The following is a 60,324-nucleotide window of genomic DNA, read 5'->3' as shown; positions in this document are numbered from 1 at the left end:
AAAAGTAGGCCACACCCACCCACCATGGCCGTGCCAGTAGAATCTAGCCAATCCAGTTGCAATAAAGTAAGGTCACCGTACCACTACCACCCTCGTGAGCTCGCCCGGCCCGCGAGGGAGAAAGCTCAAAGCAGCTCGCACGCCATGCCATGACACAACACTCTACTCGTACTCTACTACAGCGCGCCAGCAGGCAGCGCACAGCATCCTCTCTCCCCCTCTCGGCAGTCGCCTCCCTCGCTCGCTCCCATAGTCAATACTGTACTGTGCAGTACGCCACCCACCACCTCTCCATTAAAGAAAAGGGGAGGCAGGGCAGGTTGCGGGAGGAGACGGGCTGAGCATGACGTCGGGGGCGGCGCGGCGGCGGGCGGCGAGCGCTGGGGCGGACGCCGACGTGGAAGGAGCGGGATAACAACAAGCGCCGGGAGCGCCGGCGGAGGGCCATCGCCGCCAAGATCTTCACGGGCCTCCGCGCGCTCGGCAACTACAAGCTGCCCAAGCACTGCGACAACAACGAGGTGCTCAAGGCGCTCTGCCGCGAGGCGGGCTGGGTCGTCGAGGACGACGGCACCACCTACCGAAAGGTGAGGGAGGTAGCTTTATTTCGGCAACGCTTTTTACTTCGTTCCTGGTCCCCGATCTCTCTCCCGTTCGTCCCTGGATCTCGCTGGGTGCTTCTTTGTTCGACGGACCTAGCTTTGGATGAGCCCAACTAAGCTCACCGTGCGTTTCTTGGGTCGGTCTTGGCAGGGATGCAAGCCGCCGCCGGGGATGATGAGCCCGTGCTCGTCCTCGCAGCTGCTGAGCGCGCCGTCGTCGAGCTTCCCGAGCCCGGTGCCGTCCTACCACGCCAGCCCGGCGTCATCCAGCTTCCCGAGCCCGACGCGCCTCGACCACAGCAGCGGCAGCAACCACCACCACAACCCGGGCCCCGGCGCCGCCACCGCCGCCGCCGCCGCGGCCGCCTCCTCCCTGCTCCCGTTCCTCCGGGGCCTGCCGAACCTGCCGCCGCTCCGCGTCTCCAGCAGCGCGCCCGTCACGCCGCCGCTCTCCTCGCCCACGGCGGCGTCGCGGCCGCCCACCAAGGTCCGCAAGCCCGACTGGGACAACACCGTCGCCGGCGTCGCCGACCCGTTCCGCCACCCCTTCTTCGCGGTCTCCGCCCCCGCCAGCCCCACCCGCGTCCGACGGCGCGAGCACCCGGACACCATCCCCGAGTGCGACGAGTCCGACGTCTGCTCCACCGTCGACTCCGGCCGGTGGATCAGCTTCCAGGTGGGCGCGGCGACCACGGCGCCCGCGTCGCCCACCTACAACCTCATCAACCCGGCCGGGGGCGCGTCCGCCTCCAACTCCATGGAGCGGGACGGGATGGCGGCCGCGGACATCGGCGGCAGGGGCGGCGGCCCCGCGGAGTTCGAGTTCGACAAGGGCCGTGTCACGCCGTGGGAAGGCGAGCGGATCCACGAGGTCGCCGCCGAGGAGCTCGAGCTCACGCTCGGCGTTGGCGCCAAGTGAAGCGAAGCGTCGTCGCCCTCGCAAGCAAGCTCGGATCTTTGAGCTCCCGTACTGCAATGCCGTGAGCTTCGAATTATCGAGTAGTGCTCCTAGCTGATCGCGAAAGAAAAAGGTTGCTGTGAGATCGGCTGCAAAAATGTGTAGTACGTAGCCGCACGAGTAATTGTCGACGCATTCGTGCTGAGATTGGATCGGTGTAGGTGTAGGTGTAGGTGATGCTGTTGTTTCATTCATGGACTGGGAAATTGAGGTGAATCAGAACAATCGTTTGTTCGTTCGTCCAATCGTCCGTCTGGATTGAATTATTGATCACAGACTGACTGTATGGTGACTCTTTGGATGTACTGTACTCTCGCAGTAGCTCGTTCTTTGCACTTTTTACTGTTTGGTCTGTGTAACGCCTCAAAATGCGTGACCTCGTGGGTAAAAGGAGATGGGATGGGCTGAACTTTGTGACTCGATCTTGTCTCTCTTGGGCGTGGCTGTACTTGCTGTACAGTACTATAACTCATGGTTTTTATTTGATTTTTTTACTCGTGGTATTTTTTTTTACAGTTTACTATTGCGGTGGGAGCATCTTCCTTTTTTTATGATGTGGGAGCATCTTCTCTGGGAATGTGACCTACTCCTAGGCCACCGCCTACAGACTGTCCACAGACCACTAGTATTTCACCAGTTTTGCCGAAGCCTCTACAGTATGCCTGCAAAATGCAAACACTCACGCCTGAGATTTCTGACGGGAGACCAATGTTTTTATCTTTTGTGCACATCATCTACTATCAGATCAGATGCCATTATGCCAAATGGCTGGGATTGCTCGCACAAACCACAAAGACAATCTTATTCTATTTCCTGTAGATGTTGTTGCCTCCGCACCAAACCAATCATCCGTTCGCGCCGCGCGCGCAGCCGCGCAAGCACCTACACGAAAACCGCAAGCATCAACACAGGTTCCATCCAGCTGCAAAATCATTGGGAGCACGAGGAGCTGGGTGCTGCTCGGCCGTATCTTTTCACAGCCTCCGATCTCTCGCTCGTCGCTGGCACGGGCATGCTATTATTCTGGAGCACGGTGCAGCGCATCTTTTAGCAAGTTCAGCTGGCCGGAAAAAGCTTTGTTTTAAGAAAAAAATATTATTATTTTGCTGAAAATATACTGCTGATAAGTTCAAACGGTGCGGGCTCTAGGAGATCGTCCGAAACGGTCCCGTCCCCAGCGGTCGTATCGGGCTTCCAGCGGCCGCGTCCAGGAGGCAGACACGCGATGGCCTTTGTACGTGCGCTGCTCCCATTATTGGCCGACGCATACACACCGCGGCGCGCGTGCGCGGGGCCGACCTGGGCAGTCCCGCAGTGGCTGCGCACGTCGGCAACCTTCCCAGGTCGGCCAGGCGGGCTCAGGAGGGGTTACGCACGCCTCCCGGATACGCCTTGGATCAGGGCTCGTTTGTTGCGTGACTCGGCGACCGACGCTCGGCTCCTAGCCTCCTGTTCGCCTGGACTACTGCCTGCAGCCGCGATCCGCCTCGGGTCGGTACGCGTCCAGAACTGCGGCTGCACCGCTGCGGGGAGAGCGACGGACGGGGGGTCGGGAGCACCGGCCGGCCGGTGCACGCACGCTCAGGCTGATGCCCCCGCCCGGTTGGGGCGCCGCTGCCATCTGCCAAGGATTTACTCATAGATCCGACGCAAATTGAGCCCGATGGTGCACGGGGGCGGGGCCCCGTGCGCATGTGCCATTGTCTAATCAGTCGCGCGCGTCCGCCGCACCGAACGCCCGACGGCGACGCGTGAATTTAATTTGTTTTAGGGACGCCCTGCCAGCGCCGACCGACGGGTGGCGGCCGGGGTGTTCTTAAAAAAAAAGAATTATAACTAAATAATCCGCTCGTGCGCCGCGACCCACTGGGCGGAGCACGGTGGTTCGGGCTCTGCAATTGGCGACAAAACAACCGGGGATCGGGGGATGTATGTAGTGAACACGTACACGTACCATGTCTATGCGACCGGTTCCTCGCACAGCAGCCGGGGACTACGGGGCACACGGACGGACGTCGGCACGTCGCTGTCTCCCCGTGCGTTGATTGTGTTGAGCACGTAGTAAGCCGTTAGCAGCCTCCGTTCGTATTGACCTCGGGCTCTCGAGAGGAAAAAAATATCCCCAGATGGTACACGTGTTGGCAGAAACAAGGCTGGAGGTCCTCCGTCCTCGCGCGTTCACGGGATCCGCATCGGCGTGCTCTGCCGTCCCAGTCGTAACCGAGCGACGGGGAATTGACAGTGATGTAGCTGGTGAGTGGTGACGACCACTGCGCTGGCATGTGGCCGGCGGGCCTGGCGGGGATACAGAACCGTGGCGTGCAACACCCGGCACCGGCACCGCACGCGCTTCGTCGCCAACGCGCATGCGATGCGAGTGCGAGCATCCCTCTCCCCGCGGGCCGCGGATTCTCCCGTCCAGAGCCATACTGCTTCTGGGCTGGTTTCGCACCGCGTCAGCTAACAAATCAACGATCCATGTTCTATTCGTTTAGCTAATAAGTCATAATTATAAATACTGTTGACTAATTTATTATGAGAGAAAAATATTATTCATTGACTAAAAAGTTAGACTTATAAATCAAACAAGGACAGTCGTTGACACTCAAGCTCAGGGCCACAGCCCACAAGTGCCTTGCAGGCTTCAACGTGTCTACTAGGCCGAAAATATGGGCATCTAGCCACGATGGGCGCAACCTATCTTTGGATAGGGACCAAACCAATTAATTAGTTTGAACCTCAAATTTGAAATACATTTTTCCCCAGGCCCGCGTCCTGCGCCCCTGGATGGCTCTTGGCGCTGCCGGTCAACCGGTCCCGTGCCCTGCGCCTTGACAGATCGACAGCGGCCTCCGTCCAGACGACGGTTCCGCGACTCCGTATATTAGCTGAATTAGTTTTCAAGTACCTATATGTTGGGTAGTAAGCTAATAAGTTAGGTCCTCAAGTCTTCTTTTGCCTAAGGCCTCATTTGAAGTTGATCTTATTTTTTCCCATAAAACTACCCATATGATAATACCTTTAGATTGTATAATGCATGACTATTCTCTGTATGATATATATGGGCAAGTATATTGATATCGTCTCAAAGACCGATCCCATGTGTCACATAATCTTGAACCGACTTAAGATTATGTTTGCCAAGGCTCCTTTCATGACTTTGGCTCTAAGGCCTCCGGCTTCACTAACTTGTGCCAAATGTTAACTAAAAAATGGCTCCATAAGAGCATTTCCAAGAGACTCTTTATATTCTTTCTAATTTATAGCAATAGAGATTTTGGTGAAAAAAATACACTCCAACAGTCTCTTCAATTGAATATCCAAATATAGACATCCTGTATTCCAGATTTGTCGCTAGCCAAAGATGAAGAGCGAGGATGGCTCTTTAGGCTGTGCACGAGATATAGAAAAGTTGTTGGAGAGTATAAAGATATAGAAAACGATTTTTACTTAAATGACTCTTTAAATGATGATTTAGAGAATAAATCTTAGAAAGACTCTTGAAGATGCTCTAAGAAAAGCTCTAAAGGGGAGTGATCATTTTTTTTACTACAAAAGTGAACCCACTTAAATGTGGTTTCTTTGGATGCTTAAATGGAGCCGTTTACAACAGGGCTTTAACAGGGTTGGTCTTTTAAGTTATCTTGTAGTAAGGCCCTGTTTAGATTCCACCAAAATCCAAAATTTTTCAAGATTCTCCGTCACATCAAATCTTGCGGCATATGCATGGAGCATTAAATTAGGTAAAAAGAATAATTAATTGCACAGTTTGTCCGTAATTGACGAGACGAATCTTTTAAGCCTAAATAGTCCATAATTAGATAATTTTTGCCAAATACAAACGAAAGTGCTACAGTAGCCAAAAGCCAAAAATTTTCACATCTAAACGGGGCCTAACACATGATTTCTTCATTTAGGTATAGAATAAGTAATTTTATGAGTTGTATAACAACTTATAAAATGGCATAAAAGCCGTTTCATAGTTTTAAAAATTAACTTATGAGGCAGTTGTGAAACAAGGATCTCATTCTCTCACCTCTAACTATCTCTCACCTCTAACTATCTCATTTATACGTTATAAAAGAAATTCTGGCTTACATCTACATGGCCTTGCAATCAAAACGATGTACGCAGGTCACAGCCGGGAGATCCCAAACCAGACGGGATGCCACAACCGTCGCGCCTACGGATCCTTTTCCGAGTTGGAAACAAAACGAGACAACCAGCGGGCCTTTTTAACCCGAGCGTTTCATCTTCATCGTCACCGGTATCCCAAACGCGTACTGGCATGCGCGCTCGATGGCTCACTGTAACACCCTCGGTATTACACAGTAAATTATCTACGAAAATATGTAATGAGCATCATATTTATATGTTAATGTATGTGATAAAGTGTGTAGATCAATTCCTTTAACTCGAAACGATCAACTAAAATGCGAAACGAAAGTTAATTCAATAGTTCATGCATATCAAGTAGGGTTTAAAACTAATTTTTATTAAGCAAAAATGCTATAGAATGTATGTGAAACTTAAATAAAGTTTGAAGTACAAACTTTGTAGATAACAATGAAATACTTGATGTAGAAAAATAATATTACTAGCCAATATTTCTAATAGTCTAGAAACGGAACTTGGAAAGCAAATTCAACTAAAAAACTTAGAAATTTTCAAGTCTGTCAACAGCTAGACATTGCTTTGTTTAGCAATTTATTGTGAGGAATGGGTTAAGGAGTGGTGTAGTATTATAGCTCGATTTGGTAGTCTCATGTGCCATCTTGAGTGTAGTGAAGCCGGTTTAGGTTTAGGAGCAACGGTTTGGTCATGATCAACGCTTTTAAAATTCGTGCGCGTAATTAGTCTCGGGCCGCCGGTGAAAGCTCTAGTTTGGTTTTGGTGAATTGATAAAACCTGAGTGCTAACCTAGTTTATCAAAGTGATCATGAGATAGGTAGTACATTTCAAGTGATGAAGCAAATGAAGATCATGACATGATGATGGTGATGCCATGGTGATGATCAAGTGCTTGGACTTGAAAAGAAGAAAGAGAAAAACAAAAGGCTCAAGGCAAAGGTATAAATGGTAGGAGCCATTTTGTTTTGGTGATCAAGACACTTAGTGAGTGTGATCACATTTATGATCGATAGCCGTATTATTAAGAGGGGTGAAACTTGTATCGAAATGCGGTTATCAAAGTGCCACTAGATGTTTTAACTCATTGCATATGCATTTATGATCTAGTGGAGTGCTAAGACCCTTAAAAATATTTGTGAAAATATACTAACATATGTGCACAAGGTGGTACACTTGGTGGTTGGCACATTTGAGCAAGGGTTAGGAATTTCACCGGCGGAGTGTCCGCCCGTAGAGTGCGAATAGTTCAACGGTGCCACCGGCGCCCTATACAGAAAAAATGGAGGTCACTGTAAGTGACCAGACGCTGGCCTCGGCTGGACCGGCGCGTTCGGTCAGTAGAAGCTGCAAAGACACTGGCGTCGGTCTCTGACCGGACGCTGGGTCACTTAGTGACCGGACGCTGGAGGGTTGCGTCCGATCCTGCTGATGTGGCAGCGCATAGGGGAGACACCGAGTGATCGGACGCTGGGTGAGTCCGGTCGAGCATGACCGGATGCGTCCGGTCGTGATATCTCGCTTCTGGATGCTTACTGGAAACGACCAGATGCTGAGGTCCAGCGTCCGGTCACTTTACAGCAGCGCGTTCGGTCATCACTTGACCGTTGGGATCGGGCGCTCAGTATTTGAAAAAAGGAGACACATGGCGTGCATTGCACGACTGGACGCTGGGGTCCAGCATCAGGTCAATCTAACCGGCACGTCTAGTCGCCCCGTGTTCAGTGCAGTGAGAAGCCCAATAGCTCTATTTCATGGGGGCTTCTATTTAAGTCTCATGGCCGATTCAAGCTCACTCTCTTGACCATTTGCATTAACATAGCAATCTTGTGAGCTTAGCCAAAGCCCTCCCACTCATCTCTATCATAGATTCAACATCTTTGTGAGATTGGGAGAGAATCCATGTGCATTGCTTGAGTATTTGCATCTAGAGGCACTTGGTGTTCATGTTTTGCTGTGGGATTCGCTTGTTACTCTTGGTGGTTGCCGCCACCTAGATGGCTTAGAGCAACGAGTATCGTCGAGCGGAGGTTGGTGATTGTCTTCGGCTCCGATCGTGATGATTGTGAGGGGTTCTCGACCTTTCCCCCGGAGAGCCAAAAGGTACTCTAGTGAATTGCTCGTGGCTTGTAATCCTCATCTTGTGTTGGTTGTGCGGCACCCTATTGAGGGTTTGACGTGTGATGTCAATTAGCGCGTGAACCTTCAAGTGAGTGAATCGCCACAACGAGGACTAGCTTGCCGGTAAGTAAGTGAACCTCGGTAAAAAATCATTATGTCATCATTTGGTTTCGAGGTGATTGGTCTTCATTGATATTGATTCTTGTGATTGATTAGTTCACTCCTCGACACAGTAGTATAACTATCTTGCTCTCTCTTTACATTATCGCAAACTAGTTATCAAGCTCTTTAGTGTAGCTAGTTGTAAGAGCTTGTTAGTTTGGTTAGTGTGGCTCTTCAGTTAGTCTTTGAGAGCACACTAACTTAGTATAGTGACATAGCCATTGTGTGGATAGAAACTATAAAAACTAGAATTGTGGTAGGTGGCTTGTATTTTTAGTAATCTAGCGCAACACTTGCTTTGCCTCATAATTGTCTAACCGGTTTGTTAAGTGTTGTTGTAGAAATTTTTAATAGGCTATTCACCCCCTCTAGCCATTAGTACCTTTCAGCCGGGTTCGGCGCGTGGTCACCACGCATGGTCGTTCTGCGTCGCTGCGTGGCTGTGCCGTCAGCGCGCGTGCATGACCGCACATCGGCCGGTCGAGGCTGCCCTTGGTCTGTCCGCATCGCTTGCAACCAGTCGTAGGCCGTCGTGCCCCGTCGGCCCTCTCTACCCCCGACCGCCACTGCCACCGCGGCTGCTGCTGCTTCGCTCCAAGTCACGCGTCGCGACGTAATCGTGGTCGCAGTCGCTGTCGCCGTCGTCGTGTCTCTCCTGCACTCACTGTAAGGAAAATGGACCCTAAGCCATTTACTTTGGATTTTGGTGTTTGATGACCAACACAACCAAATTAGACTAATGAATTTGTAAGTGTTTGTTTTGTAGTCCAACAGGGTGCAAGACGTGACTTGGGACGAAGGCGACGTGATGATCCGATGATCAACACCTTAAGCAAGACCTTAGGAGCACAAGAAAAGACCCAAGATATCAAGCAAGTCCAAGCATAAAGATAGAAACCAAGCCCGTACGCAAGATCACGAAGAAACGAGCCCGCAGACGTGACCGGACACTGGAAGCGCGAACCGGACACTGGACCGGTGTCTCGGCAGACAGGCGACCGAACGCAAGGACCGGACGTTGGCGGCAACCGACTGGACGTAGGAACGCAGCATCCGATTGAGTACAGAAAGGTTCTAGAGCGGCATATCTGTGACCGGACACGTCCGGTGGCAGGCGACCGGACGCCTAGCCAAGCGTTCGATTAGTGTTGTTGCCGGCTCAACGGTCGGGACAACCGGATGTGTCCGATCAGGACCGATTTAGCGTCCGATCAGTAGCAGTTTCACGGGAATTCGACCCCAACGGCTACTCTCTCAGTAGGGCTTATAAATACAACCCTCAACCGGCCATTTGAGCAATATGGAGCTGAGGAGAACATACCAAGGGTGTTGATGCACCATTTAGTGATCTCCACATGCATAGTGCTTAGTGTTTTATTAGGTGATTAGCATAAGTGCTTTGTGAAGTGCTTAGGTTGATTAGACCACCGCGTATGCGCTTGCTCTAGGTTTATGCTAGTGTTTAGTGAGGTTTGCATACCTCTTGCCACCCCGTGCTTACGAGCACAAGTGTTGTAACATCGAGGGGCTTGAAGTCCTTGTGAGATCACACCAGCCGCATTTGTGGTGTGGCCACCACCGTGTACCGGAGGGAATAAGGCCCACGACATTTCGGCCGAAAGCGTGATAGTGAAGACGACGGGGAGCATCCGGGAGAGGCTTGCCGGAAGGCATGTCGAAGACCCACTTACGCGTGGGGAAGGCCCGAGGCTATCCACGGAGTTACCCGACCGAGAGCTTGGCCCTTGCGAGGGATTCCTTGCGAGAGGACTCAAACGAAGGACTAGGGGAAAGCTTGTGCGCTTCTCGATACCTCGATAAAAATACCGAGTCATCGACAGGAGTTTGCATATCTCTACCTCGCTCTTTAGCTTTTGCATTTACATTGATTACTTTACTATGTTTATGGTAGAGATAGCAACATACTAGCTAAACCATAGTTGCACATTTAGATAGTTTATCTTTTGCATAGGTTTTGCTAAGGCTAGAAAGAGAGGCCATAGTTTAGAGTTAGAATTTTTAAGTTGCCTAATTCACCCTCCCTCTTAGGCGTCATGGTCCCTTCAATTGGTATCAGAGCTGGTTGGCTCATATTTAGGACCTTTGACTTAACCGCCGTTGAGCCAACGCTATTGTAGAGTGGTTGGGATGGATACCGCTAGGCCTCCACAATTTGACGGCACTAACTTCTCATACTATAAAGCTAGAATGGCTTGCCACTTTGAGGCGGTTGATTTGGGGTGTATGGAGAGTCACTCGTGATGGGATGAAACCCATCAAGAATCCCGAAAAAACCACTAAAGAGTGACGAAAAAGAAATGCATTTCAATGCTAGAGCTAAGAATTGCTTGTTTGAATCATTTAGCATGGATGTGTTTAACCAAGTGTTCACCTTAATATGACACATGAAATTTGGTTAAAACTCCAAGAGCTTCATGACGATACAAGTAATATCCTGTGAGCAAAAACATTATCTAGCCAAGCAAAATTATGATTCCTTTGCTATGAATGATGATGAGCTTGTTCGTGATATGTATTCTCGATTGAATCTAATCATCAATGAGCTCCATTCAATAGGATTATTAAAGCTAGATGATAGGACATCGTGAGGAAGATCATCTCCGTTCTACCACTAAAGAATATGCAAGCATCATCACCATCCTTCACAACATGGAGAACTTGAGGCACCATGACCCCCGGGCATTGTCATTGAAAAGCTAGTGGCATTTGAAATGTACACATAAGATGGGTCAGGAGAAGCATCTTCATCAAGCAAAGGCAAGCTCTCGCTTGTAGCGAGAAGAAGAAGATGAAGGGCAAGAAAGTTGAGTCAAGCTCAAGCTCAAGCTCCTCAAGTGAAGAAGAAGAAGATGAGGATGATGATGATGAACAAGAATCAAGTGATGATGATCAATCTTCCTCCTCCTCACCTCTGACCTTGATGAAGAATCAATCAAACTTATCAAAAATGTGGAGAAGATGATCGTAAGGCTCAATGTCAAGGGTGTACCCATCCAAATTCAAGACCTCGTTTTCACCAATCAAAGAAACGAGCAAAGAAAGAGAGGATGCTATGGATGCGGCGAGTTGGGGCACTTTGTGGAAGTTTGTCCAAACAAGCCCACATCCAAGGCAAAGAAGAAGGCGTGTAAGAACAATGCCCTCACATCATTAAGGTCATGGATGATTCTTCAAGTGAAGAAGATCATCACAAGAGGCAAAAGGCGCAAGCACTCATCATCAAGCTCTTCTCGTGTGTGCCTTATGGCACGAGGTAATGAAAGCTCATCCTCTAATGAGAGCGATAGTGATGATGATTTGCCTTCTTATAATACAATTGGTGCAACAAAATCTTAAATATGCTAAAGTTTGCACTAGTCAACAAAAGAAGCTCAAAAATTTAAAAGAAGAGCTAGGTAGTTCACAAGAAGCATACAAAATTTGCTTGAACAATATGAAAACTTTACAAATCTCAATGTTGAACTATCCACTAAAATTGAGCAACTTGAGGCTAGTGCAACAACAAATACATGCACAATCAATGATGAGCAACTTTTAAAAGAAAAATGAAAAATTAAAAGAAAAGTTAGCTAGCTCACAAGAAGCTTATAATAGTTAGCTTGCTAAAATGGAAACCATGTGCAAACATTGTGATGAGCTAACTAATAAAGTTGCTAATCTTGAAGCCGTTAGCATAAACCCCACCAAGGCATCTAAAAAGAAAAGTTCTATCTTTAACATGTCAAAAAGGGATGCCTCTACTTCTTGTAATGATTTATGTTTAGACTCACCTTTGCGCAACCAAGTTTATGCTGAGAAAGTTTTTGTAGATACATGCACACAAGAGGTTGCAAAGGAGAATGAGCAACTCAAGCAAGAAGTAGCTCGCCTCACCAAGGACTTGACTCAAGTAAAAGGCAAGGCGAAGCAAACCCAACTTCATCAAGATAACACCGTCAAGGGAGTGAAGAAGCTTGATGAAGGACAAACCATGGTTTGTTACGTGTGCCACAAGGAAGGTCACAAGTCCTATGAGTGCAAGGTGAAGAATAGGAGAGGAGCAAAGAAGAAGGAGAAAAAGCAAACAAGCAAGCTCTTCAACAGCTACACCAACAAGGTGGACAAGAAGGCCTCCACACATTATCTCTTGAAGAAGAAGAAAAGTGACAAGGTGGTGGCCATCAAGGTGAACAAGCAAGCCAACAATGGGTCAAACGCTTTTGGGTGCCAAAGGAAATCATCTCCAACATGAAGAGCACCAAGAAGGTTTGGATCTCGATAGGGAAGTGAGAAGTCCATCAGAGTTCGGGGAATTTGGAGACTTGGCAAAGTGTGGGTGCATTTCATGGGGTGCATCATGATGGACAAAATCATTGCCAAGTGGGTTAGTGAATACTATGGACCAAAATCCCCCTTCCCATGTTAGGGTAACTAGATGTTATTACTTTTTAATTGGTACATCTTGCAATTAGATTTTCCTACAATTGGTATCTTTAAGCATCTAGTTACTCTTCATAACTAGGTTTGCATTTGTATGCTTATATCTTTTGTCATGCATACACTAGGTATTTCATATGGTAGGCTTGCTCGATTACATTCTTAACCCTTGGAGCAAACCTACATGGTGTTAAAATTGCTTAGAAGCACGACACATAGCTTGTCTTACTTTTGTTTATCTAATATGTGCCAAAGTCCAAAACTGTAGATAATCTCTCCCGAATATCTATTTTGAAAATGATTCTCACATTCATGAGATGTCATCTTTCAAGTGGTATTTTTAATTCTAAAATCAATGTGCATGATTTCTACAAAGTATTCTATTTTGTGTGCACATATTTTGGAGGGAGTAATTCTACAACTTGAATGCTTTGAGACTAACACTTTTTCAAATGGTATCAAAATTTTCAAACATATGTGTAGTAGTCTCATTGTAAGGAAATTGGAGTCCCCGGAGTTAAGCATCATTCTTTAATTAGCATCATCATGTTGATTTCATTTCACATTTATATGTTTTCTCCATGCATTATATAGATTAACTCTCTTGTGCAATAAATTACTATTTATGCATATGCTTTGCGTTCTACTATATGTATGCATACATTTATGGGGGAGCTTAGTCTATATAATGTGAGAGTCAAATTTTGTGATCCATTTCATTCTATACACAAAGGATCACGAAATTTGACCCTCCCTTGTGCTACTAATGTCTTCCTTTTCGGTGTTTGATGCCAAAGGGGGAGAATTTGAAGGACCAAAGACAAGCATCAAGTCGATGTCTATAAGTGGTAATGGTCCAAGAAAGAGAGGAAAGTGGATTATGGATTAGACTAAGTAATGGTAAAATTTGTAGGAATCCATAATGACACATAGGGACTTTTGTAAGGGCAAGATGGTCTTCGATTGGTATCTGAGTAGGATTTTCTAGCATCATATAACATTGCCCTTTGCATTGCATCCTAGCAAGTAGGTAGTTTTTAAATTTCAAAATCTCTATCATTTGCTTGCTTTGGTCGTGTTGTCATCAATCACCAAAAATGGGGGAGATTGTAAGGAAAATGGACCCTAAGCCCATTTACTTTGGATTTTGGTGTTTGATGACCAACACAACCAAATTGGACTAATGAATTTGCAAGTGTTTGTTTTGTAGTCCAACAGGGTGCAAGACGTGACTTGGACGAAGGCGACGTGATGATCCAATGATCAACACCTTAAGCAAGACCTTAGGAGCACAAGAAAAGACCCAAGATATCAAGCAAAGTCCAAGCATGAAGATAGGAACCAAGCCGTACATAAGATCACGAAGAAACGAGCTCGCAGACGCGACCGGACGCAAGGACCGGACGCTGGAAGCGCTGATCGGACGCTGGACTAGTGGCTCGGCAGACAGGCTGACTGGACGCAAGGACCGGATGTTGGCGGCAACCGACCGAACGCAGGAACGCAGCGTCCGATCGAGTATAGAAAGGTTCTAGAGCGACATATCTGTGACCGGACGTGTCCGGTGGCAGGCGACCGGACGCTAGCCAGCGTCCGATTCAGTGTTTTGCCGGCTCAATGGTCAAGGACGACCGGACGTGTCCAGGTCAAGACGATTCAGCGTCCGATCAGTAGCAGTTTCGCAGGAATTCGACCCCAACGGCTACTTTCTCAGTGGGGCTATATAAATACAACCCTCAACCGGCCATTTGAGCAGTGTGGAGCTAAGGAAACATACCAAGGGTGTTGATACACCTATTTTAGTGATCTTCACATGCATAGTGCTTAGTGTTTTATTAGGTGATTAGCATAAGTGCTTTGTGAAGTGCTTAGGTTGATTAGACCACCGCGTATGCGCTTGCTCTAGGTTTATGCCTAATATTTAGTGAGGTTTGCATACCTCTTGCCACCCCGTGCTTGCGAACACAAGTATTGTATATCGGAGGGGCTTGAAGTCTTGCGAGATCACACCAACCGCGTTTGTGGTGTGGCCGCCACCATGTACCAGAGGGAACAAGGCCCGCGGCGTTTCGCCCGAAAGCTTGATAGTGAAGACGACGGGGAGCATCTGGGAGAGGCTTGCCGGAAGGCATGTCGGAGACCCACTTGCGCGTGGGGAAGGCCCGTGGCTATCCACGGTGTTACCCGACCGAGAGCTTGGCCCTTGCGAGGGATTCCTTGCGAGGGGCTCCAACGAGGACTAGGGGGAACCTTGCGCGCTTCTCGATACCTCGGTAAAAATACCGAAGTCATCGATGGGAGTTTGCATATCTCTACCTCGCTCTTTAGCTTCGCATTTACATTGATTACTTTACTATGTTTGTGGTAGAGATAGCAACACACTAGCTAAACCATAGTTGCACATTTAGATAGTTTATCTTTTGTATAGGTTTTGCTAAGGCTAGAAAAAGAGGCCATAGTTTAGAGTTAGAATTTTTAAGTTGCCTAATTCACCCCCCCCCCTCTTAGGCGTTCACGGTCCCTTCAATTGGTATCAGAGCCAGTTGGCTCATATTTGGACCTTTGGCTTAACCGCAGTTGAGGCGACGCTATTAGTAGAGTGGTTGAGATGGATACCGCTAGGCCTCCACAATTTGACGGCACTAACTTCCCATACTATAAAGCTAGAATGGCTTGCCACCTTGAGGCGGTTGATTTGGGTGTATGGAGAGTCACTCGTGACAGGATGAAACCCATCAAGAATCCTGAAAAACCCACAAAGAGTGATGAAAAAAGAAATGCATTTCAATGCTAGAGCTAAGAATTGCTTGTTTGAATCCTTTAGCATGGATGTGTTTAACCAAGTGTTCACCTTAAATACTGGCACATGAAATTTGGTTAAAACTCCAAGAGCTCCATGACAGCTACAAGTAATGTCCGTGAGCAAAAACATTGTCTAGCCAAGCAAAATTATGATTCCTTTGCTATGAATGATGATGAGCTTGCTCATGATATGTATTCTCGATTGAATCTAATCATCAATGAGCTCCATTCAATAGGATTATTAAAGCTAGATGATGCGGACATCGTGAGGAAGATCATCTCCGTTCTACCACAAAAGAAATATGCAAGCATCATCACCATCCTTCACAACATGGAGAACTTGAGCACCATGACCCTGGGCATTGTCATTGAAAAGCTAGTGGCATTTGAAATGTCACGTAAGATGGGTCAAGGAGAAGCATCTTCATCAAGCAAAGGCAAAGCTCTCGCTTGTAGCGAGAAGAAGATGAAGGGCAAGAAAGTTGAGTCAAGCTCAAGCTCAAGCTCCTCAAGTGAAAAAGAAGAAGATGAGGATGATGGTGATGATGAACAAGAATCAAGTGATGATGATCAATCTTCCTCCTCCACCTCCGACCTTGATGAAGAATCAATCAAACTTATCAAAAAGATAGAGAAGATGATCATAAGGCTCAATGTCAAGGGTGTGCCCATCCAAATTCAAGACCTCATTTTCACCAATCAAAGAAACTGAGCAAAAATATTAAGTGTATCCTTATTTTAAGAGTTGTTGTTGCCAAAATATTAAGTGTTGCATCATCGTTGCATGCATGTAGAGAACGAGTTGGTGGAGTTCATACCCGCCGGTGAGCAGGAGTACGAGAAGGTGATCGAGGAGTACGAGGAGGAGGTCCTCGTACAGGAGGAAGCCTCACAGCCACTGACTGACTCAGCTGACACCGCGCCTTACCCAAGGCAAGCCCTGGTGCACAATCCTTATTTTGAATGATCACTGGATATATATATGTGTGATATGCATTTACGTTACAGGATTTATATTGAAACTACATGCATAGATAAACCTACCTAAGAGTCCTACTAGCATAGGTCGAGTAGCTGCTATGCTTAGGCTATCGGTAGCGTGAGTAACCTGCCGTTACTCACAATAGGTGATTATTATTACTCTCATGATAAAATGATGAAAGGAAATGAGACCAGACAGGGATATGGTACGGGTATTGGTGGGTGTAATAGGTTGTGTCCCACGGCCAACGGGGCATAGCTTGGTTACACTGTTTTCCATGTCTATGTCGGTTAAGAACCGTCCGTTACTGTTGATTCTAGTCAGGTCACAGACTTATTATCCTGAGCACATACTTACTTATGGGAGCGGGAAGACTCATTGCTCTTTTGTCGTGGGTTCTAGCTCTTTTTGGACCGACTGATTAGAGGCGGGATGGTGGAGGTCTAAGCACCACACTGAGTTCAGGACTCAGGAGTGGGGGCTTAGAGTCTAGGTTTAGACGGGGACCCGAACCCCTTGATAGGAGAGTGATGGGTTGGTCTTGCTTGTGCCTGGGGTACAAGCGGGACGTGTGTTTCGGGGTATCCTAGCTAGGATACATTGGTTTGTGAATCGCCATGTGATACGGTACGACTTGTCTATGATCTAGCACCGTAGTAAGAACTGAAAGATGAGAGAGGGTGAAATGGATCTGATTGCTCAACTCTTGCTTGAAAGTAGAACATGTGCTTACATAGAATGGTTAAATAATAAACTAATCATGACTGCTAATAAAAACATACATAAGGATTCACTACTAGTAATGCTTTTCGCAAAAAGGAAACCCAGCAAACCATAAAGCTTATCATATTCTTTGGAGTCGGGAAATTATTCCCACTAGTCGGATAAGTCTTAGAAGTACATTGTGTACTCAGGGTTTATTTACCCCTGTTGCAGGTGTAGCATGAGAAATGGCTGTTGTGTGGAGGATTCTTCTGGTGGGCACAGACAGATCCTTGTATCTTATCGTTATATGTTTATTTTAATTCCGCTGTTTAAATTCCGCACTCTAAACTTGGTATTGTAATAATGTATTTTTGAGAACTCTTGTTGTATGAAATGGACTAAGTATTGTAAACCCGTACTCATTATTAGATCCTGGATGAAAAACGTGGATTGTTCGAGTTCTCCCTTAGGGTGTGCTCGATGGAGCCGTTCGATGTAGCTAGCTTTCGGAGTGCTTAGTGTCTGGTAGAAGACGAGCGCCTCTAGAAACATGCTATTTCGGGTGGTTCTGCCACATTCACGCTCCAAACGTTACGAACTAACCCTAGAGCTAGCGAGAGGCGGAAGGCAGGCATGGGCAGCATGGCTGCCGCTGGTGGCTTCTTCACACAACTCCCACTACCGCCCTGCCATGTGCAGCAGCAGCCCTGTCGTCTCGCCTCTTTCCAACAACTGTCGCGTGCGCGTCAACCCCAGCCCCGCTTGTGTCGCGAAACCAGAGGACGCCGCGTACAGGCACGGGCACTGTCATCGTGCCCACGATGAGAAGCCGCGACGGACGACGTTGCCGCCGGTGATGAGGCGCTGACGACGCGACGCATCCCCCGACAGGAAGAGGAGGGGAAGCGACGATCGCGCCGACTACTACAAGAGGCCGAACGACGCTCACCGCCGTGGCCGCGACGACGACGCCCACCGCGCGGCTGATAAGAGCAAGGAGAGAGAGGAGCGCGACCGTGCGCGCGAGCACGACACTAGGAGGAGGAGGAGCTCGCGATCGTCCAAAGAGCGGAGAGCGCCGTGGGCATATCCATCTCTGTCCCCCGCCGTGCATCATCATCATCATCCGACAGCCAGTCCATCGCGAGGCCTCGAGCTCTCGCCATCGACGAAGACAGAAAGCGGTCGCCGGAGAAGGAGGTGGACCAGGCGGAAGACACCGAAGCCAGGCGCAGACGGGACGAGCTCCCGCGGAAGAGGGAGGAGGCTCGGCGGGAGCTGGACAAGGTGGTGAGGACTGTGTGGTTCAACGACCCCTACATGTCTCCCATGTGCGAGCTCAACACGACGCCAAGGTGGTCGTGGAGTGAAGTAGAGGAAGGAAAGGTTGTAGGATCTTGAGATTTTGATTCTTGTACTAGAGTTCCATTGCCCAATTCGAAATGTAGCCAAAATGTTCCAGGAGAAGAGATTTATTTACAGAGGTTCGTCTTCGGATTGGGTGACCATGACCGTTGAGAACAAAAGTGAGTTCCGTGCGTTTTGTAGAACGATGACGATTCAATGTACGTTTTCCTTTCGCGAAATGTGGTTAAGGGTTTTGCAATATTTGGTTTGTCTTCAGACTGGTCGATCATGATCAGTGTCTCAGTGGACGCGACAGTTTTGTTCAATATAAATTGCAGTCCACGTGTATTTTTTTCTCTAGAGAAATATCGAGGGCGTTCGGATGGTAGCCAGAACAGTGTTTTCTGGATGGTTTTGGATGATTGAATAGTATTTTACGAGAGAGAATAAGCTGAAACAAGCTGAAACTATATTAACCGAACGCCATGATCGATTTTTTGAACACGGGGATTTGTTGAACTCCTGGGCTCCTGGCTGTATGCAGTTATTTTTGAAACCATAAGGGGATCGGCCCATGAGGCTTTGAGCTAGGGTAATGCTGATTATAGGGTGTCCGTCCGCCCAGAGGGACCGGCACATGATTCTAGATGTTGCATATGTTTCACACATATGATGCAAGTGTATGTTTCAAATAATTCATCTGCTTCGCACTTATGTTGCATTCAAGTGTTTCATGTTGCAAGTGTTTCGTGTTTCAAAAGAACGTTCAGATAGTCATGGGGGTACGGCCTGAGAGCTTGGGGAAGGAGCGACGAGCCGAGGGGAACGACGCGCCTGATGTCTCCGGGCTCCTAAGTCCTGCCCGCGCGGAGAGGGGGGAGGGGGGGGGGGGGGGGGGGGGGGGGGGGGGAAGGAGTGGCGAGCGTAGCCTGGGTGCACATGTGCAGCAAGGCGAGACGAACGGGAGCAGGGTATGCGTGCGAGACGGGGCGAGGCAGACGTGCGCGTGCAACAGCGATATAGCGCAGCGGTAGGCTGGGGCAACAGCATGCGCAGGACGTCCGAGCGCGCTTATCTGTTCCAGATGTTCGGATGCTAGTAAGTCCCTTCGAGTTAACGCAGCCCAACTCCCTTGGATCTAATCATTCGACGATTCCTTTGCAAATTGCAACCATTACTCTACAAGTAATATGATTATCTACTTTGCCTCTAGAAGAAGTCGGATAAAGTTTTATTAGTTTTCCCCTTTTGTGGCGAGTGGCGACCGGCTAGTCCTGAAGATACATTATAAACTCCGAATAGCATGTCAGGTCTACTGACTGTTTTGCTCATCAGGATGATTTACATTATAAATCTATAAATCTAAAGTAGCTGAAATAAGGAGTAGACATCCAGTCCGCCTTATCAAAAGATGATACAAGAGAAAGCCACAAGGGAAAAAAAGGGGACAAATTCCCTGAACTGATGGTGTATATTTGCTAGTGCAACCTGGGATCAGAAGAAGGTGCTTGTTGTCAAAGCATGGCTAGAGAGACCAATCAACTTCACTGCATCCTCTGCACCGCCGCAGCACTTATTGGAATGACACCAGAGGATGAAACCAGAGCATCAATAGGAACATCAGTTGAATTGACTGGGATGACACCCTCGTCCATAATTTGCACCGAGTATAAAAGAGCGACTTCAAATAGGAAAGCAAAACATTACTATGGCTAATTTAGTAATAAATAAATAAAAGGCTTGGATGTGACATACTGTATTATCAATTATCATCACATGGATTCCGTGGATGACAAAATAGCAGAACTAAAATGTATTTCCATTTTGATTAATGTATTTCATGTCCTCAAGTTGGCTTGTTGATTTGGTATGACACAACTTGATTCAAAAGCACACAGGAAGGCTTACTGTCACTCTTTGATGCATGATATACTGTTTTGATCTGGAACAACAATAAGTGCTCGCTCTGTCAAACATAGCTCATATTCTGATCTAGCATACTTAACTCGACAGTTGTGAAAGGTGTAGGTAGACATAAACCCTAAAAGTTAAAAGGATGTGACTGTTGGTATGCTTCCTTGGGCCACATCCAAGTTTACATCAACCATCCCATGATTTAGAAATCAAAATGAAACTTTTGGTCACTTGATCTCTGTTGAGAGTTGATGCAAGCACAAGCTTAGCAATTTTCATCTTTGAAACCAATTTACTAAGTTTGGAACATTAGTCAACTATAAATCAGAGACTGATGTTCTACAAATAATAGTAGTTTGATATTAGAAGATCTTATAATACGAGCATAATTTTGCTCATAGACCTAACACCAACAGCCTCTCCATACTAATAAGATCAGAATTTGGGTCAGCTATGCGATTAAGCGAGCAAGAAACCAGCCCATTGTAAAACAATAGGTCAGCGATATGATTAAAGTATAAGTGTATAACTAATGGAATCTAAATTAGCTTGCACTAGATACTATTGGGATCTGACACTCAAACAATATAAGCTTTATGATTGAAGTTAACAATGGAATCTAAACGACAAGTAGCTTCTAGTAGACTTTATCAAGACCTAATTCTACTCCAAAAGATCCCTGCATCAACTCTGGCCTTCCACTTCAAAACAGTTCATCTTGCTTCTGTTTTGAAGTAGACTGGCCAATATGGTTCCAACAGCAAAGTAGAGGGGGCAAAGCATAATTCAACCAAATATCACAAACTAAATATAATAACTAGCTGAAATAGTATCAGAAGAAAAAGGATCCTTAATTATGAATACAAAAGTTTAAGGAAAATATTAACAAATATGTATAGCAAAGATAAGCATAACATACCCAAGAGAGGCTGATTCCACCCTTTCTCTTTTGCAAGTTCTTGGTATTTCATCAAGAATGTGTCATAGTACCTTTTAATTTTGGAAAAAAAGAAGCAACATATAGCAGCAGAAAAACCTTTAAGTAAATTAAAATCATAATAGTCTACTTTAGCTGTTTAGCATAAACTTAACAATCCATTAGAGTAGAACACTATATCTTTGAGGTTCATGTACCCCTGGCGTTTTATGCAATTGAGATCTATTAAAAAATTCATAGAGCTGCGGTTTATTTTGTTGATATCGCTAACAGTAAAAGCAACATAAATAAGCTGCAAAACCTAATTGCATGATGGTACTTCTGCATTGACGAAAACAAATATATACCATGGATCTTTACCAATCTACAGATTGACAACAGGACGGTGACAGGCTTATTACCGCACCAGCATGCACTGGCCTTTTCAAACTTTTATACTAAGATGTCATTATACAGAATTCATGCTCATACATTTAAGCTTGGATCTAAATCCACAGGGCCAGGTTATGAACTTTCAATTGCAAGATCCAGAATACAGATGTCATGACAAATATTTGATTTCTTAGCCACATAGAGAGTTTGTGTGAGTATGAATCAACCTTTCCAGCAGTTTTTGCATCTGAAAGATATGATTACTGTCTTAGGTGGTAACTATTGCTATAATCACAAATGGCTCCTCTGGTACCACAATCAAGGTATTCAAACTTCAATATTACTGAATTGAAACAAAATTTGGAATTCATGCAGTTTGTGATCACATTTCTTATAGGGTATTCATATTTTCTGAAGTATCCCTGAAAAAATAGCAACTTCAGGACAGGCAAATGTAATTTTAATATGTAATCCTACCCTCCACCACGCCCCAGCCTTCGACCAGTTCTATCAAAAGCTTGTCCTGCATGAACAACAAGTATTATCCAATTGAGTTTATGTGGTGGAGCATTTATGAAGTAAATGATAGAGAACATACCAGGCAATAATAAAAGATCAACAGGGGAAGATGATGACAATACTGCGAGGATAAAAGGAGGATAAGAAGTGTGAATACATGTCAAGTTAACCACCCCATGGATGCAGTAACTTATATATATTAGACAGGGCAGGTAGTGAATACATGTCAACTTAAACACCCCATCGATGCAGTAACTTATGTAAATTAGATGCAGAGAAAGCTTTGCAGTAACATGGAAATGAATGTTCATACCATCTTCACGATCGTTCCCAGTAGCATCCACAGGTGAGGGTTCCAGAATGTTCATCGAATTCTTAACTAAATCATCCATGGTGGTGATTTTGAGCATCCGCATATTACGGTTCTTATCCTCCACTCGAGGAACATAAAGATCCTTTGCCAGTTCCTCTTGTCCTTAAGGAAAACCTAATTGTTAGCGACAGAATCAATTAAGAGCATAACTACTACAGATGGACTCACCAGTATTCGATGGTAGACACTGTGCTAGTATTTTTGATGTATCGACTTCTCGTAACTGCTGACAGCTTATATAAGCACACAACCGTTTGCTTGCTTTGAACCAAGAGGAATCCAAGATTGTAGTTTGAATAGCCAGATCTAGAAAATCAAGAAATTTTTTACCTCCAAATACTCAAATCAAACAACACAATGAAAATCCACTTTGTCCTAGAAGGTAAGCAATAGTGTTGTATAGCCATCCCAATACTAGTTAAAGTCTCTAGATACCAGATAAAAACCAAGTGTAGTCCACTTCGTTGCAGTAACCTAAGAGCAAAGTTAGAGCACACAAATCTTTATTTTTCCTAGTGTCTGCACCGACGCTTTCACTATCAGTACTTAACTGTAAATACACCATTTATCTGCTGATCTTAGTCAGGAGACAGGAGTCAAATATCAATTCTCATCAGGTTCTCAGACATGCTACATAGTCTCATGAATCTGAAATAAAATATAAAATCTACCGTGAAGTTGCACAGTTTTTTTTCACAAACTTCTATTTCTAGTTCTACTCCTAACTGCTACGAGTCCAGAATGTGTCTGCTTAAAAAGCTAGCCAAGAGCAGCACTGGGCCACTGGCAAAGCGCACTCAGTTGGCAAATCGACGAACATGTGGTGACCAACGCTCCCCAACAACCGCGTTACAAAACCGGAACCGAAGCAGACAGCCAGACACGCTCGAAGCAGGTCGCGAGGCATCACCTTCGCTGGCGCGCTGGTCGGGAGAGAGGGCCTTCAGCGCCCTGCGGACCTCGGCGCGCAGCGCGCGCTTCTGGTCGGCGACCGCCTGTTCCGCCGCCGTCGACATGGCGGCAGCCGATGCTCGCGGCCGCGGGAGAGGGGGCGCGAGGTGGCGGCGGCAGCGGTAGGTGGGAGCGGGCGCGGCGCGGGGCAGGGGCAGGTGGTGGAGGCGCACCATCAGCGTGGCCACCGCATTTTTAATCATCTCCCCTCGTGCCAGCGGCCACTACCGCCGTGCCTATAGTCATCGCGCTCGCCCGGCCGGCCATCGCTGCCGCAGTGCACCTCCGGGCTGCGGCCTGTGGATTCCGCGGCCGCGGAATGAGCGGTCCAGAGGCCAGAGCGGTTGGGCCGAGAGGAAAAGGGAAAGGAAAGGGGCCAAAGTTGTTGTTCAGAAAGATTTTGTTTTTTTGAAAGGAAAAAATCCACGTTACCACACTCAATTTTTAGGAAAGTCCATTTTTCTCCATAAACTCCAAGACCGAGCAAAACACCGCCCTCAACTTTAAAACTGTTCATCTTACCTCCCCGTGTTATAAGCAGTTTTGAAGTCGGTTTTGTCTTTTTATTTATTTATTTCGGCTGAATCTTTGAAAAATCATAGTAAATCACAGAAAAATCATAAAAATAGAAAATTCAATTTTGTTGGACTCCACATGAGTAGATCTATACAGTGAATATATAATATGGTATGCTTTAGTATAAAGTTTTTGCTGTAGCTTTATATCTACGCTTTTCTGTAATTAAATGAAATAATTCATAGCTACAGTTTCTATGGTTCAATTGTGGTGAAATTTTTATGGTGGACTAATTATTATATGCTTAAACTATAGTAAAAATTTTATACTCATTGGATCATATATAACTTAGTTATAGATTTTATTTAGGTTTATGCTCGTTAAATATAAATAAATCTAAACTAAGCTATACATGATCCAATGAGTATAAATTTTTTACTACAGTTCAATTATATAATAATTAGTCCACCATAAAAAGTTTATCACAATTGGACCATAGAAACTACAGTTACGAATTATTCCAATTAATTACAGAAAATCATAGATATAAAGTTAGAGCAAAAACTTTGTACTAAAGCATATCAAATTACATGTTTACTGTGTAGATCTACTCATATGGAGTCTAATAAAAATGGATTTTCTATTTGTAGGATCTCTGGTTGGCCTAGAGGAGGAGTTGTGGCAGAACCTCCTAAGAAATCAGGCCCACGTGCATCTATTGTTGTCTCAACAGACCTCTGATAGCGTACACAAGTTCCCAACAACTTAACAGGTCTGTCGGGTGTCCTCGGGAAACCGAATCATCCACGAATCTTTTCCAAACAGGATCCCAATTACAGACATTGCAGATTACAACAGTTTTCAATATACATATCGGAGATTATAAAGCGGAAGACTTAAGTTTTAATATTACAAACCAGTTGTTTCAAACTTACAAAACCATAAGTGTCATACAACCATAGTAGCGAGATAATATTACATTAACATTATTTATCATACAAACTAGTGCCTTGTCCAAAGGCCATTCATCATTACTCATCGTCATCGACTTCAAACACTGACATGCAGTAGGGACCAAAACAAGCCTGCGCATGCGATTCACCTACAACAAGGGTTAACAAACCCTGAGTACAAAAATACTCAACAAGACTAACCCGACGTAAAAGGGGTGAAAGACTTTATAGATGCAGGTGTTGGGGCAAGGTAAGGATGTAGCAAGATTCAAAAGTTCTTTGCTAAAAGCTTACTATTCTTGATCCTATTTTCAAATTTTTACCCCTAAGTCTTCTTAGTTCATTATCTCAAACTAAGTGTTCATATCCCACGTTCTAATCCTTCTCATTCCATTTCTTTTCTCAAGTTTTAGTAATTCACCAGTCCTGCATTGCTTCTGTAATGAATCGAGTCTCCATATCCGTAGAGCACCGACAATTCGAATTGATTCAAGTCCCAGCTGGGGATTACTTATCACATGACATATGTAGAACTTAATCTTGCATATATCAACCTCGCTACCGGATCCTCCTATACTAAGTCGTCTCCATGCCACCCGAGAGTACAGCACACCTCCAATCCGGCCACATTCTAGCCACGAGGGTACACGCTACTCCCGCCATCTCTCTACTCCCAGTGCATGAGCATTCGTCTTAGTATTGGATTAGCCAAAGTAGGCTTACCAGAGTATGTGACCAGTACTACAAAGTGTCTCGTTCAGAAGATCCACAATGAGTGGCCTTTAAGCGACATAGTCGGCAACATTACCCAACATTCAAAATAAGTCACCCGACTAGTCTCTAGTTTATTGTATCTTCTTTCTTTCTTTGGCCAGTATGCCATCTTTGATTGTATCGAAACTTTTACTTTGAAAGCCTACCATAAAGCATACTAAGCATTCTACGCTTTTGTAAATGAAATCATCTTCAAGGATGATAAACAATTAACAAGGTAGGCAATACATCAAGTAGGTAACATTTGAATTAATCAACTTAATGCAATAGGTAACATAGGTGATAAACTTTTCAAAGTAAACAAGGTAATGGTTTAATGCATAAACTGGGGCTTGCCTTTGTTGACGATCTCAGGTTCTGGATCAGTACCACAAATATCGAATCTCGAGACAATCGGGGATTCTTCATAACTTGCTCAACTAGGATCAGTTCACTCTTGGATTCTACACGAAATAATAACATATGCTTCAACATGATGATAATATAAACATGATGCTTTCATGGTGCATGAAATATAATAACACCTTGAATACAACTTTCCTACATGGTACAGTTGCAAGCCAACAAAATCAACTTGTAATTCTACCATCAAGGACCACACAAAAATGTTTACTAAGAAACCCTACATGCTTCTAAAGAACTACCCAAAGTTTCACTCCAAAGTTCTTCCTTTAATGAATGAAATCATTCATTAACTATACTCTAACCAAACTTTAATGACCTAGGGCTTATAACCTAAGTGATTTAACTAAATTGATCTTGAAACCCTACTGGTCACAAAACATGACCAAAACAAGATCAAACCCTAAACTAACACTTAGGGTTTGCTTTTATCCATTTTTGAATTAAATTTGGAATTAAGCTCAAAATGAACTTGTTCCAAATGACCTCAAAATTTTATGCAAGCTTCCTCATGACATATTAGTGTACCAAAATAAATTTCATAATTTTTGGAGTTATACAATGGCCTACAAAAATCATGGAAATTATATTTATCAATTAATTGAGCAATTTTTATCACATTCAAAAATTACTGTAAATCAACATTTCATATTTTTCCTAAATAATATTCATCATAAAGAGGTCACACAAAAATTTTCATAATTTTTGGAGCTCTAAATAAATCTACACAAAAATAACAAAAATAGACACTATTCGTCCATTTCTGAAAATAGAAAAATTCCATTTGAACTACACCGTCGCTGACATACGGGACCCACTTGTCATCCCTATCCTTCGGCTTTGACCGTGACGACGACGGCGCTGACCGACGCTAACTCACCGATGGTGAGTCCAACGGCGACGGCCAAGGTACCAAAACACTCACAACAACATGGCGCACCGATTGGAGACACTAGCTAACTCAATCGTGGCACGATTCGAGGCTGACGCTGGCCATGGCGGACACGGTGGCACGGCAGCGCTGTGCTAGTGATAGGAGAACGATAGCAATCAAATAAATATCTCAAGAAGCATCAGTAGCATACCCCGAACGTGTTGAAGCAAAGAACAAGACCGAAGGAGCTACGGTGACGCGGTTCGATGGTGACAACGATCACGGCGGAGCAGACTTCGCCGACGGCGGTGTTCTGGCGACTGTAGTGGGCAAAATGAGCAAGCAACAGGTCATAGAGCATCACGGGAACAAGGCGGAGCTGATGGCATACCAAGCACAAGCAGAGACAGATCGTGGAGCTCTGGTCACGGTGAGGCGAACGCGACGGTGGTCCGACCGGCCGTGAGGAAGAAGAACTTGGACAGCGAGTTCCCAGCGAAATCAAGCTGTAACAACTGGTCGGTTGGAAGCGCAAGGAGCAGGCGAAGCTAGGACACTGCTTTGCTAGGACTGGCTTGTGCTAAAGAGGTGAGGGGAGCTCGATGGAGCCGAGGCGGTGGCGTCAGAAAACAGAGGAGAGGAAGGAAAGCCGACGATGGCGTCAGAGCTTTATAGCGCGGCCAAGAGAGCGAGGGGACGACATGCAGTGAGCATCCCATGCCAGCGCGAAGCCGAGGGCGGCCACGGGTGCGTCTGGAAGGCCGAAGAAAGGACGCCGGCGGTGGGGCGGTGGTCGTGCACTGTTCACTTGATTTTTTGAAATATTTATAGAATTGCCATTGAGTTCATTTTACAAATTACTCCCAAATTTTCTAAAGAAGTTGAAAATCTCCAAAAATAAAAGTTGCTCAACATTTCAAGTTCTACAACTTTGCTTAAATGAACATTTTCAAATTCTACCTCCATTTTGAAATTTGAATTTGGGGTGCATTTGAGCATTTGAATCATTTCAAAATTACTCCAAATTTTATATGTAAACTTGAAAAACTTTGAATACCAAAGTTGATCCTTATAAAATAAGCTTCAACTTTGCTTTTTGTCACACCCCCAAATTCCAAATGGATTTTGAAATAGACAGAAGGGCAAAAAGGACTTTTATTATTTGAATTTGAATTCAAATTTAATTTGTTTACCTTTTTACTTAACTATGATTTTTGACCAGTTACATGGCCCATTAGGGTTATTTGAGTCAAATGACACATGGTCTCACATGATCACATGAAATTTGACCCTTGTGGTCATGATCTTTATTTAGAGTTTTGGATCACATTATATCACATAAAATAACAACTTATGAAATAAAGCTTATTTAGTGAATGCATTCAAAATTTTCTACTTTATGAATGCTTTGCATTGCATATGATGACATGTCAAGTTTTAGTGCTACATCAAAACACTAGAGGTGTTACAATCCTTCCCCCTTAAAGAAATCTTGTCCTAAGATTTAAAACCTAAGGCTAAGTAATGGAAAAGGAAATGTGTCAAGCTAACACATCATAACTTTATTCAAAAAGCTAGTGAGGGGGGGGTTCCATCCTTTTGACAAAAGAGATAAGTTACAACATAGACAAGATATTGCAACTAGATAGAAGCAAAGAAGTCAGAAAAGTTTTCTTCTAAGTAATCCTCGGACTCCCAAGTAGCTTCATCTTCAGTGTGTTGATTCCATTATACTTTGTAGAACTTGATCATACGTCTTCGAGTGACTCAATCTTTCTGATCTAAGACTCTAATGGGGTACTCGACATAAGTCAAATCAGGTTCTAGTTCTACATCACCAAAGTCGATCACTTGATCAGGTACTTGAAGACACTTCTTTAACTGGGATACATGGAAGATATCATGCATAACTGACATGTGATCTGGTAGCTTGACACGATAGGCGACCGGTCCACATCGTTGCTGGATTTGAAAAGGACCGACATAACGGGGTGCCAACTTTCCCCGAATCCCAAAACGATGAACTCCTTTCATCGGCGACACCTTGAGGTAGACATGATCTCCCACTTTGAATTCTAGCGATCGTCTCCTCTTATCAGCATAGCTTTTCTATCAGGGATTAAGCTACCTTCATATTAGCTTGTATGAGTTTAACTTTCTCTTCAGCTTCCTTGACCATATCCGGCCCAAAGAACCAACGTTCTCTAGCTTCTGACCAATTTAAAGGTGTCTGGCATCTACGACCATACAATGCTTCGAATGGTGCCATTTTAATGCTCTCTTGATAGCTATTATTATATGAGAATTCAGCTAAGGGAAGGCATTCATCCCATTTAGTACTATTGGAAAGGACACATGCTCTCAACATATCTTCAAGAATTTGATTTACCCTTTCAGTCTGTCTATCTGTTTGCAGATGACAAGCTAAACTGCGGATAAGTTTGGTTCCCAAAGACTCATGTAGACTTTTCCAAAACTTAGATACAAGCAATGACCCTTTGTCAGAGACAATGGTCTTAGGTGTCCCATGTAGGTTGAAGATTCTATCAAGATAAAGCTTTGCATACTATTCCGCTCGATATTTATCTCTGACTGGTAAGAAATGAGCTATCTTGGTTAGACGATCAACAATAATCCATATTGAATTGTAGCCTACAGATGTCTTAGGCAATCCCACGATGAAGTCCATACAGATATCTTCCCACTTCCAAGATGGAACTGGCAATGAATATAATGGACCTGCAGTCTTCATGTGAACCACTTTGACTCTCTGACAAGTATCACATTTGGCCACATATTGAGCTATTTCTATTTTCATTTTGGTCCACCAATATCTTTTTCTCAGATCATGATACATTTTGTTGCTACCTGGATGAATGGAGTATCTTGTAGAATGAGCTTCATCAAGAATCTGCTTTCGTAGCTCCAGACTTTTGGGTACTACCAATCTATCTTTGAACCATACGACATTGGATTCATCAATATTGAAACATGTTGGTTTTCCAGATCTGACTTTATCTTTGATATGGGCTATTCCCTTACTTTTCCGTTGAGCAACAATGATCTGATCTTTGATAGTGGACTCAACAGCAATATTAGACAGGGAACCTTGTTCTATGATTTGTAAATTCAGATGCTCCATCTCTTGACACAATGTTCGTTGCATAGGTTTCACAGTCAGACAATGGCAATGACTCTTGCGACTCAGGGCATCGGCAACCACATTAGCCTTGCCCAGATGATAATGCACTTCTAAGTCATAATCTTTGATAAGTTCTAACCATCTTCTTTGCCTCATATTCAACTCTAACTGAGTGAAGATATATTTCAAACTTTTGTGATCCGTATAGATATGACAGATATTGCCCAATAAATAATGTCACCAAACCTTGAGTGCATGAACAACATCGGCTAATTCAAGATCATGGGTGGGATAATGTTCTTCATGCTTCTTGAGTTGTCTGGAAGCATACACTATGACTCTACCTTCTTACATAAGAACACAACCAATACCAATTCCAGATGCATCACAATAGATATCAAACGGTCTCTCGATATCAGGTTGTGCTAATACTGGTGCAGTTGTCAGCAACTTCTTTAATGTTTGAAAGGCCTTCTCACATTCTATTGACCATACAAACTTAGTTTGATTTTTTAGCAGTTCTATAATTAGTTTCGCAATTTTGGAGAAGTCAGGGATGAACCAACGATAATACCCTGCCAACCCCAGAAAACTACAAACTTGATGAATAGTGGTAGGTGCTCTCTAGTTAAGGACTTCTTCTACCTTGCTTGGATCAACAGCTATACCTTCAGCAGATAACACATGACCCAGAAATTGTACTTCCTCTAACCAGAATGCATATTTACTGAATTTGGCATATAATTTGTGGTCTCTTAATCGTTGTAGAATAATGCGAAGATGTTCCGCATGTTCCTCTTTGCTTTTAGAATAGATAAGAATGTCATCAATGAACACCACTACAAACTTATCCAACTTAGGCATGAAAATTGAGTTCATCAGGTACATGAAATGAGCTAGGGGCATTGGTCAGCCCAAAAGACATGACTAGATACTCATATAGACCATATTGGGTAGTAAACGCTGTCTTCGGCACATCTTCTCGTCTGATCTTAATCTAGTGATAGCCTGATCTCAAGTCTATCTTCGAGAATACCTTAGCTCCTGCAAGTTGATCAAAAAGGAAATCAATTCGGGGTAAGGGGTATTTGTTCTTCATGGTGACTTCATTTAACGGCCGGTAGTCAATACACAACCTTAAGGTTTAGTCCTTTTTCTTCACGAAGATAGCAGGGCATCCCTAAGGTGATGAACTGGGTTGAATGAAACCCTTGTCTAACAACTCTTGTAGTTGGATTTTTAATTATGCTAGTTCTTTGGGTGGCATCCTATATGCTCTTCTAGACATAGGTGCCGTTCCTGGTTTCAGATCAATTCTAAACTCTACATCTCGGTCTAGGTGGTAGACCATGTAGATCATCGGGAAAGACATCCATAAATTCACATACCACAGGAACTTTCTCAGCTTCTTCAATAGTAGTTGCATAGACTGTTCGAACCGTACTCTTAGGAAAGGGTAGTTGGATGAGAAGTTGGGTTTTGCTGTCAGATACATTTACCCTTATGGTTCTACGCAGGACATCTATGATAGCTCCATGTTGGGTTAACCAGTTCATACCAAGGATCACATCTATATCTTGATCCTTTAATATCAGCATGTTGGTAGGGAACTCATATCCTCCCAAATCAATAGGTACATGCTAAACTATCTCCCTTGTATAGATTCATCCCTCAGGCAACTGTATATGATATGGTTTTTTTGTTTCCCCAATAGTTATCCCATGCTTCACAACAAATGTATGATTGATGAATGTATGGGATGCACCAGAATTAAATAAGGTAATTGCAGGATGCTTAGCAATGGGAAACATACCAATCATTACTAGTTCTCCTTCTGGAATGGATTCCACCTGAGTATAGAAGACCCTTCCAGTTTTCTTCTCAGCCTGACCCTTCTGACTGTTCTGAGCATTGCCCTTGTACCGATTCTAAGCTTGAGTAACAGGGGCTTTAGGTGCATCAGGATTACTCTTCCTGGGATATGGAAATTCTTAGGAAAAGTGTCCGGGTTTACCATAATTATAACATGGATAATTATGATTCTAGGGGAGTAGCAGTGCGGTTTACATTATTTGTATTATTTTGCTGCTGTGGTGCTTGATGAGGATAAGGCGTATTAGTTGCAGGGCGAATAAAGATTTGCTGCCTGCTTTGGCTTTGTTGTGGGTGGAATGGCGCACGGCCATGATTCTGAGGATGGTGGACTATCTTTTGACGCTTTCCACTCGACGATCCGGAAGCAGATACTCTCTTTTTCTTTGCCTCCTTGTGTCGGCGGTAATTCTCCTCTGAAGCGATAGCAATATTGACTGTCTCATGATAAGTTGCGTTGCCACAAGTTGCCATCTTGGTCTGAAGTTTGGTGTTTAGGCCTCTTAGGAGATGATTCTTTTTCTTCCTGTCAGTATTCACATACTCTATAGCATACTATGATAGGTGATTGAAGCGCCCAACATAGTGCATCACCGGGTGCTCCCCTTGCTTAAGAGCCAAAAACTCTTCTAACTTCATGGTCATCACACCATCTGGAATATAGTGTGCCCTAAAGGCATCCTTAAACTCCATCCTAGGTGATTTGGTGACCAGTAGGCTGTACAGCTATCAAATTTGCCCACCAGGCACTAGCAGCACCTCAGAGTTGCTGTGCCACAAACCTTGGTTTCTGAATCTCGATACAATGAATCAGCTCAAACTTTTGCTCTATTGTCCGAAGCCAATCGTCAGCTTCTAAAGGCTCTTCTACCTTAGAGAACACAGGTGGACGTGTGTTAGTAAAATCAATATAGGTTGACTCATCATTTCCATTATTACGACGGCCATGATTAGGGTGTGGTGCCTGTTGGTTCTGAGCCAATTCCCTTAACAACCTAGCATTATCTGCCATTACATTGATGAGTGCGGCTATGGCATCTACCATAGTCGGAGGCATTGGTGGAGGATTTGGGATATCATTATTGTCATGCAAGGTACTTGCGCCAGCTCGGGTGATAGGACGAGGCATCTGTTAGAGAGACACATTTATTAACATTATTATTTATTGAAAGCAGTTAAAAGGTTTCATGCTACATAGGGTTACTTATTTATATTACATGTCTTGTATCCCATAAGACAACCCTTGTTTACTAGAAAAGCAGTAAAGGAACTATTACTACTCCAAGCTCTTAGTCATCAGCGTCCGTGTCCATACCAGATGAAACCTCATCTTCATCTGAGAAGTACACTAATCCCTCAGGATCCTCCTCCTCTTCTTCATCGTGGATTTCTCTTGGATCTACAATCATTTCTTCATCTGTAACTTCACCATCCCCATGAGGAGGATGAAGTTGAGTGTACATCATGTGAACATTCTCATGAAGAATGGCATTGTCCATCTCTAGGTCTTCTACGTAGAACTCCAACTCATGGATGCGTTCATTGGTTGCATCTTCTCATGTCCAGGCTTCATTCCACAACTCAGTATTCTTGGTGATGTCCTTTCGCATTTCTGCCAGCTTCTCTTGATCTTTGGCATGAGCTCGACGAAGAGTGTTGAGCTCCATGGTAAGGTTCTTGATGTTGGTGGGATTGCTTGAAGATCCTTCATCTCCTAAGGTTCTAGAACTTCCTTCACCAAGCTCACGGTTTCACGGTGCCAACTGGTGATGAGGGACTCCGTGAGGTCCGGTGGACTTGCGTGCGGTTATCTTGGTCTTTGCCATAGCCTGTAGAAGTTAGGGTAGGACTATTTATAAGGATAGCTTGAGGATAATAGAGGTTAGCAAGAATAGATTGACATTACTTACCCAACCACTTTTAAGGGGAATTATTATGCAAGGTGTTCAAGCATGATGCATGAATTGATCTTACAAATCTAGGTACAAAAGATTTATATAATCAAAAGTACTAGATTTTTAATACATAGGACAAACCTAATCATATTATCCGCCATGAACTTTCAAATAAGATAGGATTGAGGCTATATCAGAGGTAAGAAGAAAGAAATTTGAACTTTAAACTATCAAGTTATTTTCTTTGATCCAAATTAATTTGAAGTTTTTTCCAAAGTAACCTACAATGATCTTAGATAGGACCTGCTCTGATACCAGCTGTGGTAGAACCTCCTAAGAAATTGGGCCCACATGCATCTATCGTTGTCTCAACAGACCTCTCATAACGTACACAAGTTCCTAACAACTTAACAGGTCTGTTGGGTGTCCTTGAGAAACCCGAATCATCCACGAATCTTTTCCAAACAGGATCCCAATCACAGACATTATAGATTATAACATTTTTCAATATACATATCAGAGATTATAAAACGGAAGACTTAAGTTTTAATATTACAAACCAGTTGTTTTAAACTTACAAAACCATAAGTGTCATACAACCATAGTAGTAGGATAATATTACATTAACATTATTTATCATACAAACTAGTGTCTTGTCCAAAGGCCATTCATCATTCCTCATCGTCATCAACTTCAAACACTGACATGCAGCAGGGACCAAAACAAGCCTGCGTATGCGACTCACCTGCAACAAGGGCTAACAAACCCTGAGTATAAAAGTACTCAACAAGACTAACCCGACGTAAAAGGGGTGAAAGACTTTAGAGATGCAGGTGTTGGGGCAAGGTAAGGATGTAGCACGATTCAAAAGTTCTTTGCCAAAAGCTTACTATTCTTGATCCTATTTTCAAGTTTTTACCCCTAAGTCTTCTTAGTTCATTATCTCAAACTAAATGTTCATATCCCACGTTCCAATCCTTCTCATTCCATTTCTTTTCTCAAGTTTTAGTAATTCACCAGTCCTGCATTGCTTCTATAATGAATCGAGTCTCCATATCCGTGGAGCACCGGCAATTCGAATTGATTCAAGTCCTAGCTGGGGATTCCTTATCACACGACATGTAGAACTTAATCTTGCATATATCAACCTCACTATCGGATCCTCCTATACTAAGCTGTCTCCACGCCACCTGAGAGTACAGCACACCTCCAATCCGGCCACATTCTAGCCACGAGGGTATACGCTACTCCTGCCATCTCTCCACTCCCAGTGCATGGGCATTCATCTTAGTATTGGATTAGCTAAAGTAGGCTTACCAAAGTATGTGACCAGTACTACAAAGTATCTCGTTCAGAAAATCCACAATAAGTGGCCTTTAAGCGACATAGTCGGCAACATTACCCAACATTCAAGATAAGTCACCCGACTAGTCTCTAGTTCATTCTATCTTCTTTCTTTCTTTGGCCAGTATGCCATCTTTGATTGTATCGAAACTTTTACTTTGAAAGCCTACCATAAAGCATACTAAGCATTCTACGCTTTTGTAAATGAAATCATCTTCAAGGATGGTAAACAATTAACAAGGTAGGCAATACATCAAGTAGGTAACATTTGAATTAATCAACTTAATGCAATAGGTAACATAGGTGATAAACTTTTCAAAGTAAACAAGGTAATGGTTTAATGCATAAACCGGGGCTTGCCTTTGTTGACGATCTCGGGTTCCGGATCAGTACCACAAATATTGAATCTCGAGACAACCAGGGATTCTTCCACAACTTGCTCAACTAGGATTGGTTCACTCTTGGATTCTACACGAAATAATAACATATGTTTCAACATGATGATAATGTAAACATGATGCTTTCATGGTGCATAAAATATAATAACACCTTGAATATAACTTTCCTTCATGGTACAGTTGCAAGCCAACAAAACCAACTTGCAATTCTACCATCAAGGACCACACAAAAATGTTTACTAAGAAACCCTACATGCTTCTAAAGAACTACCCAAAGTTTCACTCCAAAGTTCTTCGTTTAACGAATGAAATCATTCATTAACTATACTCTAACCAAACTTTAATGACCTAGGGCTTATGACCTAAGTGACTTGACTAAAGTGATCTTGAAACCCTACTAGTCATAAAACATGACCAAAACAAGATCAAACCTTAAACTAACACTTAGGGTTTGCTTTTATCCATTTTTGAATTAAATTTGGAATTAAGCTCAAAATTAACTTGTTCCAAATGACCTCAAAATTTTATGCAAGCTTCCTCATGACAAATTAGTGTACCAAAATAAATTTCATAATTTTTGGTGTTATAGAGTGGCCTACAAAAATCATGGAAATTACATTTATCAATTAATTGAGCAATTTTTATCACATTCAAAAATTACTGTAAATCAATATTTAATATTTTTCCTAAATAATATTCATCACAAAGAGGTCACACAAAAATTTTCATACTTTTTGGAGCTCTAAATAAATCTACACAAAAATAACAAAAATAGACACTATTCATCCATTTATGAAAATAGAAAAATTCCATTTGAACTACACCGTCGCTGACATACGGGACCCACTTGTCATCCCTATCCTTCGGCTTTGACCGCGACAATGACGGTGCTGACCGACGCTAACTCACCGATGGTGAGTCCAACGGCGACGGCCAAGGTACCAAAACACTCACAATAACATGGCGCACCGATTGAAGACACTAGCTAACTCAATCATGGCACGATTCGAGGCTGACGCCGGCCATGGCGGATGCGGTGGCACGACAGCGCTGTGCCGGCGATAGGAGAACGGTAGCAATCAAATAAATAGCTTAGGAAGCATCAGTAGCATACCCTGAATGTGTTGAAGCAAAGAACAAGACCGGGGGAGCTACGGTGACGCAGTTCGACGATGATAGCGATCACGGCAGAGCAGACTTCGCCGACGGCGGTGTTCTGGCGACTGCAGTGGGCAAAACGAGCAAGCAATAGGTCATAGAGCATCACGGGAATAAGGTGGAGCTGACGGCATACCAAGCATGAGCAGAGACAGACCGTGGAGCTCTAGTCACTGTGAGGCGAACGCGACGGTGGTTCGGCCGGTCGTGAGGAAGAAGAACGTGGACAGCGAGTTCCCGACGAAATCAAGCTGTAACAACTGGTCAGTTGGAAGTGCAAGGAGCAGGCAGAGCTAGGACACTGCTTTGTCAGGACTGGCTTGCGCTGAAGAGGCAAGGGGAGCTCGACGGAGCCGAGGCAGCGGCGTCGGAAAATAGAGGAGAGGAAGGAAAGCCGACGATGGCGTCGGAGCTTTATAGCGTGGCCAAGAGAGCGAGGAGACGACACGCAGTGAGCATCCCGTGGTAGCACAAAGTCGAGGGCAGCCGCGGGCGCGTCTGGAAGGCCGGAGAAAGGCCGGAGAATGGCCGTGCACTGTTCACTTGATTTTTTTTGAAATATTTACATAATTGCCACTAAGTTCATTTTACAAATTACTCCCAAATTTTCTAAAGAAGTTGAAAATCTCCAAAAATAAAAGTTGCTCAACATTTCAAGTTCTACAACTTTGCTTAAATGAATATTTTCAAATTCTACCTCCATTTTGAAATTTGAATTTGGGGTGCATTTGAGCATTTGAATAATTTCAAAATTACTCTAAATTTTATATGTAAACTTGAAAAACTTTGAATACCAAAGTTGATCCTTATAAAATAAGCTTCAACTTTGCTTTTTGTCACACCCCCAAATTCTAAATGGATTTTGAAATAGATAGAAGGGCAAAAAGGACTTTTATGATTTAAATTTGAATTCAAATTTAATTTGTTTACCTTTTTACTTAACTATGATTTTTGACCAGTTACATGGCCCATTAGGGTTATTTGAGTCAAATGACACATGGTCTCACATGATCACATAAAATTTGACCCTTGTGGTCATGATCTTTATTTAGAGTTTTGGATCACATTACATCACATAAATAACGACTTATGAAATAAAGCTTATTTAGTGAATGCATTCAAAATTTTCTACTTTATGAATGCTTTGCATTGCATATGATGACATGTCAAGTTTTAGTGCTTGGTCAAAACACCAGAGGTGTTACAGGGATGAATAGGTCTATCAAAACAAACACTCAAACTTTTATCAATTTCATCCTGCGGCACTACCGCTCTGACGGGCAGCACTGCCAGACTATGGCACTGCCAGCCCAGAACAGCGGCACTGTCGCACCTGCAGATAACCTCGAGTCATAGTTCAAAATCAGTGAACGAAAACTTAGATCGGAGAATTTTTTTAGCTTACTACAGGTATGATAGTCACAGATCGAGAGCTAGAAGTAGTAGAAATACCACACACAAGTGAATCGACTAGAAACCCTAGAAATCAACTTAACAACAATATGATAAGTAAGTAATATAAATCAAGCCCAAGAGACACAATGATTTATCCCATGGTTTGGCTCGCTACCAAGGCTTGCCTATGTCTACGTTGTTGAGGTTAGTCACTAAGGCTTAGGGCTTTCCAGCCCTTCCTCGTTCTCAAGTCAAGAGACTTAACTCTTAAGATAAGGGGTGAGTTTACTAGCTTCGAGAGATGGTTACAAACTTCCTGGGACTACCACACAAGTTGGCAAGCTCCACGGGTGACGCTCTAGCTAGCTAAGAGCCAAGATCCAAGAGTAACAAACACAACCGCCTGTCAAAACATGAACCAAGTGCTCTTTGGAGTTGAGAAATCAATGGAGCTGCTCTCTAATTGAGTTTTAAACCCTTTTCTCTTAAGGATTGATGGGGACATCAATGGATTTGCTTGAGGGCTCAAGGTCACTAATGGAGGGAGAGAGAGAGAGCGCTCATTTTCTATTTTGGACGAAGATGACCATTGGGGAGGAAGAGGATGGGTATAAATACCTCCTCAGCCCTAACGGTCACTTAAGTCATGGTAGTGCCTCTCTTTAAGTGTGGTAGTGCCACACTAGTCAAGACAATAAGGGTAAGAGTGAAGTTTAGACTATCTTAGCTGTGAATCTAAGGATGCATGTGTATATTTGAGCACTTGGTAGCATATGTTAGCTTAAGCATTGTGTCCCCCTTTATAGTATGGCTTTTCCTATACTCAAATTCAAAATATAAAAGAATTTAAACTTCCTTTGAGTTTCAAGCCATCAACATTTGTAATTAGAGGCTCCTCCATTTCATGTAGCATCCTCAAATATAAATTTCCTACTTGTCATCTCGATAAATCTCATTAGTTCTCTAATTGTATGGTCATTGTCACCAAAACCCACAATTAGGGCTTGATTTCACTTTCAATCTCTCCCTTTTTGGTGATTGATGACAACCCAATTAGAGCTTACAAAAGATATGAAATAAATACTGAGATTTTTCAAGCCATGGGTGTAGAGCCTCCCCCTAAATGTGTGAATAGAGAATTAAATTCTCAAATTGGCATAAGAAGCTAAGATTCACATTTTAGTGAAAGTGATGGGGCTCCCCTACATCCATGCTCCTATGGGGTGCTGCATACTATGTCAGGTATGTAAAACATGATGTAAATGACAGTTTATGCACAATATGTTTTGCTGTTATAGCTGGGCGAGGCACTGCCACACTTGCTGTAACAGCACAGATCAAAACAGACACCACATAATATGTGATACATATAAAGATATACATTCTAACACAATTGTATCACAAGCGATAGCATGGATTAATATATGTCCATATCCATTACATATGTAAAGTACTTAAGTAGCATTATTACATAAATAGAGTTTTTAATGGACTCTCAAACTCTCATCTAACAAAGACTACTCTAAACAGATACGAACATGACTCTAGCTGCAGCAACCTCCTCTCCATAGCGTTGAAAAGTTGTTGACCCCTCTAATTTTCTCCCCCTTTGGCCTAAAGCACCAAAAAGAGAAGAAAAGAAGAAAGACCAACACTCACTCCTCATCCTCTTGGATGGTGTTCCAATCGACATCATCCCCACCAGCAGCTCCACTAGCACCTACAACGTCCTCCTCTCCACCATTATCATCATCGTTGTCGTCGTCGGAGGAAGAAGAAGACACCACCGCCCTCCCTTGGCGATGAGTGGTCAACGTGTGGTGCTCACGCCTAGTGCTCCTCCTTATGGACTACAAAGTGGACCTCAAACTCGTGTGAGGATCAAGCTCTGGCTGCTCCTGCTCATCCTCCTCCTTTGAATCTATCTCAGAAAGGCTAAGGAGGTAATCAAACCTCAGCGGTGACTGAACTGGAGAAAGAAATGTTAGCCTTACACGCTCTCTAGCCTCCCAGTTGGCTTCACGGTTCTCTAACCAGTCCTGATATGCTATCCTCGCTGCATAGGTGCATGTGGTGAAAATAGCATGAATGGAACACTTATAAAACACTCTGGATGGATGAGATAATTCAAATCTTAGATTAGGAAAGCACCCTGAACCAATCTGGTCAGAGGGTATGGCACTGCCGCACCTAGTGCTTCACCTCTCCCACGATTCATTTCTTCTCAACTATTCAGACTATTTCTCAACTATTCACCTTAACCACTACACAATCTTAGAATGAGTAGACCTAAACAAATACATGGAGTTGTCTACAATGTAAGTAAAGTAGCTACATGTTTAAGATAGAAATGCATCTGGTGCACAAATCCAACCAAAATAGAGAGTCATCGATGGAACAACATCTGTATTTATGTATTTATTCTGTTGAGTGCGTCACTGTCGCACCCAAAATGTGGCACTACCGTGGGTATAGATGAGGCTCAACCAATGAATCTTTGTTTTGATTCAATTCATTCATCAAACTAGTTTTTACCCTAATCATGCAGTCACTAGAAACCATCATTCAACAAAGATAGAGCTCCATGGCATAGATCAAGACTAGGTTAGGGTTTCACCTTGATTTACATGGATTGGGGAGGAAAGAGAGAGAATGGCTCCGTTCACGAGCTTCAGCAGCTGCTGGTGATGAGGGAGAGTGCTAGCAACTAGCACGACACTGCTGAACGGCGGTGGCATGACTGGGCGATGGTGCGGCGATGGTGGACGTGTGAGACAGAGAGAAAGAGAGAGGCGTTGGCGTTGGGTAGAATGAGGGAGGGAGAGAGAGAGAGAGAGTTACCGCAGACCAGTTGGTAAAAGGAGTAAAGAATGGGCCCCCATAGTAACAGGCTATTGTGGGCCGAATTCCAATTGGAATTCAAAGTACGGCACTGCCGCTCGCCACACGCAGCACTACCGTAGTGTGGCTCTACCGCAGGGCAGGCGTGGCACTGCCAGACTCCCTAGTACAATAAATTTAGCTACTAACTAAATATCTCTATATATATAGGATATGGACACATATCTCAAGCACACTATGATTAGCAATAAATAATCAATACAAACAATGATCATAATGCTCTTGTTTCTTATGATAAACATTTTAAGCACAATATTTAAACTTTTGCAATTCATTTCTCCTATCCACACTAGTTCATCAATCAAGGTGTGCTATAGTTCAAACCACATTACAAGAATCAAGTATATTTAGCTCACTATGCAAAGCACAAAACCTTGACTCATCAAGAGGCTTAGTGAAGATATCGGCTAGTTGCTTTTTGGTGCTCACATGGTGAATTTTGATATCTCCTTTGGCTTCGTGGTCTCTCAAGAAATGATGTCGGATGTCTATGTGCTTAGTTCTTGAGTGGCTTACAGGATTGTTAGCTAACTTTATGGCACTTGCGTTATCACACAAGAGTGAGATTTTAGTGAAGTGACATACAAAATCTTGAAGGGTTTGCCTCATCCAAAGTAGTTGAGCACAACATGCACCGACTGTAATATACTTGGCCTTGGCAGTGAAAAGGGCTACATAATTTTGCTTTTTAGAACTCCAAGACACTAGGGACCGCCCAAGGAATTGACATGTCCCCGGAGTGCTTTTCGATCTACTTTGCAACCGGCGTAATCAGAATTCGAATACCCAAGTAGATCAAACCTAGAGCCCTTCAGATACCACAAGCCAAGGTTTGAAGTGTGTACTAAATATCTCAATATTCTCTTAACGGCCACTAAGTGACACTCTTTTGGGTTAGCCTAAAATCTAGCACACATGCACACACTAAACATAATATCAGGCCTAGATGCGCATAAATAAAGTAGAGAGCCGATCATAGAGCGATATACCTTAGTATCCACGGCTTTCCCTTCATCATTGAGATCTACATGTCCATTGGTTGGCATGGGAGTTTTGATAGGCTTGGCATTCACCATGTCAAACTTCTTGAGCATATAATGGGTGCACTTCGTTTGACTAATAAAAGTTCCATCCCTCACTTGCTTGATTTGAAATCCAAGGAAGAACTTCAATTCATCCATCATGGACATCTCAAATCTCTTGGTTATGATCCTACTAAATTCCTCACAAAAAAATGATTAGTATTATCAAATATTATGTCATCGATATATATTTGGCACACAAATATATCTTTGTCAACTTTATGAGTGAAAAGGGTAGGATTGGCTTTGCCTATTTCAAAGCATTGTTTAAGCAAGAATTCCTTAAGGCATTCATACCATGCTCTTGGTACTTGCTTAAGCCCATAGAGCGCCTTTTGGAGTTTGTAGACATAGTTGAGAAACTTGGGATCTTCAAAGCCTGGTGATTGCTCATAGACAAGTTCTTGAATAGGGCCATTGAGAAATGCACTCTTCACATCCATTGGATATAGCTTGAAGTTGTGATGAGCCGCATAGGCTAGAAGCATTCAAATTACTTCAAGTCTTGCCACCGGTGCATAGGTTTCTCCAAAGTCCAAGCCCTCTACTTGAGTGAAACCTTGAGCAACCAACCTTACCTTGTTCCTTGTCACCACTCCATTCTCATCTTGCTTGTTGTGGAAGACCCATTTGGTGCCAGTGACATTGGTATTGGGTTGTTCCACCAAAGTCCACACTTGGTTTCTTTCGAAGTTATTGAGATCTTCTTGCATGGCCATCACCCAATCTGGGTCTCCAAATGCTTGTTCTACCTTAAGAGGCTCCAAAGAGGAAATAAATGAGTAATATTGACAAAAGTTTGCTAAATGTGAATAAGTTGTTACCCCCTTTCGAAGACTCTTAAGGATGTTATCAACGGGATGATCCCGTTGTATTGTTTGTCTTAGCCTTAGATGCTCAATGGACTCTTGTTCATCTTTTGGATCTTCATCATCATCTTGCTCAAATATGGGTTATAGGTTTTGTCCATGAGCTGGAGTCGAATTAGCTGCTGCTGACTATGTAGGTGTGGCACTACCACCCTCAAGTATGGCACTGCCGTGTGTAGGAGTTGCAGCAGGTGTTTACTGCAATGTAGCATCAGGTACGTCAGCAGAAATAGGTGCAGCAACAACTTGAGGAACCTCCACTTTAGTGACTTCATCTTCTTGTGATCTAATATCACCAATGGCCAATTGCTTGATTGCTTCATATGATGAATCCTCCTTTCCTACAACACTTGAATCAACTTTCTCCACTTGAGAGCCATTAGATTCATTAAATGTCACGTCTACCGCAATCTCAACTCTCCTAGAGGTTTTGTTGAAGATACGGTAGGCATGCTCATTTGATCCATAACCAAGAAGAACACCTTCATCAACTTTAGGTGCAAACTGAGAGGTTTTGGGTTTCTTGTTAAGTATGAAACACTTATACCCAAACACTCTAAAGTAAGACACCTTAGGCTTGTTACCGGTTAGAAGCTAATATAAAGTTTTCTTTAACTTCTTATGTAGGTAGAGGCGTTTGATGGCATGGCAAGCGGTGTTGATGGCCTCGCACCAAAAGATGTTCGGTGTCTTGTACTCATCAAGCATTGTCCTTGTCATGTCAATGAGTGTACAGTTCTTCCTCTCTACTACACCATTTTGTTGAGGGGTATATAGAGTTGAAAACTCATGCTTGATGCCCTCTTCATCAAGAAACTCCTCAACTAGAGTATTCTTGAATTTAGTCCCGTTGTCACTTCTCACTTTCTTGATGGGAAGACCGAACTCCTTTTGAGCTCTTCTAACAAATATCTTCACCTTCTCTTGAACTTGGCACTTGTCATGCAAGAAAAATACCCAAGTGAAACGGGAATAGTCATCAACAATAACAAGACCATATTTGTTACCCCTGATATTTAGGTAGGTGACCGGTCCAAAGAGATCCATTTGTATTAGCTCCAATGGTTGCTTGGTGGTCATGATGCTCTTTGGTGGGTGAGGTACGCCAACTTATTTTTTGGCTTGACAAGTGCTACAAATCATATCTTTCTCAAAGTGAATATTTGTTAGTCCAAGGATGTGTTCATCTTTTAGAAGTTTGGCCAAGTTCATCATCCCAACATGGGCTAGTCGGTGATGCCAAAGTCAACCCATGCTAGATTCTGCCACTAAACAAGTCTCAAGCTTAGCTTTACTTTTATTAAAATTAACTAAGTAAAGCTTATTCTTTAATTGACCTATAAAGACAATAGAGGAATCCTCCCTTCTAAAGATTTCCACGCCCTTGTTCGTAAAGAGACAATTGTAGCCCATCTCACACAATTGAGAAACGGACAACAAATTATAACTCAACGAATCAACATGTAATACATTTGTAATTGAATGCTCAAGAGTTATAACAACTTTACCGAGACCAATCACATCCCCCTTTCAATTGTCTCCAAAGACAATATTTTCATTTAAGTGCATCATCGGTGAATATGATGTGAACATACTCCTTTCTCCGATCATATGATTTGTACATCCACTATCAAGCACCCAACTTGATTCACTGGAGGAGTACGCCTACAAAATAAGTTTAGTTGCTAGATTTAGGTCCCCAATTTGACTTGGGGCCTTGCATGTTAGTCACAAGTATCTTAGGAACCCAAATAGAAGTATTCCTATATATGTTGGTTTCATTTCCAACATATTTTGCAACCACTTTCCCACTGCTGTTGTTCTTCAAAACAAAGCATGATGTCAAGCTTTGTTGACGTGCATAAGTCTTTGGTTGATAGGCATACTTGTTCTTGGTGGCCCACAATGATTCCTTAGGCTTCTAGAAAACCTATTTCTATAGGTACACCTTCTTCTTGGGCTTAGTTTGATCAGGAGCAGAATTGATAGCCTTCCCATTTTTGCGGGGCGTGGCACTACCGCTGTGCGACACTACCACTCTAGGACGCTGCACTGCCACGGTCTGTGCAGGCTGATCTGTACCAATTTTACCCTTCCTCTTAAATTGCACACACTCATAGCCATTCACTATTCTTCTTCCATTTGTCTTGGCTTATTTTGTGTGGCCGAGCTCATGCTTGATTGAGGGATGCCTTCCTTGCTTAAATTGTGGCTCTTTTAATTCATCATTCTTCTTGTCATTGAATTGGGTCACACTCATCCACCCTTTTCTAATGATTTCATTGAGCCTAGCAATCTCTTTTCTCATAGCCTCCATGTTTGTAAGGTTAGTGGAATAGGCATTCAAATCAAGATTAAAACATTTTCCATAACCTTGACTAGTGGAGAAGGTAGAGGTTTCCTTTGCCTTAGAGAGATGTGAGTTGCTATCCCAAAGAATGCCATATTGCATCTCAAGTTATTTGTGCTTTTCATCCAAGTCACAATATTTTTTCTTGAGAGCTTTATTTGCTTTCTTTGTGATAGCATGGTCCTCTTGCTCTTTGGCCAAGGCTTTGCACAAGGATTCCACCTCACTTTTCTCTAATGCAAGAGCTTCTTTGCTAGCAATGTAGAGATCCTCTTATTAGATAAGAGTCTCTTCTCTAGATTCTAGCTCAGCTTGGACACTCTCTAGATCCTCCATTAGCTTAATGATGAATAATTTTGTCTTTCCATCTAAATTTTTAGTTATCATGTTTATTTCTTCATCACTAGATTCATCATCACTAGAGCTATCACTAATATCACTACTAGAGATATCACTAGGAGGTGGAGGAGATTTGGCCTTTGATTTGGATTTTACCTTCTCACATTTTGCCATGAGACAAATGTGAGGGGGTAGTACTCATCATCGGACATATTGTTGAAGAGCCTTGGTGTAGGGGATGACTTGTGAACCCAATGGTTGCAATCTTCTCATCCTCTTCACTTGTGATCTTTTTAGTTGAGTCCCATTCATGTGCTAGATGCAAAGTGTCATATATTTGCTTGGCAACATCAACTCCAATCACTCTATTGTACTCATTACCATCTAAGGCATTAAGCAACACACTTGTGGCTTAATCATTGAGGTGAATGATTCTCATCGCTTCTAGTGTTGGGTTCTTGGGATCAACCGAAGACTCAAATCCATTGCAAACAATCTCCCAAATGCTGGGGTGAAGACCTATAAGATAGGCTCTCATCAAGTGCTTTCACTTGGCAAAGTTAGTCCCATTGAAAGGAGGTAACTTGCCCACGGGCACATTGATGAAAGACCTCCGATCATGGTTAATCATAGGAATATAAGAGTAGTTAAAGGATATGGTGGCATATTTGTTGTTGTTGGCCTTGTCCTTTCCTTTCTTCTCCTTCTTGTTCCCCTTCGATACTTGGTATGACTCATCATCATCTCCATCTTCGGAACTACTTGATATGCTTAATGATGCACTTGTTGCCTTCTCTTCTTCCTTCTTCTTCCTAGCTTCTCTTCTTTTTCTTCTTGCTTTTCTCTTGAGCCTTCTCTCTTCTTTCCTTTGCTTCATCTCCTCTAACTGTTGCTCCTTCTTCTTTTTCTCTCTTGCTTCTCTTTTTAGCTTTCTTGCCTCCTTCCTTCTTCTTCTCTCATTACCATTGAGAGCTCTTTTGGCATCGGTAGCCTCAAGATGTGGTAGTGTGGTGTTGCTTGCTGTCGACATGATCAGCTCGCTGCTGTCTATGTCAACATTCACTGGCTTAATGCCACTAGCTCCTCTGGGCTCCATACCTCACGCAGTGAAGCATAATGAGGTAACATGCTCTGATACCACTTATAGAATCTCTGGTTGGCCTAGATGGGGGTTGAATAGGCCTGTCAAAACAAACACTCAAACTTTTATCAATTTCACCCTGTGGCACTACCGCTTTGACGGGTGACAATGCCGAACTATGGCACTGCCGCACCTATAGACAACTTCGAGTCATAGTTCAAAATCAATGAACAAAAACTTAGATCAAAGAAATTTCTCAGCTTACTATAGATATGATAGTCACAGATCGAGAGCTAGAAGTAGTAGGAACACCACACACAAGTAGATCGACTAGAAATCTTAGAAATAACCTCAACAATAATATGACATGCAAGTAATATAAATCAAGCATAAGAGACACAATGATTTATCCTATGGTTTGGCTCACCATCAAGGCTTGCCTACGTCCACGTTGTTGAGGTTAGCCACTAAGGCTTAGGGCTTTCCAATCCTTCCTCGTTCTCAAGTCAAGAGACTTAACTCTTGAGATGAGGGGTGAGTTTACTAGCTTCAAGAGATGGTTACAAACCTCCTAGGACTACCACACAAGTTGACAAGCTCTATGGGTGATGCTCTAGCCGGCTAGGAGCCAAGCTATAAGAGTAAGAAACACAACCACCGGCCAAAACGTAAACCAAGTGCTCTTTTGAGTTGAGGAATCAATGGAGCTGCTCTCTAATTGAGTTTTGGACCCTTTTCTCTTAAGGATTAATGAGAAAATCAATGGATTTACTTGAGGGCTCAAGGTCACTAATGGAGGGAGAGAGAGAGCTCCTTTTCTATTTTGGATGAGCTAAAATGAGCATAAGGAAGAAGATGATCGTTGGGGAGGAAAAGGATGGTTATAAATACCCCCTTAGCCCCAACGGTCACTTAAGTCACGGCAGTGCTGTGGCTTAAGTACGGTAGTGCCTCTCTTTAAGTGCGGTAGTGCCGCACCACTCAAGACAGTAAGGATAAGAGTGAAGTTTAGGCTATCTTAGCTGTCAATCTAAGGATGGATGTGTATGTTTGAGCACTTGGTAGCACATGTTAGTTTAAGCATTGTGCCCCCCTTTATAGTATGGCTTTTCCTATACTCAAATTCAAAATATAAAAGAATTTAAACCTTCTTTGAGTTTGAAGCCATCAATATTTGTAATTGGGGGCTCCTCCGTTTCGTGTAGCATCCTCGAATATAAATTCCTTGCTTGTCATCTCGATAAATCTCATTAGTTCTCTAATTGCATGATCATTATCACCAAAACCCACAATTCGGGCTTGATTGCACTTTCTCCATTTTATGATTTTTCTGTGATTTACTATGATTTTTCAAAGATTTGGCCAAAATAAATAAAAAAGAAAAAGACAAAACCGCCTTCAAAACTGCTTATAATAGGGCCAGGGAGGTAAGATAAATGGTTTTAAAAGTTAAGGGAGGTGTTTTGCTCAGTTTTGGAGTTCAGAGAGGAAAAACAACTTTCACGAAAGTTGAGGGAGGTAATGCGAACTTTTTCTTTTTTGAAACTGGCTCAGAAAGATTTTGCCTCCAATGTGCTCTGTGTATGCAGTCCAAACTAGACGAGTGCAAATCATCAACTACTTGTCATCCCTCCACCCAAAAAGAACGTGAATCTTGCTTTACAAGGAGTAAAAACATCTTAAGTTTGACTAAGATTATCGGTAGTTCTAGAAAGCGGACGTCCGTCTGCCCGGACGCTCCGTTGCTATGCCACAATGCTATCCCAACGACCGCCTCTTATCTTCTCGTCCACTCGCCCCACAACCGTTTAAAAAACTCACCTCAACAGCGCCACAACAGTGCTCCAAGCCGCTCTCCACCGCACCGCCTTGGCGACCGCGCCTCCGCTCCATCGACTAGCATCTTCACTGCGCCCAAGCATAGCAACCGGTCTTCCTCCCTCTCCACTGTGCCTCCTGCCTGCCACAGCCTTCTCTAACGCGTAGACCCACCATGGCCTTCTCCACCAGACTTGCCATGACCTTCTCCATCGAAGCAGCGAGCTCCACACCACCGGCGAGCTCTACACCGGTAAACTTCACGCGCCGCCGAGCCTCCATTCGCAAGCAACAAGGAGATGTTGCGCTGAAAAAGCATGTTGCAAGACTATGTTTCAAGTGTTACATATGGATGTTGCAAAAGTAGATCCTGATATTGCATATGTTGCAATGGTTTTACACATATGTTGCAAGCTTCTGCTCCCAATGTTTCATCTGTTTTTTCTCAGACGTATATTTCAAGCGTGTTTATTTAGATGTTGCATATGTTCACACATATGTCGCAAGTATTTTATCTGGATATTGCATATGTTTTACAATAGTTTCAAGTGGTTTTCACGTGTTTTTGCAAGTGTTTCATATACATGTTTCAAGTGTTTCATCTGTCTTCAGACGTATGTTGCAAGTGTTACATCTAAATGTTTCAAAAATAGATCGAGTGTTGCACCTTTCTCCTCACCTTCTGCTGCCTCGTCTCGATGTCTCCCCCTCCTTCTCCTAGCGTCGGCTGGGCATCTGAACCAGAGACGCAAGCGGGCACTGTCCCCTCCCCCTCTTATCGATGTCGGTGACGTTCAGGGCGGCGCGGCCCCCCATGAGGCGCACGAAACAGAGTGCATGCGTGAGCATCCGGACGTCCGAGTGCTAGCACTATCGTAAGTTTATAGAAAATATTATCTATATTTAGAAAATATTATCTATGAAATATATTTTCATAATAAATCTAATGATATTTATTACACACCGTAAACATCAATACTTTTATATATATTTGATAAAAATAAGAATCTTTGACTTCTCGAAAAGCGAGATTTACATTTTTGTTGGGACGGAGGGAGTACAGACAACGTGAATCGTAAATACTCCATCTGTCTCCAAATAAATCAATTCCTAGAATCCGTGCAAGTCAAACTATTTTAAGTTTGACTAACTTATAGGAAAGAATAACAGCAACTATGACATAAAATGAGCATATTATGAAATATATTATGTAGTATATCTAATAATATCAATTTAATGTCATAAATCTTGACGGATTTTTTTAGAGATTCGGTCTAAGTTTTAAAAGTTTAAAGACAACTCTAAAAAATTCTATTTATTTAGGGACTGAAGGCTTTTCTCCTGTGGCTGTGGGTCCAGAGCTGAAAGCTACTCCGTCAGCAAATCTCAGTCTCATAGTCCGATTTGTTTGTGTTTGGGTTCACAAACAACTCGATCCATCAGCCCCTTTGGCTAGGCTGGCTGGTGCTGGTCAGCCCCCTCACGCGGGTACTGTTTAGAATAGTATTTTTTTTCTCACACAAATCAATTAACAGTACTTCCTCACAAAAAAGCAACGAAGAAGCCGGCCCAGCCGAACAGGCTGCATAACTCCGTCAGCAGTTAGTCCACGGTCACCTCAGATCGAATTGGACGAGCGGCAATCAAGTTTCCAGCTGGGGAACTCCCTTGACCAGAGAGTGTGCAGAAGCTTCCATTTGTGCCAGTTCCAGAGTAGGACATGAAGATAGGTCCTTTCGGTTTGACTCATCTAAAGAACTCACAACGAAGGATTTTCGACTGGTGCAATGCAGTCTATTTAGTTTGCCTAAAACATACTCCGTTGATAAAAAAAATAATTTTAGGTGCGTATCTAGAATTGCATTTATTCTGAGATGAGTAAAGTATATGATATCTATGCTCGTTTCTGTAACTTTGAAATCCTGAACCAACTCACAAATGTTTGCATGATTATAACCAAATAAAATATTGATTTTTAACATGTGATGCACATATGCTTTCCTGCTACTGTCAATATGAGTCTAATGACCAGCATACGAGTCTTGGTCAAATTTTGTCTAGTTTGTGTGGTTCATATTGCTTTGCACGTACATGAGAGTTATGCGCTTGAGCATTTTTCCAACCATGTCGTGGCACGTTTTTATCAAGAGGAATACAAATGAAGTACAAAGCATCTTCAGTGAACCTAGACTCACCGAGTGGCAAAGAGTTTAGTCATTAAGTTTTTATACCACAGAAGTCATTTGCGACCCACTAGCTTTAGCTCTAGAGAATATACTACTAAGAAATTTGCAAGTGATGCCAAAGTTCACCCGAATGCGGTCTCAACTAAGAATGACAGCGGCTCGAGTAAGGTGTGGGTAATTAATGTTGGAATGTGATCGATCTCGGCTAATTCCGAGATTAATTATGAAATTAATTAACCATTAAGTTAGTGGTCTTAATGGTTAAGTTAGTGGTCCACCTGATATTAAATATCCAACACTGATTAGAACTGTCGTGATCGGCAGCAATCCTTGGATCTTCTAGGGTTTGGCCCCCTAGCCCACAGCGCATCTATAAATAAGAGGAGACGCCTCTGACGCCTCTAACCAAGTGAGTATTCACATAACCGATCGATTAAGCGCTTGGAGGGTTTAGGAAGGTCGTCTATTGTAACACCCTCGGTGTTACGCCCTAAACCAACTACTAAATCATGTCATGAGCATCATGTTTTTGTGATAATCCATGGGAGATGGTGTAAAAATAAATTTCTTGGCATGAAAAATGATTAACACAAATGATACATAAAAAAGGATTCAATAGTCATGTTATATCACTTAAGGTTGAAAACCAATTTTTATTAAGCAAAAATACTATAGAACATATGTGTGATACTTAAATAAAGTTGGAAGTACAAACTTTGTAGATGACAATGCAACTTTAACTTTTGAAAAATAGATGTTGTTAACTAGTGTTTTGGGAGCTCAAAAATTAAATTTGACGTTAAGATAAGCTCTTTTCGTTAAGTCGGCAAACACCTGAACTATTCTTAAAATATCATTTTTGGCGAATTATATTGAGCAAAATAGTTAAATGGTTCTTAAATATTTTGCTCCTACGGGTTAGTGTAAGCTATGGACTATCGCATGAAATACTTGTTGGTAGCAGTTAATAGGGTTTAGGCCTTTTAAAAATTGTAACAAAAGTGTTAACGACTGTTAGTTTGAATTGAAACCTTAACTTTCCTAAGTATGGAAAAGTAGTAAGACAATGCTATTTTGGTATTTAATTTCTAACAAAAATGTTTAAACACTAGTTGCATGTTTTGGTATTGTTGATTACATCAAAGTGAGTGCTTGAGCATGGCATAGGTCGACATTGTGTTGGATGTCATGTTGTCCACTCCAAAATTGCCCTAACTTTAGTAGAACACGCTGTCAGTGTTGTGTCGGGCTTCGTTCGTGAACCGGCATTCAGCGCGATGAGCTCATGTTGGCATCCTTCTATCCCCCTCTCTGGTTGCTCTTGGGCCATGTCGATGGCTTTGCTAGGTCGCTGGTCATCTTGACCTTAGGATAGGGAAATTAGTTGGGCCTCAATTGTGATCGTTGGTAGTTTTCATATCGCTTTAAAATGCATGCACGTCACCAATAGCGGTCGCTCGGTCTGAGTTCACGGTCACCGCGGGCACAACGCTGTGGCGCCAAGCTCACGTCGCGACCAAGCTACGGTCGCTATCTAGCTCATGCGCCAGGCCGATGCCACGCTGTGCCCTGGCCTTGCGTTGGCTGACCCGGCTGGCTTTGGTCTGGTTCCACTATAGCAGTGTGCGCGCGCCATCATCTAGCCGTCGAGCTGCGCGTGTGGTCGAGATGGAGCTATGGCTGTCGCCGCCTTGCAGACATGGTGGTCGCCTCGCCCTTCATTTTACCTACCACGTTGAGTCTCTGAGCATGTGCCGCTGCCCGCCGCGCCTGGGTCAACTGACCCTAGTCACTGAATGACGGTGATGCCTCTCTACTCGCCCTTACTCGCTAGCCGCTATGGGAGCTCCCTACTCGTGTGGGACCACTCCAATTCAAAAGCATCGTGCCGAGTCTCTTGGTCATGTCATCCGTGCACGTATGCTCGTACTTCTGCCATCAATTAGGGCCGCCTTATCTTAATCCGCTCGAGCTCATTTGTGTGATCTCCCCACAACCACGCTGAGCGCAGAGCCACCATTCCTCCTTCCAATCACTAGCTCAAGGCCTCCCAGTCCAATTCCTCATACCGGTGAGTAGCTTAGCAAGTGAGCTAGCTGTCGTGTTCTCATCGAGCCCAGCCTTGGTCGGTTAGTGGTCAATTTCAGCCTCTCCTCGTCGCCGGTCTTGCACGCTGCCGTGATCAGTGGGTTGGGGGTAAGGCGTGTAGGAGTGGTAGTAGTTCAACTGCTCGTAACCCTAAGCTCGCCTTGACTCTCCCTATCTGGTGCTTGCACTGTTTTGGCCAGGGTGCTCGTCATCGGTGGGGTGACACGCCGGTGTCCTTCGCAGAGCACCACTGCCCCACTCGATCGCACATGGCCAGACCGCCGCAGCACTCCCCAGCTTCAACCATCAGTAGGGCATGAACCAATGGTGAGCTACTGATGCTCCTCTGCCATCTCTACCTTTCTGTGAGGGTGTAGGCTCGCTAAAACAGTCGTGTCACCACCGTGGATCGTTGCTCGCCGCTGTAGCCCACGACAGTGTGCCTCTGAGTCCCTAACCGCCACCCATCCTTGCGCGTTTAGCTGTAGATGGTGGGTGGCCACTTACTTCCGTCGTATGGAGCCTAGTTTGCCCGATGTAACCGCCGTTGCCGCTGGTTTGCCGCGCCACCACTCGCGGGTGCGCCGAGGACCGCCCCGTTGCAAAGGCAACACATTCTAGGGTCTTTAATGTAAAGCGTGAGTCTATAGTAATAGTGTTATGTTGCTCCACGTGGTTATCCAAAAACCCGAGCCCTTTTCTGCAAAGCCGCCGTCACGCGCGGGCACCCCCGGCATTGGGCCATTGTTGGGACGCGCTGGGCTGCCGGGCCAAATGGTCGCCACCAGCCCTTTTCCTTATCTATGCATTTTCTAATTTAGTTTTCAAGGTAAACTTGTAAATTCAGTATAAAATTGTGTAGTTAACCAAAAATTGTGAAACTAATTTTGTTAGGTTCATAAAATTATGATCTATCTGCTAATATATTTGGTTCACATAGTTTTATAATATTCTTAGGAGTTATATAATTAAATTGAGATACTTAAGATTATTAAAATATAAACTTGTTGGAATTGTTATGATAAATTGGTGATAGTGTTGGCTCTGAAACTTTCACAGTAAATTCCTAACATTACTAGGTATTCACTATAATTTTTGTAGATCCATAACAATTAGTTGCTAAGATAATTAAATGAGCCTAGTTCAAAAATATATGTTTAAGCAATAATTAAAATGCCAAAACACCTTAAGAGTTTAGGACTAAAACACTTGTTGGGAAACGAAGCCTTACTTGATGAAGTGGATACATAGACTAGTACGTTAGTCATTAAAGTTAGCTCGTTAGCTTGCGGAGCGTAATCGTATTTTAGAGTTGCAGTTACCATTGATTAATTGCATCTCTACGTTGCATCCACGTATATCATAATAGGAACAATAATGGATCATGGAGTCGACCGAGGTAGCGGAAAATATAGTGCCTTGATGATTGTGTCACCATGATGGAATGCTAACTTTTGGTTATATCTTACCCAGACAAGCCCTGGTGCATAACCCCTATTATTCTACACTTTATCTTATGCTTGTACATTAAGTTTTAAGGAGTTGGATGAAAACCACTTGCATATAAGTGGTTTTCATCCAACTCCTTAAAACTTAATATATTTGGTATAGCAAAACAATATATATATATTGTTATGCATAGCAATCTATACGATCCTCCTGACATCCTATAGTATAGCAAAACTATATATATATATATATATTCATCAAGTGCTTTCACTTGGCAAAGTTAGTCCCATTGAAAGGAGGTAACTTGCCCACGGGCACATTGATGAAAGACCTCCGATCATGGTTAATCATAGGAATATAAGAGTAGTTAAAGGATATGGTGGCATATTTGTTGTTGTTGGCCTTGTCCTTTCCTTTCTTCTCCTTCTTGTTCCCCTTCGATACTTGGTATGACTCATCATCATCTCCATCTTCGGAACTACTTGATATGCTTAATGATGCACTTGTTGCCTTCTCTTCTTCCTTCTTCTTCCTAGCTTCTCTTCTTTTTCTTCTTGCTTTTCTCTTGAGCCTTCTCTCTTCTTTCCTTTGCTTCATCTCCTCTAACTGTTGCTCCTTCTTCTTTTTCTCTCTTGCTTCTCTTTTTAGCTTTCTTGCCTCCTTCCTTCTTCTTCTCTCATTACCATTGAGAGCTCTTTTGGCATCGGTAGCCTCAAGATGTGGTAGTGTGGTGTTGCTTGCTGTCGACATGATCAGCTCGCTGCTGTCTATGTCAACATTCACTGGCTTAATGCCACTAGCTCCTCTGGGCTCCATACCTCACGCAGTGAAGCATAATGAGGTAACATGCTCTGATACCACTTATAGAATCTCTGGTTGGCCTAGATGGGGGTTGAATAGGCCTGTCAAAACAAACACTCAAACTTTTATCAATTTCACCCTGTGGCACTACCGCTTTGACGGGTGACAATGCCGAACTATGGCACTGCCGCACCTATAGACAACTTCGAGTCATAGTTCAAAATCAATGAACAAAAACTTAGATCAAAGAAATTTCTCAGCTTACTATAGATATGATAGTCACAGATCGAGAGCTAGAAGTAGTAGGAACACCACACACAAGTAGATCGACTAGAAATCTTAGAAATAACCTCAACAATAATATGACATGCAAGTAATATAAATCAAGCATAAGAGACACAATGATTTATCCTATGGTTTGGCTCACCATCAAGGCTTGCCTACGTCCACGTTGTTGAGGTTAGCCACTAAGGCTTAGGGCTTTCCAATCCTTCCTCGTTCTCAAGTCAAGAGACTTAACTCTTGAGATGAGGGGTGAGTTTACTAGCTTCAAGAGATGGTTACAAACCTCCTAGGACTACCACACAAGTTGACAAGCTCTATGGGTGATGCTCTAGCCGGCTAGGAGCCAAGCTATAAGAGTAAGAAACACAACCACCGGCCAAAACGTAAACCAAGTGCTCTTTTGAGTTGAGGAATCAATGGAGCTGCTCTCTAATTGAGTTTTGGACCCTTTTCTCTTAAGGATTAATGAGAAAATCAATGGATTTACTTGAGGGCTCAAGGTCACTAATGGAGGGAGAGAGAGAGCTCCTTTTCTATTTTGGATGAGCTAAAATGAGCATAAGGAAGAAGATGATCGTTGGGGAGGAAAAGGATGGTTATAAATACCCCCTTAGCCCCAACGGTCACTTAAGTCACGGCAGTGCTGTGGCTTAAGTACGGTAGTGCCTCTCTTTAAGTGCGGTAGTGCCGCACCACTCAAGACAGTAAGGATAAGAGTGAAGTTTAGGCTATCTTAGCTGTCAATCTAAGGATGGATGTGTATGTTTGAGCACTTGGTAGCACATGTTAGTTTAAGCATTGTGCCCCCCTTTATAGTATGGCTTTTCCTATACTCAAATTCAAAATATAAAAGAATTTAAACCTTCTTTGAGTTTGAAGCCATCAATATTTGTAATTGGGGGCTCCTCCGTTTCGTGTAGCATCCTCGAATATAAATTCCTTGCTTGTCATCTCGATAAATCTCATTAGTTCTCTAATTGCATGATCATTATCACCAAAACCCACAATTCGGGCTTGATTGCACTTTCTCCATTTTATGATTTTTCTGTGATTTACTATGATTTTTCAAAGATTTGGCCAAAATAAATAAAAAAGAAAAAGACAAAACCGCCTTCAAAACTGCTTATAATAGGGCCAGGGAGGTAAGATAAATGGTTTTAAAAGTTAAGGGAGGTGTTTTGCTCAGTTTTGGAGTTCAGAGAGGAAAAACAACTTTCACGAAAGTTGAGGGAGGTAATGCGAACTTTTTCTTTTTTGAAACTGGCTCAGAAAGATTTTGCCTCCAATGTGCTCTGTGTATGCAGTCCAAACTAGACGAGTGCAAATCATCAACTACTTGTCATCCCTCCACCCAAAAAGAACGTGAATCTTGCTTTACAAGGAGTAAAAACATCTTAAGTTTGACTAAGATTATCGGTAGTTCTAGAAAGCGGACGTCCGTCTGCCCGGACGCTCCGTTGCTATGCCACAATGCTATCCCAACGACCGCCTCTTATCTTCTCGTCCACTCGCCCCACAACCGTTTAAAAAACTCACCTCAACAGCGCCACAACAGTGCTCCAAGCCGCTCTCCACCGCACCGCCTTGGCGACCGCGCCTCCGCTCCATCGACTAGCATCTTCACTGCGCCCAAGCATAGCAACCGGTCTTCCTCCCTCTCCACTGTGCCTCCTGCCTGCCACAGCCTTCTCTAACGCGTAGACCCACCATGGCCTTCTCCACCAGACTTGCCATGACCTTCTCCATCGAAGCAGCGAGCTCCACACCACCGGCGAGCTCTACACCGGTAAACTTCACGCGCCGCCGAGCCTCCATTCGCAAGCAACAAGGAGATGTTGCGCTGAAAAAGCATGTTGCAAGACTATGTTTCAAGTGTTACATATGGATGTTGCAAAAGTAGATCCTGATATTGCATATGTTGCAATGGTTTTACACATATGTTGCAAGCTTCTGCTCCCAATGTTTCATCTGTTTTTTCTCAGACGTATATTTCAAGCGTGTTTATTTAGATGTTGCATATGTTCACACATATGTCGCAAGTATTTTATCTGGATATTGCATATGTTTTACAATAGTTTCAAGTGGTTTTCACGTGTTTTTGCAAGTGTTTCATATACATGTTTCAAGTGTTTCATCTGTCTTCAGACGTATGTTGCAAGTGTTACATCTAAATGTTTCAAAAATAGATCGAGTGTTGCACCTTTCTCCTCACCTTCTGCTGCCTCGTCTCGATGTCTCCCCCTCCTTCTCCTAGCGTCGGCTGGGCATCTGAACCAGAGACGCAAGCGGGCACTGTCCCCTCCCCCTCTTATCGATGTCGGTGACGTTCAGGGCGGCGCGGCCCCCCATGAGGCGCACGAAACAGAGTGCATGCGTGAGCATCCGGACGTCCGAGTGCTAGCACTATCGTAAGTTTATAGAAAATATTATCTATATTTAGAAAATATTATCTATGAAATATATTTTCATAATAAATCTAATGATATTTATTACACACCGTAAACATCAATACTTTTATATATATTTGATAAAAATAAGAATCTTTGACTTCTCGAAAAGCGAGATTTACATTTTTGTTGGGACGGAGGGAGTACAGACAACGTGAATCGTAAATACTCCATCTGTCTCCAAATAAATCAATTCCTAGAATCCGTGCAAGTCAAACTATTTTAAGTTTGACTAACTTATAGGAAAGAATAACAGCAACTATGACATAAAATGAGCATATTATGAAATATATTATGTAGTATATCTAATAATATCAATTTAATGTCATAAATCTTGACGGATTTTTTTAGAGATTCGGTCTAAGTTTTAAAAGTTTAAAGACAACTCTAAAAAATTCTATTTATTTAGGGACTGAAGGCTTTTCTCCTGTGGCTGTGGGTCCAGAGCTGAAAGCTACTCCGTCAGCAAATCTCAGTCTCATAGTCCGATTTGTTTGTGTTTGGGTTCACAAACAACTCGATCCATCAGCCCCTTTGGCTAGGCTGGCTGGTGCTGGTCAGCCCCCTCACGCGGGTACTGTTTAGAATAGTATTTTTTTTCTCACACAAATCAATTAACAGTACTTCCTCACAAAAAAGCAACGAAGAAGCCGGCCCAGCCGAACAGGCTGCATAACTCCGTCAGCAGTTAGTCCACGGTCACCTCAGATCGAATTGGACGAGCGGCAATCAAGTTTCCAGCTGGGGAACTCCCTTGACCAGAGAGTGTGCAGAAGCTTCCATTTGTGCCAGTTCCAGAGTAGGACATGAAGATAGGTCCTTTCGGTTTGACTCATCTAAAGAACTCACAACGAAGGATTTTCGACTGGTGCAATGCAGTCTATTTAGTTTGCCTAAAACATACTCCGTTGATAAAAAAAATAATTTTAGGTGCGTATCTAGAATTGCATTTATTCTGAGATGAGTAAAGTATATGATATCTATGCTCGTTTCTGTAACTTTGAAATCCTGAACCAACTCACAAATGTTTGCATGATTATAACCAAATAAAATATTGATTTTTAACATGTGATGCACATATGCTTTCCTGCTACTGTCAATATGAGTCTAATGACCAGCATACGAGTCTTGGTCAAATTTTGTCTAGTTTGTGTGGTTCATATTGCTTTGCACGTACATGAGAGTTATGCGCTTGAGCATTTTTCCAACCATGTCGTGGCACGTTTTTATCAAGAGGAATACAAATGAAGTACAAAGCATCTTCAGTGAACCTAGACTCACCGAGTGGCAAAGAGTTTAGTCATTAAGTTTTTATACCACAGAAGTCATTTGCGACCCACTAGCTTTAGCTCTAGAGAATATACTACTAAGAAATTTGCAAGTGATGCCAAAGTTCACCCGAATGCGGTCTCAACTAAGAATGACAGCGGCTCGAGTAAGGTGTGGGTAATTAATGTTGGAATGTGATCGATCTCGGCTAATTCCGAGATTAATTATGAAATTAATTAACCATTAAGTTAGTGGTCTTAATGGTTAAGTTAGTGGTCCACCTGATATTAAATATCCAACACTGATTAGAACTGTCGTGATCGGCAGCAATCCTTGGATCTTCTAGGGTTTGGCCCCCTAGCCCACAGCGCATCTATAAATAAGAGGAGACGCCTCTGACGCCTCTAACCAAGTGAGTATTCACATAACCGATCGATTAAGCGCTTGGAGGGTTTAGGAAGGTCGTCTATTGTAACACCCTCGGTGTTACGCCCTAAACCAACTACTAAATCATGTCATGAGCATCATGTTTTTGTGATAATCCATGGGAGATGGTGTAAAAATAAATTTCTTGGCATGAAAAATGATTAACACAAATGATACATAAAAAAGGATTCAATAGTCATGTTATATCACTTAAGGTTGAAAACCAATTTTTATTAAGCAAAAATACTATAGAACATATGTGTGATACTTAAATAAAGTTGGAAGTACAAACTTTGTAGATGACAATGCAACTTTAACTTTTGAAAAATAGATGTTGTTAACTAGTGTTTTGGGAGCTCAAAAATTAAATTTGACGTTAAGATAAGCTCTTTTCGTTAAGTCGGCAAACACCTGAACTATTCTTAAAATATCATTTTTGGCGAATTATATTGAGCAAAATAGTTAAATGGTTCTTAAATATTTTGCTCCTACGGGTTAGTGTAAGCTATGGACTATCGCATGAAATACTTGTTGGTAGCAGTTAATAGGGTTTAGGCCTTTTAAAAATTGTAACAAAAGTGTTAACGACTGTTAGTTTGAATTGAAACCTTAACTTTCCTAAGTATGGAAAAGTAGTAAGACAATGCTATTTTGGTATTTAATTTCTAACAAAAATGTTTAAACACTAGTTGCATGTTTTGGTATTGTTGATTACATCAAAGTGAGTGCTTGAGCATGGCATAGGTCGACATTGTGTTGGATGTCATGTTGTCCACTCCAAAATTGCCCTAACTTTAGTAGAACACGCTGTCAGTGTTGTGTCGGGCTTCGTTCGTGAACCGGCATTCAGCGCGATGAGCTCATGTTGGCATCCTTCTATCCCCCTCTCTGGTTGCTCTT

The 60,324-nt window shown here is 43.1% G+C and overlaps 2 protein-coding genes across 4 annotated transcripts; one reads left to right on the top strand and one right to left on the bottom strand.

The window, feature by feature from the left end:
* The first annotated feature begins 16 nt into the window (after positions 1 to 16).
* On the top strand, positions 17 to 1,889 carry LOC136552601 (protein BZR1 homolog 1-like). The gene is given in 3 exon segments (XM_066544165.1): positions 17 to 360; positions 362 to 587; positions 754 to 1,889. Coding segments are annotated over 3 exon segments (1,011 nt in total). The 5' UTR covers positions 17 to 343; the 3' UTR covers positions 1,522 to 1,889.
* Positions 1,890 to 19,513: 17,624 nt separating this feature from the next.
* Positions 19,514 to 23,647, bottom strand: LOC136552600 (5-formyltetrahydrofolate cyclo-ligase, mitochondrial). Of its 3 annotated transcripts, none has more exons than XM_066544164.1 (7): positions 23,270 to 23,647; positions 22,528 to 22,665; positions 22,300 to 22,461; positions 22,066 to 22,107; positions 21,945 to 21,990; positions 21,078 to 21,148; positions 19,514 to 19,816 (listed from the first exon to the last, which is right to left on the bottom strand). In XM_066544164.1, exons 1-7 carry the CDS (start codon positions 23,511 to 23,513, stop codon positions 19,770 to 19,772), a joined length of 750 nt encoding a protein of 249 aa, XP_066400261.1. In that variant the 5' UTR covers positions 23,514 to 23,647; the 3' UTR covers positions 19,514 to 19,769. The 3 variants fall into 3 exon arrangements, with proteins under 3 accessions (XP_066400261.1, XP_066400260.1, XP_066400259.1); XM_066544163.1 differs by having other exon boundaries at positions 19,514 to 19,925; positions 22,300 to 22,455; XM_066544162.1 differs by having other exon boundaries at positions 19,514 to 19,925; positions 23,270 to 23,646.
* Between the last annotated feature and the right edge of the window lie 36,677 nt (positions 23,648 to 60,324).

Source organism: Miscanthus floridulus, chromosome 4, assembly GCF_019320115.1.
Source record: "Miscanthus floridulus cultivar M001 chromosome 4, ASM1932011v1, whole genome shotgun sequence".
In the NCBI taxonomy this organism is placed as follows: domain Eukaryota; kingdom Viridiplantae; phylum Streptophyta; class Magnoliopsida; order Poales; family Poaceae; genus Miscanthus; species Miscanthus floridulus.
This window is presented reverse-complemented; position numbering and strand designations above follow the sequence as displayed.

Coding starts and splice junctions, on each gene's coding strand:
- LOC136552600 (XM_066544162.1), bottom strand. CDS start 23,513: ATGATTAAAAATGCGGTGGCCACGCTGATGGTGCGCCTCCACCACCTG. Junction 22,462..22,527: donor GTGTCTACCATCGAATACTG/GTGAGTCCATCT, acceptor GTTTTCCTTAAG/GACAAGAGGAACTGGCAAAG. Junction 21,149..21,944: donor AGGCTGGGGCGTGGTGGAGG/GTAGGATTACAT, acceptor CAAAATTAAAAG/GTACTATGACACATTCTTGA.